Consider the following 72,089-nt stretch of genomic DNA (forward strand, 5'->3'; position numbering starts at 1 on the left):
TACGAGCCTGACTTTTGAGATCATAATTTTCATTCTCAAAATTTGGGTGTAACAAGCTCTTCTACTTTCATAGTACTCAAATCTTTGGCTTCTTCCATGGCAGTCAGTTTTGTGCTAAACCTATCACGTAAGACACGAAATTTTTTTTGTACCAAAATAGATTCTTCTAATTTTTCTCCCAAGGCAAGAAATTAATTAGCAATATCAGACAGCTTTTCCTAGAATTCAGTCAAGGTTTCAGTCTCAGACATTCTGAGATTTTCAAATTTTGTCTGTAACATTATAAATCTTGATCGATTGACATCATTTATTCGTTCAAATTGCATTTGAAGGATTTTCCAGCCATCTTTGGCAGATTCACAGGAGGGTATAAGTTTGCTATACCATTCACCAACACCATTGAACAAGGCGTGTAGAGCCTAGTTATTGTAGGTAGACAACAAATCATCTGCAGTAGTCCAAATTAGTTAAAATTTTCATTTTGATTCACCTCTTTTCTCATCGACCTCAGTTGGGGTTTTCCACCCATTTAGGATGGCTCTCCATGCCTTTTCACCTTGTCATTTATTGAAGGCTCTCATTCTAACCTTCCAGTAAGGATAGTTAGAATCATTCAGCAAAGGTGGTCAAGTGGTTGAGGTACCTTCTGCAAACATGATGCACAAATACAAATATACATATACAGAACTAAAAACGCCAAGATCTCACTAGGAGTTTAGTGAACCTCTCTGATACCAATTGAAATTCTATTTTTAGATATCTTTTAATCATGCTTAATTAAGAAAAGGTTTAGAAAATGTGTTTAACAGAACAATATTCTGATTAATCTGAACATGACATTGATTAACCGGAATATACACAGAATATATAAAAAATAACTGAAAGTTAAATATGACATACAGTGATTTTTACGTGGTTTCAGTATTCTTGTGAATACTACTAGTCCACGGGGCACAAAACCAGACAAAAAGATTGATTAATAAAGTATCACAAATACAATAGACTTGACTTAAGCAAACATGGACTCCCTCTAATTGTTTGCTGCAATGTAAAAGTATTCACTTTATTGATCCAATCCGTAAAAATCCACCAAGAGTCTGAAATCCCTTCTTCCTCGTTGATGAATGCTCACTTCCTCCTGAAGTGAGTCTTGAACGCACGTTCTCCCAAAGGTAGTATGTGTCACGAGTACCTTGGCACTTGTTACCAGTGAAAGTGAAAGTTATACCAAGGCTTTCCTTTCAACGAAGAATCAAAATGACAGCTATTCTCACACAAGGTATCTATTGAAAACTAGACAATATAAGAGGTAAAATTTCCAAGGCGAATGATCTCCTTTTTATAGAAGAGAAAAAAGCTTTTCTGCCATTTTTCTAAAGAGATCAAATAATAAATGAGAATATTGGAAATCTTTAAGAATTTCATTCTGCCCAAATCCTGCAATATCAGATGAAGATTTTGTCAATGCAGACCTTATCCTAATGTTTTAGGATTAAACGTTCCAGGACATAATCCAGTCCAGGTTCATTTTTGTGGAGACCAAGATTTGAATCACCTAAATAATATCTTATCCTTGAAACTTAGGAATTAAAAGACAGAGATCAAGCTGGAATGTTTTTATCAAAAACTTTCCTTTTTTGGAGATTTTCTCATTTACAACAAATAATGAAATAAAAGGAATTAACCAAGATTTTTTCAGCTTGAATATACCAATAAATGCCAACTCATATACATTTTTATCACAGTAGAATAAGGAAACTAATTAAATAATTTTGTCTCTTAATTTTCCAATTTAAGAGGATTTTACAATTCTAATTGATAATTAAATCAATTCATTGAGACTATCTAGATAATTTTATCCAAGGTACATTGGGGACCATGGGCCTATGAAATCAAGCTCCAATAAGTTATCATAAATTTACTAACTTTTTAATTCCTCATGACTTCACTAAAGATTCAGAATTGCACTCTTGAATTCATATAACGCTCTATAACCAATATAGATAGGTTATTAGTTATCCATTGTTACAACCATAGTTATCACTCAATCCTCTTTAGACGGTCTACAATCAGATGGAACTAAAAATAATGTGCTACACCTCATTGTATTTTATCCTTAAAACACTTAGTTCCTTGGAAATGATATTTTAGTAAAGTAATATTAATTACTGAAATGAGATCTCTATCATTTAGCAACATGAACCAAACTAAAAGGAAGTTATCGTTTTATTTCTTCATTATAAGCTATAGATGTTCATATCTATGATTAACACTCCCACTCAATTATATTGTCGAGTTCCCAGGATGAAAGTATGGGCTAGTTCGTAGGGTAAGCTGGTAATTAACAAGTCAAAGAACATAAATAAAAAAATTAGTTAGAATACTAATCACTCAGAATTGAGATTGAATTGACCTATGGTCAATTATATGATATGACTAGAATAGATAATAACGGTATGTTTACTTATCTTATCTATTGTCAATATCGGTCCAGTCCGATGTAACAAATCCAATCTTATCTACTTTGCTAATGCTCTGGAAAGAACAAAACACTGCAATGTGGAAGTAGATCATATCATAGATTGGCAAATCAGTTTAAATCTTGTGCACTGACTAATCTTAGGACTAACTTATGTTTGAACATATAATCATATTTATATTTCACTGTGATTACGTCACTATAAATATGATTAGTTTATATTAAACTAATAATCATGAAAATAAAACATGTGAGTAAAGTGAATGAACAAGTCAAAAATGATTTCTATTCTTTTATTGATAATAAAATGAGATTACAAAGAAATTGGATTTTTATAGGGGCATAAAACCTCAAAAAACTCCTACTTGCTCTAATTGAAACTAATACATTAATTCTACTAATCCCATTTCTTTGATATGCTTATCAAATGTAGCTTCTAGTTGTGTCTTTCTAAATGGATCTGCAAGATTGTCTTCTTATGCAATCTTCATAACCTTCACATCTCCCCTGGTCACATATTCTCAAATTATGTGATACTTCCTTTCTATATTCTTACTCCTCTTTTGAATTTGAGGTACTTTTGAGTTGGCTATCGCTCCTGAGCTGTCACAAAACAACACGAGCGGTTTATCCATATCTGGAAAAACACCAAGATCTTAATAGAACTGCTTTTGCAAGATTATTTCCTTACTTCACCTCCATGGTGGAATATGAGATCGCAGACTGCTTTACTCTTTTCCATATCACAACTCCACCCCCAAGAGTAAACACCATTCCAGAAGTAGACTTCCTATCATCGACATCGGTCTGAAAATCTAAATCAGTGTAGCCTACAGGGTTCATAGCACCACCCTTGTAGACTAACATATATTCCCTAGTTTGCCTTAAATACTTCAAAAATATGCTTAACCGCTATCCAATGTTCTATTCCTGGGGTTGACTGATACTTGCTCACTACTCCCATTGCATAGCAGATATCTGGTCTAATACACAACATAGCATACATCAAACTTCCAACTGTCGATGCATAAGAAACTTTTCTCATTGCATCTTCCTCTTCAGAAGACTGGGGAGACTGCTTCTTTGAAAGATGAATTCCATGGCGGGACGGTAGACGTCCTTTCTTGGAATTTGTCATTGAGAAACGTTCAAGCACTTTATCAATGTAAGTTGCTTGAGATAGAGCTAAGAGTTAGTTATTTCTATCCCTAATGATCTAGATACCTAGAACATAACTCACTTCGCCCAAATCCTTTATCTAGAATTGTGTGCTCAGCCAATTCTTCACATTTGATAATTTCTTAACATTGTTTCCAATGAGTAAGATATCATCTACATAAAGAACTAGGAATACCACTATTTGATTTGCCTTCAGTTGGTAAACACTAGGCTCATCAATATTTTGTTCAAAGCCATAGGTTTTTATTATTTTATCAAACCTAAGGTTCCAGGAATGAGAAGTTTTCTTAAGTCCATAAATGGACCTATTCAACTTCCAAACTTTTCCTTCTTGTCTAGCTACTTTAAATCCTTCTGGTTGATCCATATAAATGACTTCGTCAAACTTCCCATTAAGGAAAGTTTCTTGACACCCATTTGCCAGATCTCATAGTCCAGAGCGGCTGCTATCGAGAGGAGGATGCGAATGGATTTGAGCGTGGCTACTGGACTAAAAGTTTCTGCATAGTCCACGCCTTCTCTTTGGGTATGACCCTTTGCCACTAATCGAGCTTTATAAGTTTTAATCTTTCCATCAGCACCTCATTTCTTCTTGTAGATCCACTTGCACCCAATGGCCCTAAAGACACTAGGTGCTTCCACAAGTTCCCAGACGGAATTTGAGTACATGGACTCCATTTCTTGTTTCATGGATTCGAGCCATAATTCCTTTAAATAGCTAGCCATTGCTTGTTTGAAAGACAATTGATCATTGTCACTAGTCTCACCAACAACCAGATTGGTTTCACCATCAAAACCATAGACAAATGGGTTCCTAGAAACCCTCCCACAACAATGAGGCTTCATGATTGTTTGCTCAAGAACAGTTGTACTTTCTTCATTTAAATCGACTTGCGTCAGTTGGTCATGAAGAGTGGGAATTTCATCATCAATTTGCACCAATGATGATGGAATATATGTTGGAGTCAATTCTCTAACCATCTCCTCTAAAACTACTTTGCTGCATTGTTTGAAGTTTCGGACATAGTCATTTTCCAGAAAAGTAGCATTCGTAGAAGTAAACACTTTCTTTTATGAATGACTATTGAAAATTCCACCCTGAGTGCCTTTAGGATAGCCAACAAACATGCTAACTTCCGTTCGCAGTTCTAGCTTTCCTTCCTTTTTCCTCAGGATGTGGGCGAGACACCCCCAGATTCTAAAATGACGTAAGCTAGGTTCAAGACCATTCCAGCATTCTAAAGGTGTTTTGGGGATTGATTTCGATGGTACAACATTAAGAATGTCATTCACAGTTTCAATTGCATGTCCCCAGAATGAAGTTGGTAGAGTTGAGTAACTAAGCATGCATCTAACCATTTCAAATGAAATTCTATTCCGACGTTCCGCTACACCATTTTGTTGTGGAGTACCAGCAGCAGTAAGTTGTGATCAAATCCCAAGTTCCATTAAATAATCTTGGAACTGCATATCCAAATATTCTCCACCCCTATCAGATCGCAAGATCTTTAACATTTTACCTAATTGGTTCTGAGCCATAGCTAGGAATTCTTGAAACTTTGAAAATGTTTCTGATTTCCTATGCATTAGGTAAAGACATACATCAAACCAGTTACAATGCCAGATACATCAAACAGATTACGATGTTAGATACATCAAACAGATTACGATGTCAGATACATCGAACGAGTTACTAAGGACATTGAGACGTAACTCCTAGGGCGGACGCGCCGAGGTTATTCAAGGACCAGTGATCTCCTGCTTACCTCATAGGGTGACATGGACAACTAGCGATCCATGCTCATCATGTATGATGTATGTTTGTGATAAGATGATATGTCACGATTATGTTATGATATGATGATATGTTACAATTATGTTATGATATGATGATATGTTACGATTATGTTATGATATACCATGATGTTTTAGATGAACGTTAGTGTTTGTTTTTGTTGTATTCTTACTTGCTTATTTGTTTGTACTTCCTTACTGGGCTTTTAGCTCACCCCCTTACTTTCCTTCCAGGTAGCAAATAAGATTTCTTTATGGCACGCGTGGTGACGTGAGGAGTTCTTTCATCACGGGGTGTATGGAGTGGGGTAATCCTATGGACGGAAAAACGATCAACGTAGAACGCCATTTAAATTATGTTTTGTTTTTAAGAGACTTTCCTAAATTATCAGTGGGATTCAGTTATTTAATTTTTGGTTTCTTTGAACTTTGCATTAAAATCTATGTTTTATTTTAAAACTTATGGCGCCAACTTGCATGGTTTTAAACAAGTCCCCCTGAGACTTTGATAATGAATGGTATTCTTTTATAAACTATGTTATGCGAATGTTTTGTAAGTATTAGTCTAGGGCGTTCTTTACACTACATGAACCATTAACCTTGGCTCGCTCTGATACCAAGATGTAACACCCTACTACCCAGGGACCATTACACTTTGTATTTTAAATAGTGCTAAACTCGCTAAATGAGTCATTTGGCCATAATCGTGTAGTTAAACGTGATTAATAGATTAGGGTTAAAAAATTTGGTCAGAGATACAGACGTTTCATTAAAATGTTTACTGTAAACAAGGGATCCAAAAATACATTTAAAAGGTTATTTATAATAAAATATTTACAACCAGTTGACCTACGCGACAAAATATGGTTTAACCCTAGTTCCTCTTTAAAACCTCGGTCGTGGTCGTCGAGCAGCCGCATATGTACACATCATCACCTAAGCTCTCCAACTCAAGGATGGTCCATCTTCCTTTTACCTTACCTACACCACATAGAAACTGTGAGCTGAGGCTCAAATAGAAAACTTAAACATACTCATAAGCAGTTAATAACATGTCACCAACTCATAATAAGCATGCCAGCATTCATAACCTTACTAATTCATGCAGGCAAGTACACATAACTGATGATGGAATCATTTATGGCTCAACGCCCTAGGACATGGGACTAATGAGTCACCATGGGGCCCTGTGCCTTGTCCTTTGTATAACTATCTTTCGAGTTAATCTACCATACTCGGCACTAGGTTGTCTTTGACCAGCATTCAATGTGTTAATGCTGTCCTTGAATAATAAGTCAGTGCCTTTCGACCAACACTTACTATGCTAATGTCGTCCTTGACTAATAAATCAGTGCCTTTAGACCAGCGCTCAATGCTATTACCGACCTTGATTAATAAGTCAATGCTAGGATATGTGACTATGTGACTACTAAGTCACCTTAGGTCTCTTAGCCATATCCTCTCTATAAGTGTACCTGGCGCTAACCAGGAGTCAACATGCTAAGTTTGTTCTTGACTAATATGCCAATGCTAGGATATGCGACTATTAAGTCACCTCAGGTCTCTTAGCCATATCCTCTAAATAAGCATACCTGGCGCTGACCAGCACTCAACGTGCTAAGGTCGTTCTTGACTAATAAGCCAATGCTAGGATATGTGACTATTAAGTCACCTTATGTCTCTTAGCCATATCCTCTGTATAAGCGTACCTGACGCTTCTGGTTAGCCTAACCAATACAACTAGCACTCAGCGCTATTACCGCTCTTGACTAATAATTCAATGCCATACGACCAGCGCTCAACACTACTGATGTTCCTAATTGATAAGTCAAAGCTTCACAACCAGCGCTCACCACTATTGTCATTTGTGACTGATAAGTCAGTGCTTCCTCAACGAGGTAATGCAAACATGCATATATCATATGTCAAATATACAGACATAAGGCATTCAACATGGTAATTCAATAGTCACAAGCATAATCATAATCATAATCATGCACTTTTATAGAGACTCAAGCTTTGATCAATTCCATATTGAACATTTAGGCCATGCCATAATCACATGCATCACATACTGGGTGTAGTTTTCTTACCTTTAGTCCAAGCACAGGTTACCTATAAACAACCCTCAAGCACGATCCTAATTCTGAGCCCCTAGTGATAACCTAGTCACAACCATAATATAGAATCCTGTAAAAAAAACGAGTAAATATAGGCTTACGGACCGAGTCCTAGCCTTCGAGACATCGAATCCTACTAAATCGGGTAATAGGTTCGATCCCGAGCCTTTAGGTTTGAGTTCCCGCACTCAAAACCTCCCTGAGGCCCAAAATCCCTTAAGCGTCGCAGCCCCAAACATTTGAGTCGTGGCCCATTCAAGTCAGAGGCCAGAGCCTCTTCTCTGCCTGCACTAGCGCCGCGGCGCCAATAACCCTTTAACACATGTTTCTCCTTCAACCAATTTGAGTCGTGGCACCCCAAAAACAAGCTCGCAGCTCGTCTTGCAAACTCAGTTTTTTCTACATTTTTCTCAATCCAAAACCCTCCATAAACGTATCCAATTATATCCAAATCTTAAAAACATAGTTCTCAAACATCCCAATGGCCCAAAACTATCAAACCCAAGCTTCAAACAACTCAAAAAATCATCAAAACATAAATCCAATCAAATCTTAAAAACTCGAAAACTCATAAACTTAAAACTTGGATTACCTCTGATTGAGTTGTTTGCCAGTTAAATCCTCTGGCTAATAAGCTTCTAATCTTCTCTGGAATCATTATGACTCTAACCTTGCTTAAATCTAAGACCTAAAACTCGAGTTTCCTTCAAAAATACTAACGAACGTAAAAAAGGGAACAAGAGAGAGAGAGAGAGAGAAAACGTATTGAATGTTCTTTTTATGTTTCTAACAGGTTACTCCAAGCTTAAGTAACCTCAAGCAAATCATAATGCTTGGGGTCCCAAAATCTCCCCGGGGTAAAATAGTCAAAATTCCCAGAATTTCCTCCTGATTTCACTAACTCCCAATATATCATCAAATAATCATTCTCATTACCCAATATCCCAGTAATGTGCTAAATACCCAATATACCCCTTGGCCCACACCGAGTCAAATATAGGTCCCGTTGTGACTTTTCCCACTAGCTTGCTCCCAAGGATCATCTCATGCCGAGTAACCCAAATATATATCCACATAATAATGTGGTCCCACATAAATATATTACATATATGCCATATATAGCCATAGCAGACCCAATTACAAAAATCACCCTTTTTAACAGAAATGGGCCCACATGCATATTTAATACACATAAACATGCATATCAAGTCATATTATAATATAACTCACATAATCATATAATGATACACACATATATCACATAATCACATCATTTTCATAATTTTTCATCTTGGCCCCCTAATCAAGGCCCTAAGCCTTATTAGGTATTTTGGGATGTTACAGATAGGGTATTATCATTCTCTATTAAATTACTCTCTAATTCTGTGAGTAATTCTCCAAAATTCTCAATCTCAATATTATTCAATGATGTAGAAATTTATCCCTTTGTACTCTCCAAAATTTGAAAAAGATTTCAGAATACTCTGAAGAATTACTTGAGTCTGTATATTTGAAGCCACCAATATTTTAGCATATCTGAAATTGATGGTTCCTGATCTTGTTGCATTCCTATAACAATTTATCCCCGGCAACGGTGCCAAAATTTTGATGCTTGTCGTATGCCCTATCAAATTTAAATATATTTATTCCATATTACTCACTAAATTAGTAGTAAAATGGTAGTAAGGGTCGAACCCATAAGGACTATTATTCAATTTATCATTCAAAATAAAAACAAGAATTAAATAGGGGATTTTGTTTCAAGATTTAATAACATAAAATAAAGTAATAAACAAAGAACAATGGATAATACGATTTTAAAGAAACAGATAAGAATTATTCTCCACCTTTGACAATCAATATATCAATGAATATTCATCAAGCACTTTCATCTCTACAAATGATTTACATACGACTTTTTTATCTTCTCTGGAAAATGTGAACAAGAAGGAGATAAATATGTGCATTTACCTTTCTCTTGAAGTGCCAAATCAGTTCTTATGTCCATTTCAACAAGATCTAAATGACTAGTCTGACCATCCTTAGTTTTATTGGGAATACCAAGTAATGTACCTATAATACTTTCACACACATTTTTTTTTTCTATATGCATGACATCCAAACAATGTCAAACAAGTAAATCTTTCCAGTAAGGAAGACGAAAAAAATTGATTTCCTTTCCATTTACTTTCTTATTTTTCTTCATTTTCCATACTTGAAATCAACTTTCTCTACCTCTTCAAGAATTTGTTGCCCCGATAGTATCAAAGGAGCAACACCTTATTTTTCAGTACCATCAAATGCTTTTGTTTTTCCTATAATGACGATCTAGGGGCAAGTATCATCTATGACCCATATAACACATTTTGTGCCCATTCGGCAGACAAAGAACCCATGTGTTAGTGAAACATATTGGACATCTATGGTGACATTTCGTGTTTAACCCTAATAGATAACATATGCCGAGAGAACATTAACAGTCAACAACAACAAAAATTTTAAGTTAAAGGCTTATTTGTTAAAACTGCCAGATGCCTCAACACCATTTTCATACAAATCTTTTAAATCGTCAATTAATGGTGCCAAATAAAAATTTATATCTTGTCCCAAATATTTTGGGCATGAAATCATTAGCGTAAGCATAAAAAAATTTCTTCTCATCATTAACCGCAGAGGAAGATTGTACAAAACAAGAGAGAAGGCGACGAACTATGCCTACTACTTAGAGATTTATGTGGGTTTACTCCTTCGACAGCTCGAACTAGACGAAGATGTCTTGCTTCAGTTTTAAATTATGGATTTAATTAATTTACTTTTTCTAGGCATGCAAATCTTCAGGATGTTGGAGTTTACCATCTTTCACTCGCCTAGTCTCATGCCATATAAATTTTTCAAAGTGTTCTGCACTTCGATATAATCGCTTAAGGCGCAGAATCAAAGACAAGTACCACATCACTTTTTGAGTAATAAGTTTCCTAATCTCCTTACTCTTGTTAGGTTTACAGCACTATAAATCACGTTATGGGCTTGTGTCCATGTCTTCATACTCTTTACGATATAAAAGCAATCATTTGGACATGAATGGATCTTCTCATACTTCAACCCTATGCAATTTAAAGTTTTCTTCACTTCATGCATTTATCACTCACTAAAGGAAGCAATTATTTTACAACAAAATCTCATTAAAAGAAGCTAAAATTGACTAAAACATTTATCACTCACTCCATTTTCTGCTTTTATGTTGACTATTGTTTGCAATCTTTGTTTCAGACAAACATTGAATAATGGTTTATTTGCATCTCTAATCAATTTATCGAATTTTAAGGACCATCAACAAACTCTTGTTGTGCTTCATCAATTCCAAATCACTATAATCCAAATCATCAACCCATCGCCTCCCAAATGGATAGGGATTATTATTTTTCAATGATTCCCCATGCCAATGCCATGTAGTATAACTTGTATCAAATCCTTGACAATATACATGATTCTTTATCATGGTAATATTTCCTTTTGATCTATTACCACAATCTATACATGGACACAAAATTCTTTCTGGATCACTACAACTTGTTTGGCAAAATTCTGAAAATTGGTGGATTTCATCTTGAAATTGTTGTATTTCTCTACTTTCAAGCATCTATGATTTATTCATAATGATAATATATACGTAATATGATTCCTAAGTAATTATTGAAAAGAAAATTAATATTGTAATTGAACAAAAATATGTTCAATTAATAAATTCAAAAAAAGAATGGGAGAGTTTCCTTTGTTTCTATAACATATCTCAAATTCATATGTATTTACAATTTCAACAGAAACAAACATAACTATTACATATTAACCTATAAAACATGTTCAATCAATATATTAATCTTATATGATTTTATACAAAATTGTCTTAATTAGATTTTTTTCTAGCATGAGAATCTTTTGTATGATTTATATGAATATGTATTTGTCAGTTAGTTTTCTAAAATGATATATATGTATTTTGTAAAAAAACGTGTACAGAGGAAAAATTGCTTTGCAACCGTAACAAGATTTCTTAGTAACCGCCAACTTCATCATTTCTTTGTCCATCTTCACCACCAGAATACTAACAATGCACTAAGGTGTGAAGATTAATGCCTCATTAGTATGTCTTAAGGGGATTCATATGGCCTTTATCAATATGGCTTAAGGAAGAGAAAGTACTATTTATACTTCCATTTGCGCTGATCAGGATTCTACTTCATCAAATCGTGGCTTCTATTAGAAGAAAGTGGTTATGGTTATGGAGAAGGGTAAGGTAAGAGATTTTGGTTATCTGTATCTGATGATTTCTCTCTTCTTCTTTGAAAACATGGCTATATGTTTCCAGCCCTTACATATGTGACCATGCCAGCTCTTTGCCCTAGTCAAGATGAGTGCTCTTTTGCTATATACCTTAGTCTTCTTCTTCTTCTTCTTCTTCTTCTTCTTCTTCTTCAGTTTCTTTAATTTTCTTACTTGTTTTTCTTACTAAGTTTATTTCCTTTTTACAATGATTCAGTAACTCACTTTGCTAGAGAAAGATATTTTTTTACCTATTTACATACATTTATAAATGAAACTTGTCCATATATGTAACTCCCTATTACCCTAGAGTCGTTACCATGTGATTTTAAAATGTGCCATTAGCTCGCTAATCGAGGTATTAGACAAAAAAGTGTGGTTAATTTAAAAATGAAGGCTTGGTTAATGAAAATTAAGCATAAATGGGGTGGTCATTCATTAAAATTATAAAAGTGTTACATTGGGATCCCAAAATAGTGTTTAGAAACATATTTACAAATCAAAAGGTTACTTTATAGATGGCCTAGGCGACAAAATCAAACATCTATACCCGCTCCTCAAAACACCCTAGTCGTGGCGACCAGGTAGGCCAAACATGTACACACCACTCTATGCCCTCCAACTCATGTTGTTCGACCATTTTCCTTGCCCTTACCTACACCATAGAGCACCTGTGACCCGAGGCCCAGCAAGAGAACTTCACAGTAGAGCATAGAATAATTTACTTCAATAAATACATACTTAAACAAAGACAGCAAGTAACTACAAGTTTCTATTGGAATGCACAACATTACAGCAGTATAACAACACAGTAGCATACTAGCATAACAGCCTAAAAGTATAGTAGCACAACAATATAGTAACATAGCAGTAAAATAACATAGTAGTACAATAACACAATAGTATAATAGCACAATAGTCTAATAGAATGACAATACAATAACACAACAACACAATACCACAGCAATGGCCTCCGCCGATCGGAGTGTGCTATCAGGTACCAAGTTCGCGGTCCTATCTGAACAGATGTGTACAGCACCCTTGAGGGTCTCACCCTGGCAACCTGCATTCAGCATGCTTAACGCTGATCTCGGCCCCTTGTCACTTCCAGCTCTTGCCGATTTCTCACAATTACATATATGACATAATAACCATAAACAATACACACAACAACACACCACATAGCTCTACGGGCACAAACAGTTCTCTTACACTTTCACTATACCCAGAGCAGTACATAAACCTCAAAAATTGAACCAAAACTCCATTATAATTCAACTTAATCTCTTGAGTTCAAAACCTTCTAGAACACTAAAAAGACAGAGAAATTCAACAAAAATCTTGCTCTAAACCTTACCCCTGTGTTGCTTCCAACCTTGAGCTAAATCCAATCACTTCAAACTCCAATCCCTTCGAATTCTGAGCCTTCCCCCTTGAATCCAGCAAAATCCCTCCTTAGTATTGAGAGAGAGAGACGTGAGGAAGAGGGAGAGAGCTGAGAACAGTTAAGTGATTCTTCTCTTTCCTTCTAATTGACTCTAGTGTTTTTTATTAGCTTAAACCTATCCCCAACTACCTAATGACCAAAATACCCCCAAGTCTATCCTCAAATCCTTTAGTGCCACCACGGGCAATCCCATCATTTGCCACCTCTCGCTAATTCATCACGTGTTCCTATAAATCCCCATTTAATCCCTGACATCTTAAACAAACACTAAATCTCTACCAATTACCCGGTAATTCCCAAACACGAACTATGTTCACAAAATACCCCTAGGCTGCTCCGAGCCGGATACTCAACCTCATTGTGACTATTTCGCTAATCTGCTCGATAGGATCATCTCAAACCACATATCTCAAATATATCCTCATAACACTAGGTCTCACTCACAATACAAGCATAATTACATTTATGCCCTTAGTGGGCCAAAATTACAAACATTCCATTATTCACAGAAATGGGCCCACATGCACATTTAATACACTTAAACATACACATGTCTAATCACTTTACAACACAATTCATTTATGTCACACAAACACCTGTATAACCGATAATTACACATATAATTTTAATTAGGCCCTCCAGGCACAGTAATCAAGGCACTCAACCTTAATGACAAATCTGGGACATTACAATATATGTAAGAAAACACTATACATTTTATCTTCTTGTTTGTATATGGAATTTTGTTCACACCTTACTTTCTTGTTCATCTGTTTTATATATATATATATATATATTAAACAATTGATTATGTAATGGTTATTTTCTTTTTCTTATCATCTAAGTATACATATGACTTAAGTTTAATTAATAACAAATTAAACTGCCATATATATACACATATAGGTGCATATGAATTTTTCTTTAATTGAAGTTAATAATAAAGTAATCTTGTTATACTTTTTATATTGAGTCAAAGCTTAGTTTTGATCATTTAGAGTTAGAAATCCTTCATGAATGAGTACTTTATTAAAAAAAAAATGTGTAGATAACGGAAATTCTTAATTTTAACAAATTTTTTTTATTTTTTTCCGTTAACTTTAACGGAATATTCTTATATTTAACAGAATATTCTTATATTTAATGGTAGATTATAACCATGAATTAAACTTAAATAAAATTAAATAAATGAATAATTAAACAAATTAAAATAGGATATTTTTGAGATATTTTACAATGATAATTATTTAAAAATAATAAAACCATATATTTTATAACTTAAATAAAATTTAATTAAACTTAAACTTAATATTATATTAAACATATAATATATAATCTTTGTTGCCACTATCAAATTCAAAAACTAGAACAAACATAAATTTAAAGAATTTTTTTTAATTAAAATACAATATTTTAAAGATATTTCATGATAATTTAAATAATTAAATCATATTTAATTAAAAATAATAAAGACATACATATAATTTTTTATCTTATAAATTTGTACGATAGTTTATTTTTTATCAAGTGATTGGAGCTCTTTTTCTTCATTGAATTCACCAAAAGACATTGTGAGATATATTAGAAACTAAAAATAGTTGATTCATGTATACTACTGTCTATACTATTACTTTTTCTATTCTTATTTTATTTCTATTATTAATTTCTTTTTAAATATTATTGTATTTCATATATATGCCATGTAGCCATGTAATTATGTAAATATATATATGTCAATGTTGTGTTTAGATGTGTAGAGATTATTGATATAAATATTTATATATACTATAACACTATAATTCATTCTATTATATATATATATATATATTTAAACAGTGAACAAATTTTTATTAAAATTATAGACAATATTTACAACTTTAAAACTAAGCAAACGTGCATATATATATATATATATATATATATATAGCTATAAGATAAATTTTCGAACGTTTTACAGTTACTGATTCATTAAAAATCTGATTTATCCAAAGGTATATTTATTCAAACAATGTCTTGGAAGTTCTACAATTTTCATTTTATATTTCCATAGGTTATGCATTATATTGATTACTGTATTTATTCAAAAAATTTCAAATATATTTTATTCATCTAATTTGTGTATTTATTTTTTCATCTGTTTTTGTTATTTTCTGTTCTCATTCTATTTTGTCTAGTTTTTGTTTTATAAATAAATAATATTCTTAAGATTTATTTTATTTGCTTGAAAATAATTTTCTAGGAACTTTCAATGGTTAAATCGTTGTTGTCGTTTTGTAGTGATATTTTGATTTTGGAAGTTATTTTCGTAAGTTATATATATATATATAGAATAAATATTATTATTTTCAGTAACTATTAATTAATATAAATTTGTTTGACTAATTCATTGTCCTGTTAAAATTTAATTTATTTAATTTTAATTATAATTTTAGTTTAGTTTAATTTAATGTTTTCGACCTAATTATATTAAAATTAAAAAATAATATACATTAATATTTACAAATTTCTTATTTAACTTCAATTTGCAATAGACTGATAATTAGTTATTTTATATTTAATATTTAATTTTTCTAATTTCACATTTAATATTTAATTTTTCTATTTTCACAATTAAAAGTTAGTTCATATTTCTTTCTCAACTTTATATTATTCATATCAAACATAATATGCTAGATCTCAGTTATTATATTATTAATGTTATTGTGTTATTTAATATTATTATGTTATCATTAAAGTTTTTCTTTATATTGGTTATTTGGCTTTGTATTTTGTTATGTTAACTCTTGTTTTATTGAGTTCTCAAAGTTGTTGAGGACAATTAAGGATGTTGAAGTATGAAAAACTAATAAAAGAATATCTTTATTAATACATATATAAAAAAAAAAAAAATTCATGTATTTAAAGAATTCTTTCATTAATATATAACTAAACCTTTTTTTACCAATAATACGGTTCGGTAGTGATTGTAGTCTAGCATGCTTTTTTTTTTGGAATCATCCCTTATGTGTAAATTATTATTATTTAACAAGGGATAGTTGATATTCTTTTCATAACTAAATTAGTTTAGTGACATGTGTCAAACACTTCATTAATTAGTAGTTTAACAAAAAAATATATTGAAAACAATATGCCTACAAAGTTGATCCAAATAAAGATTTATCTGTAAGCAAATATTCTAGTTTTTAGTTTATATATATATCAATAATTTAGTAATGATCAACACTTGAAATAAACAACTATTTTAAGTAATACTAAAATTGTTCACATAAACATACTTCATTATTATTTCATTTTTTTTACACTTTTTTTTCTATTGAAAACTAGTTATTATATATATTCTCGAAAAACGTGTTGCTTGTAAATAAATCAAATTTGAGACTTATTATGTCAAAATCCTAGCTATTTGGTTTATATATATATTATTTCTTTTTTTATATATAAAAAATATTCAAAAATATATTTTAAATAATTACAAATGTTAATTAAGTTTATTTGACCTTCTTCATATATACTATAAGGGTTAATGAGTTTTAAGGGTTACTTTATAGCTGTTATATATGGTTGTTTAGAAGTTTCAATAGTTACTTAATATGTTACTTTATAGGTTGCTTTATATATATTGTTATATATGTTTGTTTTAGAGTTTTAAGGGATGCTTAACATAAGTTGTTTTATGTGTTGCTTATCATATGTAGTTTTAGGAGTTGCTTAACATGCTATTTTATAAGTTCCTTAGGAGTTTCAAATGTTGCTTAACAAGTTGTTTTATGAGTTTCTTAGGAGTTTCAAATGTTGTTTTATATGTTGTTTTATGTAGTTGCTTTAGAATTTCAAGGGTTGTTTAAAATACATTGCTTTATGAGTTGCTTAACATGCTTAATGGGTTTCTTATGAGGATTATAAGTTGCTTAAGAATTTCAAGGGATGCTAAACATATGTTGCTTTATGGGTTGTTTAACATGTTGTTTTATGAGTTTCTTAAGAGTTTCAGGAATTGCTTAACAATGTTACTTTATGGGTGTTTATCACGTTGCTTTATGGATTGCTTAAAGATTTTCAAAAGTTGCTTAAGTAGTTTTAAGAATTGCTTTAGATATTGCTTATAAAGATTATGAGTTACTTAGCCAATTACCCACTACCATAAAAATAAACATTTAACATATATAACTTATTATTTTTTTAAATATAATTAACCTCTCACATATATATCACACAAATTAAAAACTATTCATCTCCAATTCTCACGTGAGAAGTTAATGCCTTTGTACTGTAAGCTAATGAATCAAATGTTAACATTTTTTAGTAAGTGTCAGTGGAGATATCAATCTGAAGACAATATGTAACATTTACTACAACTATTGATCAACAGTAATATCCCGAAAAAGATACAATTTTTTTAATGCTCCAATAAAAGCTATTTATATGTAAACTGTAAAAAGGATTAAATAAATTATGCAAACCGTATATTTGAAAAAAAATTAATATAAAAATGAAATGGGAAAAAAATAAACGTAAAAATGAAAAAAAATATTAAAAGTAACCGTAAATGAGATAATTTCCCCTAATAAAATCTATTTTAATTTAATTTTTTACTGTAGTAATAGGATGAAATATTCAATTTTAAATTATTTTTATTATTATTATTTAACATGTTAATATTATTTTTTTCTCTTTATTTCATTCTTAAAAATTTAATACTCATATCAATTTTATTTTTTACTATGTTTTGTAGATTGTTTTGTTATTCAATGAGAAGATGTGACTTTAACGATGTTATTGACAATAGTTGTACTTTGCAAATAAGTTTTTTACTTTCGTTTATCTATTATAATTGATAATTTTATAATTTTCGTGATATTTAGTATTATTACTTTTAAAATTCTATCATGCATTCAATTTCATTAATTAATATTGTTTTTATTTGTATGATATTTCATTTTATAGGTTTCTTCTTAGTTATACAAGCAAAATGTGTGGAGTAGATGGTGGACCTGATATTTGACTCCTTGGCTAGATCTTCCGGTGGATTTTGTGGGCACATATTCTTTAGTATTTCTGTTTAATTTTGCTAAGACAGCCACATTTTACATTGACATTGGGTCTTTGGTAGAGGTTATAACAAGTTTGTTATCCAGATTTTCAAAAGTGTTCGTAATCAATTATTCGTCATTTCATGGTTAGCTGCGCATGCCCTTAGGATGGAAAGACAACTTGTTAAGTTAGAAAATATCCCTCATTTTCTTTGGGATATTTATGCTTTCTAGGTTGTACGACATTATGATATTTATCAATGAAGTTATCATTGCTCAAAAGAAATTTATATTAATCTTAAAAAAAAATTGAGCAAAGTTTCCTCTGTTTCTATAGCATATCCCAAAATACATGTACATATAAGTTCATTCAAACCAATACAACAATCAACATGCATAATTTCATCCATAAATCACTGCAACACATAGAATGAGCAGAAGCTACTTCACTAAGACACAAATGTTATCAATTTTCTTGTTTTCTCCACAACACGCAATTTTATTTTAGAACCTACTTCATTACGGATGAATATCTATTAATACATTCAAACTCCTGTAATAATAATTTGTATAATATAAAAAGGAGAAATAAAAATTAAGTAGATATGGTAAACCATATATGTATGATTTCACAATATTGTAATTGATATGGTTTAGAGTATTCAAAGTTATCTATTAAATTAAAAGAAGTAAAATCAAATTTTAACTAGTACTTAAATTAGTAACTTTCTAATCAATTAGTTAAACTACTAAAATTTCATTTACTAAACCATAATTACAAAATTAGTGATAAATTAATATTAAATTCGGATTCCTAAAATGATTTACAAAAATTAACTTAAAAAATCTTTTAAAAATTAATATATGTTTCAATAATGAAAAAATACTCATAATCAATATTTACAATATCAAAAATAGGTACATTGTGTAAATAATATAAAAAATACCAAAAATTTGAAATATTAAAAAAAATTAAAGTTAAGTTTAAGTCTATACCTGTTTTGAAGCTTGAATATGTCTTTTATTCCTCCAAAAATGTTCAAAAGATGTAAAAAAAATCAACCTATTAAACATATATTAAAATCCATTAAACCCCACTAACAATCTCTTCATTTTTTTCCTAAAACATCAAAATGATTCAATTATATGAACATATACATGAATTAAAGCAATAATAGTGGAAGAAAAAAAAAGACTCAAAAATGGTGGAAATGGCACTTACCGTCGCTGGGGAAGTAGGCTTCGTCCAAGAGTAAAAGTGGGAAATGAGGGGTCTGAGTGGGTCGAGGACGAAGGGGAAGGGTATATAGACTTTTCCTAAGTGCTGCACAGAAAAGAGGTCTTTTGATACATCACACACCCACATACCAATTTCCACAGCATTTTTTCTTCTTAAAAAAACCGCAATAATAGAGGATTTTTTTATGCAGGTATTAAATGTGATATTTAAGGGTAATTCAAACCTTTTCTTTGGACTTTTTATTTAAAGTTGAAAAAAAAGTGCAAAGAAAGCCTATACTTGTAGTGGTACCAACTCCAACTCCAAGTATTCTTGTCTTTTCTATGGATCTGTCATAAGACCCATATTATTGGAATCTCCATTTTCATTTGCACCTTTATCTCACTTGAAAAATTATGAGAAGTTTCGTAGACCGCATAATTCTAACAATGGACAACCTCGTATCTAATAATGTGTGATGGTCTAGATTATACTTCCGCAACATTGACACAAGGAACTCATTTTGATTACGCCCTAATTGTGCTAGTAAATTCAACTAGTACACTACAACAAAAAAGTGATTTTATGAGCATATGGGAGTCATTGTAGGTCTACAATGTCTCCCACATAAGGAGACGTTGTAAGGGGAGTCATTGTATGTGTACATTTAATGTCTCCCATATGAAGACATAAGAGACTTTTAAGGTCTCCCCATGGGACACGTTAAAGGGTATGTCCAAAAAGCAGACCCTACAACGTCTCCCATGTCGACACTTTAAAAGTCTCTAATGTCTCAATTTGGGAGACGTTATAGGTCCCTAATTATTTGTTATTAATATATCCAAATAATAATATAATGTAATATATTCAATTAATCACGTGATGTATATATTATATACTATTATATTTATGAATTTTTATTTATCAGGTTGTTTAATTTTTAAAAATTTGATTAAATAATAAAATTAAAATAAATTTATAATAATACTGAATCAAACACAAAAATCATATTCAAGATATCATTTCTTTTATAAAAAAAAGAAAGCCGAAAATCAAAATCTCTTTGTAATTATATAAAAAACTCAAAAAAATTTATAAAATTATAAGATTACAACACATTTAATAGAAATATATAATCAGAGAGATCTTCAAATGCAAATTACCATTTATCATACTTTTTAACAATTAGAGGATTTAAGACAATTACAAAGAACATTTTTCTAGATCTTAGAGGTGACAGTGGAACTAACAACGATGAGAACTGGATGCACCTTGCCATCACACTTAGCCCGCTCCCCCTCGCCATCGCACTCAGTCCGCTCCACCTCGCCATTGCACCTTCGCTTCGCCTCGTCTCACCTCGTTACCACTGCACTCATCCTTAATATGCACCACTTGTAAGAGTGATAGGAAGAAGACAATACAATATTAATTAGAAGAAAATAGATCTGGAAAAGAGAATCACAAAGAGAACAAATAGAGTTGGATTAAAGACACGAAGAAATCTCAGAAGTCACACCCCTTCACCACTGCGAGCCCGTCACTGCTAACTTGCAAGAATAAGGAGGACAAAGGAGAGAGTGAGAGATTGGAGGGGGATATGGGGGATCTGAATGAAAGATAAATAGAAGGAAGGAGATAGGTGCGGCTAGGGTTAGAGAAGAAAGTTGAGAGAGAAAGAATGAAAGAGAAACAGGTGGGGGATTTGAATATCAAAAGTATAATAATAATAATAATAATAATTCTTTAGTCCCACACGGGACTTAGTCCAACAAGTGGGACCCAAATAATTTGCCAGGTGTCAAGCTATGAACAATTTTGGTGTTTTTTTTTTTTAAACTTTATGCTTGATTGACCGGTTGTGTAAACCGGATCTAAGAAATTGTGTTGATATGGCTGTGAAAAGTAAGGACAATGAAGTAATTTGCTGTCCAAAAAGTGTACAGTCAAGGGAAATAAGGTAAAAAATGTATTGTGTTTGAACTTATTTACGATATTGGGTAAGTAATTTTTTGATGCGGCTAAGTAATTTTTAATGAAATGGTCAGTAATAACGTTGTATCGAAAAGTAAAAAACCTTGAAGTAATTTTATTTGTTTTTTTGGGTATAAGTAATATTTTTATACTAGTAAGTAATATTTAATTGAGTGGTGAGTAATAATGTTATAACTGAAAGTAAAAAAACCTAAAGTAAATATGGTTTTTATTATTATAATAATAATAAACCAACAATGACTAGAATCCAATGCACACCTCATGAGCCTTAGTTGTTTCATGATAATCATAGAGAATTTTATTAGCTGCATTACTCATGTTGACAAAATTGCACTAGTAATACATTTTCGATCAAATAATAATTAGATAAATGGTACTCATGTAACAATATAAGAAATTTACTTGGTTCAAACAAGTATGACCTAAATCGAGTGGATGAGACTAACACTCTTTAGTAAGCACAAATCGAGCTCAGTACAAAGTTATATAATCTGAATAAGAACTTTGTTTTCATTTTTCAAACTCTCATCAACATAATACAAGAACTCAGTACAAAATTTGTCAATGCTAAATACAAGATGATATCTAAGTTACATATTCTTTCTATAAAGCTATTAATATAATCTATTGACCAACTTGAGTCTAAAGATCATTTTCACTCACTAAAACTGCAAAATACTCAAACTACAGTTATTATTGCTTTCTGTTGTGACAGTTGAACTGTGATTAAGTCAAATTTTAGAAAGTTTGGGAGAAAATAGTAAGTTAAGAGATTTTAACTTTACATGATATTATGATGAAAATTTTAGTCCAATAAGTTGATGTAGAGGAATGCATCTAATTTGCATAATTTGTACATCAAAATTGTTCATTAGTGCACACTCTGGGAAGAGCCAAAAGACAATTTTACAATGTACATAATTTCAAGTCAAGTTAGTTAAAAAATATAAAACTCGATGAGAGTAATGACATCTATACATTGTATAGACACAATAAAAAAGATGAGATTATGAGTTATAGAAGTACAAACCTCATCAACATTTGATCTCTTGGGATGCGCTCATGATGAAATCTTAATCCTACCGTCTATATTGTTGTACACAAATAACAATATAAAAAGAACTTATCATTTTCCTATTTGAAATTGATTAATCAACTAAGAAGCATAGCTGCAGATAACTGATATGACATAAAACAAACAAATAATGCACTATGAGTTTCACTAATATATATATATATTTTCTATTAAAGCAGCGAACCGAAATTAATCTGCAAACTTTTATCATCAATCTAAGATATATCCAATCAACTCTATTGGATTTTTGTTTATTTCCTAACAACAAAATATGATTACTTGCACATGCTCTCAAAGTCACAACCACAAAAAGTTGGAAACATTGAAATAAATGGCCTGAAATTAGTTACAGCAAAACTCCCCATGATCTATAATTACAATGCAAAAGAAATAAATAAAAGAAGGCCTAAAAGAGTGATTGAAGCACCTTAAGCCTACAACATCACTTATAAAGATTACAAAGCACATAAATAATAGGAATATTAAATAAATGAACATTTCATTTAGCTAATATTTTAAAGAGAGAGGCTTAACCTTTTCTGGCACCATTGCTTCATCACCTCTATTCTTGGCATTCATGTGATTCCTCTAATGTTTCATCTTTATTGTATCAAATCTTTAAATTGGATTAATGCCAAGAACCTGAAAAAAAAAAGAAAAAATAATAATAGAAAGAGAACCTAATTATGTGTGTGTTAATACATATATATATACATAAAACTATTTGTCACTCAATATAAACAATTCATATATTATCACATGAAGATGATATGCAACAAAATAATATTAGCATGAAGCAATACCCGAAACTTAAAAACCAACCTCATGAAAATAGCAACATAATAGCAGTAAGTTGGTGTTACTTTTATTAAGCTTAAATTTCCAATAGATTTGCTTCCATAAAAATTATACATAACTTCCAATAGATATTTTTTTTTACAGAAATATAACCAAAACAAAATATGCAAAAGGTAGCCGGTTGCTAAAGGATATGAAGGGATATATGTGTATTTTAACATATCCTCAAGCAAACACCACAATCTCACCATCCACCATGAATCCAATGGCTGAAAAATTAATGAAGGACTAAGTCCATCAAATACAAGTGAGGGACTAAAGAATTGCCCTAATCATAATAATAATAATAATAAAAGATATATATATATATATTTAGGAATATATTTATAGAAACATGTTGAAAGAATTGTACATTAATTTTTTTAATAGATGTGAAGTGGAATGTGGGAGAGAGAGTGTTAGAAATAGATGTAACGTCTCTCATTAGGAGACGTGGGACCCATCTAACGTTTCCCATTGGGAGACGTTACAATGAAAGCCAAAATTGACCAACTTGGACCCATTCCAATTTATAATGTCTCCTAATATTTTTAATGACTTACAATTGCAATCATAAACAAAAACTTTCAATGTCTACCCCCATAAGACATTAAAAAAACCCCTTTAATTTTTAATGTCTTACATTTAATGAGCAAGACATTATAGGGAGTCATTAAAAGTCAATTTTGTAGTAGTGGTAAGTGACATTTTGTAGTATTGGTAAGTGATCTTCCCAACCTTCTCGGTAACCTTGAAAGATCCACATACATCAGGGCTAGCTTACCCTTCACCCTAAATATCATTATACCATACATCAGAGTAACTTTCAAAGTAAAACATAGTTACAGACCTTAAACTCAACTTTTCATTGATGCAAATCAAAAGAACTATTATGATGTCTTTGAACAACCTTGAGTCCTTGTATGGTCTCGATGTTGCTTACTATGTTAGCAAAAATCTTATGTCCAATGGTGACATGCTTGTCCATTCCTGTCCAATAGAAGAGCGATTTGCATGGTCTCCCATATAGATTCTCGCAGGAAGTCATATTGGATATAGATGATCAAGATTTTTTTTTCAAGAGAACTCCACTCACAACGAGTGATTCCAAATATTCAAAGTAACTTCCAAAATCTAAGATACAAGAATGAAGCATGTCTTTCAACATCCTTCTTGTCACCTCAAACTATCAAACAATCTAAGGATGTGATCAATACTTAAGTCCAATCCAGTCTTTAAATCTTTCTGGAAGACTCACCAAAATCTTGATGTGAAAGGAGGATCTCAATTTGACACCATGCTTAAAGATGCTTATTGTAGTCGACTATACAATCCACATATAGTCCAGCAATTTTGTAAAACATTTTTTTTAAATAGTTTAGCAAACTAAGTCAACTAGTCATCAATTACCTAACAACATCAGGCCTTAAAAAGCATCAAGGCATTCCATTCACAAAATCCATGGTGATCTTGTTCCATTTCTATTATAATATAACTAATGGCTGAAGCGAATTTGAGTGTCTCTAGTGCTCACACTTAATATATTGACACCCATATACTTAGTGACAAAGCTGGCTATACTTTATGCCTTTCCATCAGTGTTGTCTCTTCAAGTCTTGGTACATCTTTATACTTTCAGCATGTAAGATAAACTTAGACCTATGACCTCGATAATAGAAGTCTTTCAGAATAGAAATATTTGCAACAACCAATCTTCTCTTATGGAATAACAACATTTTGACATTTATTGTGTATCCCTCATAATTGTAACGTCCTACGTTTTCGGGTACCTTTAAACGACTCGGGTCGGGATTTTTTTCCCCGGGTTAAGAATATTATTTTAAATAATATTATATTTTGTTTGTAAGTATTCCATGAGTTATTGCTAGCCAAAATATGAATTTTGTGATTTTAAAAGTCAAGATAAGACTTTCGGTCCTGGACCGACACAAAAACTTTGATCGGGTAAAAATCTCGGAAAATAAAATGAAAAATCATGGAAATTATATTTTGGGCATAAAATACATTCATAAAAGTTAAATTTTGGTAAAAAAATAATAAACCTAAAAGAAAATGGAAATTTTAAGGCATTTTGTGTTAAATGCCTAATTTTTCCGAAATGGGGAATTTTATTCCATGAATGGACCTTAGGTTAAATTTTATTATGTGATTAATTAAATTAAATGTGAGAGACATTTAATTTAATTAATTAATGTTAAGTTTGGTGATTAAAACTTAATAAGAGTGAAAAATGTGTCAAAAGCCAATTTGGACTTTTCTTCTTATGAAACATTTATTAACCTTTATAAAAAAAAAAAATGAAATGATCATATATATATAGCAAGGGGTAGCCGGCCAAGTGATGTTTTGAAATCCCATTTATTAACTAATTGAGTTTAAATCCCATTTATGTAAATATTTGGGATATTGTCAAGTGGGCAAGTGGGAGTAAAACACTTGAGTGTTTTTAGGGTAAATTAGATAGTATAAACTCTTCCAACTCTCCTCAACCGACCACACCACTCTCTCTCATTCACTCATTTGATTTTTGAAGACCTCTCAAAGTGTTATCTCAATATTCAACCTCAAGAACACCAAGGAAACTTGGAGGCTAAGTCTTGGTCTAGGAAGTATTTTTCCCTAAGGTAAAGTTTCACTAATCTAGGCTTTTTGTAAAGTTTTAAGCATAGAGTTTCAAATAGCTAATTAACTATGTTGTTGGGGGAACTTGGTTAGGGTTTTTGAAAGGCTTTGAAGGAGTCAAAGCTTATAGGAAGGTCCAAACCTTAAGCAAGAACACCAAAGAGGTAAAAAGTTTACTTTTGATGATTTTGTTGTAGGGTTTTTAGTTTTAAGCATGATTTTGTATATTTAATGCTTAAAGTTTCTTGTTGGTGATGTAATAAGGTTATGGTAGTTGTTTAATAATATTTATGAAGCATGTGTATTGATTTTTGAAAATGGGAACCAAAACCCCCAAGGGTTTTGTAGGATACCCTAAAACAAACATGTTTTGAGCTGTGACTTCCAAGGGGTCAAGCAGCCACTGTATATTGTTTTTGTAAAATTAAATTATACTGTGATGTTTTTGAGATTGAGTACATAAAATTGAGCTTTTTAAACACTAAAAAATGTTTAGAAATGAGTAAGTTATGCTATTTTAAAGTTTAGGTAAAAAACTGTTTTTTCGTATTCTTATTTTTGGAACCAAGTTTGGACAGCCTCTGTATAGGGAAAATGAACCCAGTTTTTTCTAAAATTTTGTGGACATATTTCTGGCATAACCTATTATTCCACTGTAAAATTTGGTAAGAAAATATTGAACGTTTTGAAAGTTATTAACTGTCAAAGTTTGGAAAAAAAAATAAGGACTTGAAAATAAGGTTATTTTTACCTCATTGTTGGAAAATGATTTTACCAATCAAAAATGCTCATTTTGACCTAAGATTTTACAAAGACCTAAATAGCATAACAAAAATGGAATTGGGAAATTTTGGTAACAATTGGGTAAGTAAATTTCAAGTTATGAACTAACGAAGTATATAGTTAAAAATATGAAAAATAAGCTTTTCACACTTAGTGTAAAAATGAGATTTTGGAACATAAGGCAAAAAGTAAAATTTTGCTTATTTGAAGATATAAATTGGTAAGTCTTGAAATCATATTTTCACTAAAATTACCTCTTTGAGTTTAAATGAATTATTTTTATTAAAGAGTTTTTATTCTTTCTAAAAATAAGAGATTTACTTTATTAATAGTTAATAAATTAAAAGAGGGTTTAAAACCCTATATTTTGATAAAATAATTAAATGAATTATTTTTCTAGTAAGTAAAATTGATTAATTGATTTTGGAAAATTAATTAGTCAAGATGGGAAAATTTTAACGGTTTTCCTAATTAAGACACATTAGACAATTTTCTTAGAACGGTTTTTAGAGATTAAAACCTTAAGAAAAATAAAAGGGAAAAATTAAGAGTTTATTTTCTTTAAAAATAATTAAGGAATTTATTTGTATTTTCTGGATATAATACCGGCTAAAATCTTACATATTTTAACCGACTAGTCGAAAGTGCGGGTTAATAGTGATACCTTGAAAGAATAAGATTTTTAGCGGATTGTGGGGAAATACCATTGTGGTACCCGAGCCTAGGTATCGAGACCTTAGGATATGTCTCCTCGAGACTTAGGGTTTAGTCTCGAATATTTTGTATGACTTTCCTTAATAGGTTTAAAACCAAATAAGGATTATAAATCCTTACAAATGACTTTTATTAAAATGACCAAACTGCCCAAAATAATAATAATGAATTATGAGTGCCATAATTAATCCGAGTATACTGTATGGATAACTACAGTATTGGCTAAGCGTAACGGGACTGAACGTTGGAGGGTGAAAATCTGCTGAGCGCTAAGGACTCCAAGTAAGTCAACTTATATTGTATGGCTGCAACATGAAATGATTATTGTCTTGTATGTTAGTATAGGGATACATGCACATATATAGACTGTCATAGAAAGTTGCTTAGAGACGTTAGTCTAGTGAGTGCTGATTTAGAAAATATGAACGGTAGATGTCCGTCATTTCCTAGACGGTTGATCCCCGTCACACTGCTTGATTTTATTTATGTCCGGTTCATTACCGCGACGAGTGGCCATGAGATGAGGATAAGCTAGTTAAACCTAGGGGCGCCAAAATAAATGGGACCTAGGGGCCCTCATGCTTACTTAATCATTGGACGGTTAGAATCTGAGCAAGTGCTTTGATAAGTTATTCCCGGATAGCAGCCGTGAATATTGGCCATTCAGTGAGAGTGCCTATAGATACTAGGAGTTGCCAAGATTGAGTGAGGCTGAACACCCTAGGGGCAACTGCTCACCAGCACCACTGATTAACATAGAAGTCTCCGTAAAACCGTGTAAATTAGATTACACTCTTGGATAAGTAGCGATGCCCTAGGTAACACGATAGTTACCATTGATGAGGATATTTATTGGCTAGATCTTAGTGTGGAGACTCGATTCTCTTTTACAGATTAGCAATTATGTTGGAGGGCGCGTTACACCTGAATTGATGGAAATTGTAGAGTGTTGGTCTCGAATTATAGTTGTGATATAATATATCTGATTGCTCTGGGATTTTCTGAGTGCAGGGATATAATTGTTGATAAGATATAGTTGTGATATAATATATCTGCTTGTTCTGGGATTTTTCTGAGTGCAGGATTTTATCTAGTTATGAATTAATTTATCAATGGTTATCAGGCATGACCATAAGTTTGCCAGGACGCTTTAGCGTTCTTGAAATTGATTGTGTAGGGTCTGGATGGGTCCGAAACCCTAATTCTCTACATGCTTTGTTTGAAAGTTGATCTTACTAAGCGTTTTCGCTTACCTAGTTGTTTCATGTTGTAGGTAAGAGCAAGGGCAAGGCAGAGCAGTGAGCGCTGGAGTCTTCCTTGCAAACGTACATGTGGACCGACCTTTTGGGAAGCCGTTTTATTTTTGGAAATGTTGTGTAATTTTCCTAAACTAGGCTCACTCTACTCTTTATAAAACATGTTTGTAACTAAATGTTAAGTATGGCCATACGACTTTTTTAAAAGTTTTTTTTTCTATGGGTTTTTGAGACATTTTGTTAAATGAAAACATTTATATTTCCGCATTATCGAGTCTTGAAAATCCGGGTTGTTACAAGAATGTTCACCAATTTGGAATCAATTCCGAAAAGTCTCAGTTCATTATTTGGCCACTTGCACTTCTTAACTTGCTGAAGTAGAACTGGTGTAGTCGCCATGTAAGAGACACAAGCTATCTCTCCTCACTCATAGTAAAATAAGTAATAGTCACCCAAGGTGATTGTTCTCTTCTCGCTCTCAAGAGCGAAAAATGTAAAAGCCCTATGATATTTCTATCTTAATACATCTACCACCATATTGTTTGTCACCTAGATAATACTATGGAGATTAAGTCATAACTTTTCAATTGCCCAACCTATCATTTTATCTCATCTTTAATAAGTCCCTTTTAGTGAAAATGTACTTCATATTTCTATGGTTGAGAATATGTCTCAAACTTCATCCCAAGTAAGTAACGTCTCAAACCCTTTAAGGAAAAAGTGATACCTACAAGCTCTCAATAAATTTTGTGTAATTCTTTTCATGAGACTTAAATTGGTGTGAAGCATAAACGACAATCTTACCACATTGTGCAAGTATCTCCCAACCTTAAACTTGTGGAATCTAAAAGAACCACAATAATTCCTTACTATTAGGAATAGTGGCAACATGTATGATGATAAACCTTTTATTGAGTTCCTAGATTCACTTTCCACAACCTTCACTCCACACTGTGTAATACTTTTCCTTGACAATTTTTATTAATGGCATAACATACCTTAAGAAAACTTTCAACCAACTAATGATAGTAACCTATGATCCAAAACAGGCTATGAATATTGAGTACACTCTTTAATTGGATTTTTTTTTCTCCCATTGCAAGATAGATCTATTCTTCCATGATCCACAATAATATTTTCGTAAAAGATTACATGCACGAAGAATTTAACTATGATAATCTAGAGTCACGCTTTCTTGCTTGGCTTATAGCGTATGATCCATTAAGGTATGCTACACTGTTTCAAAATACCCAATGTGTTCTTCACACGTATCATAATACAAAATATATCATTAATGAACACCAAAGAAAACATATCCCAAAAGGTCTAAAACCTCTACTTATAAGAACCATAGAAGTTGGAGAGTGTTATTCAATTCAAACACCATCACCAGAACTCAAAACAATCGATCCTAACAATTTCAAATGCAATTTTTTTTCTTCCAAATTAAATCTTTATCCAATAATCCATATAGTTTGTTCATTAGCTTAGCCAACTTTTGTAGTGCTATATAGTTAGGTGCACTCGAAGTTTATTGAGCTTAGGGAATAAAATCAACGCAAGATTCAACATCCCAAATCAGGTGGTATTTCTAGATAATCATCAGAATCGCATATGTATTGCCATCCATCACCAATATCTAGGGGAACTAATATGGAGTCCTAGACTCTCTCACATTCTCATACCACTCCCATAACATGCATTTTGAAAAATAAGGTTTTGCTTTATAGCACCCACATTATTTTACTACGAAACTGTATTTAGGAAACACATGAGAATCGTCTCAATAGATTATACACGACTCGATAGATTCTCTCGAATTTTCGTGCCATGCAAATTAAAACTTACATTAGACGATAATTATATTGCAATTATTGTCACATGTCTACTTTTAACACGAGACAAAATTTCTATTCAAACTATTGTATGATCCAATAATTTTTTTTTTAAAAAAAGTACTAATTAAATTTGTATTTATTTTAATATATTCATAAAAAATACTAATAATTTACAACACTAAATAGCTATTAGTTAAAAATGAGTTTTTTTTTTTTTTGTGAAAAAGAGTTATTCAAATAATTCTCTAACTTTTTAATAATTTTAATATTAAAGAAAACGATAGAGATGGGTTGCGACTTTTACTAAGCTAGGTTAAAAAAATTGGTACAATTTCTCTTCTTTGTAGATCGTCTCCCTTATTCCTCTCCTATGCGAACATCTTAGGCAAACAAAAAACTTGGGCCTCTGTTCTCTGAGCAACCCAGTTCAAGAAAATGAACTCCGGTGTCTCAACCTCTCCTGACCTCTCTTCTCCGTGCAGCCCAGCCAGCAAATGACACTTTGCGACCGTCGTGCAACCGTTGAGCTCCAGCCTAGCTCTTTGGTCCCATTTGGAAAGGGTCTTCTACATTTCTCTCTCAAAGCTTCTTCTTCATGGGTCATGAAGGTATCACCTTTTGCTTTCTCAATTATTGTTACATAAGAATCGGTATAAGCCCTATGCTTAATAAACTGTATATATAAGATTTGATTGTTAGTTTTTGTTTTATCATTAGTATCTTTTTGTAAATCAGTATTTTGAATATCTGTTTAAAGCTAAAGTTGTTTGTAACTTGTAATTCAAGTGAGATTGCTTAATTGGTAACAGCTATTATAGGGCTAGCATCCAAATTGGGAGCTCAAATTACATATCAGAAGAGGCACCTTTCGTTGATTGCTTAGTCCACTTTCAGATGTGAGGCTTATGCCTTTTTTTCAAGAGCTCAAGAACCGTGGTTGGGATCTTAGAATATATATATATGTGTACATACGTATAAATATTTCTAGCCAGTTATGAAAATAAATTGGATTAGCTAGCTAGCTCTTTTCCTTGTTTTGTGACTATACATGCTCCCATGATTGTAATCTACTCATGCTTCAGTTTTTCATTGGGTTTAGATATTGGGGAGTTATTTGAGAGTTCCATCACTGACAAAAATTGTAAGACTTATTATTCTTTTATCTTTTAGCGAAAATTTGAAAAAGTCTCACTCAATGAGGTAAAAGATTGTTAGACTGCTATTTTTTTTTATGTTTATTTTTGTACTTGCTCTTGTTTTGCTAATCTCTGCTCTAAGTCTTTTATATATGGCGAAGAGACAAGCATTAAAAATAGATTGTTGATTGTGTCATATTGGACTCTTCATCAAAAACAAAGATGAGATGTGAGGTGATCTTCTGCTACTCTGTATATATTTGGTTTTGGTAAAGTGATAAACTTTTTTTTAGATAAACTGTTATACTAATTATATGGCTGCCAATCAATATGTAGTTTCTATTGTGTTGAGATTGGTTAAATATAATGGTGAAGTTGTTTCCACGTTGAGGTGCAAAACAGTTAACGATTTTTCACTTAAAGAGAAGTGAAAACATGAGATTGTGTAGAAGACATCTAAAAGTGACTTTTCTAGGTCTAAAGTGATACAATGAGGTATCCAAAAATTCCCAAAAAAAAATTGGTAGCATTTGGAGCAATTTTAGGACCATTGGAGTGGTCCAAAGTCAGAGAGGGTGGCGATACGTCGCCCCCTAAGTGGCATAGCATCGCCTAAATGCGAAGGGCTTCAAAAGCCCTAGCAAGCGATGCATTGCCTGCTAGTAGGCGACATATCGCCTGTGAGGTGATACATCACCTACATGCACGCAATGCATTGCCTGTGCGGTCTTTTAGGGTCGTACAGTTTATGTAAAATGCTCCAAATGTTTTGTTTTAAATGCTCTAATCCTATTAGTTAGACTAATGACGATGCCTACACTATATATATGGGTTATTAGAGTTGAAAATTCTTTGATCACACTTTCCAACTCTCTCTCAAAAACACATTCTCTCTCTAGCTCTCTAAGACCAAGGTTTTCTCCAAGAAACTCATCAAGCTTTGCTTGACTTGCATGAGTTTGTAAGGCTTGTTCAATCTCAAATCTTTTTCTACTTAGTTAAAGCTTCAAGCAATTGGGATGGCTTCGAATAGAGATTTTGGACAACAATATTCATATTGTGTATACGCCTTAGAAGTTCCCCAAGTTGAAGATTCAAGTTGCTTAATACAAATATTTTATCTCTTTAACCCTAATCTTGTATTTTTTTTAATTCTATTATGTTATTCATTGTTTGTATTGATGATTAAATGTATCTAAGTTCATCTTATCATCTTTTAATCATTTAGTTCATTATATTCAAGATTAACATTCATATCATGAACATATTTTTTTTACTATCAAGAATTGTCTTCATACTTTGAATTTGAATCTTGCTCAACATCTAGGGTTTGGAATATTGTATTATTATTATTATCATAATTCATTGTTGGAATATTGTATTTTGTGTCTTGCATAATCAACGATGAGGGAAATTGGTTCATCTTCTACAACCTTCAAATCCTTGTTTCAAGATTTGGTTTGTGTTGGACACATAACCATGAAAGATCAAAGAAAGTTATATTTTGAAATGCTCTACATGAATGTGGATATGGATTCAAAGTCTTCATAAACAAAGGATGAGACAACTCAATGGGATTACATGCTTAAAGAGATTGGTATCATCAAGTTCCTTATTTATAAATGTGTAGATTTCAAGAATTTGAATGAAATGTGTTTGCTGCCATATTTTTGTGAGTTTGAGATTATTGTTTGTATTGAGAGAACAATGGTGAATGTTAATAAACAATTCAAGGGTTTTTTTTGTACTTGTTTTTTTTGTAAAGTTATTGATCATCATGTCAGATTTGGAAATTATAAAATTAACCATAATGAGATTGAGATCAATACAATTGATGATGAGATCTTTGTGACCTTAATTGAATTTAATGCATTCGATGAGGAATGTATGATAACCGTAAAGAGAATTGACATGGTTCATGCATGTAGTGATCAGACTATTGAAACCTTAAGAGAAGATGAACATGTCAATGCAATTGATGTTGAGATCATTGCAACCTTGAGCGAAGTTAATGCAACCCAAGGAAAGGTACAAAGATGGTGGTACGATACTTGTGCCACCATTCTTATAACCGATGACAAAACTCTTTTCAAAACCTTTGAAAGTGCAAAGGTGGGACTTGAAGTCCAAATGGGAAATGAAAAGAGATCCAAGGTACTTGGAAGAGGATGCATTGATGTGTTCTTTGCAAATGGAAAGAAAGTGACCCTAATTAATATTTTCTATGTTCCCGATATGACTAGAAACATTACAAGTGGAAGTCTATTGAGTAAATCTGGTATCAAAATTGAATTTGAACTCGGTAAACTCACTTTGACTAAATCAGACACTTTTGTAGGAAAGGGTTATACATGTGATGGAATGATCAAACTTTGTGCTCTTGATCGTGACAATAATGATATGGCATCTAAATCTTGCAATGTGATTAATTCTAATTCTATTACTTTGTGGCATAATAGACTTGCTCATATAGGTTATAGCATAAGTAAAAGAGTTGTTAAATGTGGATTAATTAATTGTGATGTGAATGAGCGTGATAAATGTGAATTATGCATTAAATCTAAAATGGTAAAGAAAATTTTTCCAAGTGTTGATAAATGTTCAAACTTGCTAGATTTAATACATAGTGATTTATGTGAATTGAATGGCATATTGACTAGAGGAGGAAATAGATACTTCATGACTTTTATATATGATTACTCTAGGTATACTTATGTTTATTTACTTAAGAGTAAGGGTGAGACATTTAATGAATTTAAAGTCTATAAAGTTAAAGTAGAAAATCAATTGGAAAGGAAAATAAAGACTCTTAGAAGTGATAGAGGTGGTGAATACTTTTCAAATGATTTCAATGTGTTTTGTGAACAACATAGCATTATACATGAATGCACTGCACCATACACTCCACAACAAAAATGGAATAGCTAAAAGAAAGAATAGGACTTATCTTGAGATGATTAACTCTATGCTTTTACATGCTAAATTGTGTTATAATTTGTGGGGTGAAGCCTTGCTTGCTGCGTGTCATATATTGAATCAAATTCCTATGAAAAAGAACAATGTGTCTCTATATGAGTTATGGAGAGGAAAGAAGCCTAACCTCGGCTATCTTAAAGTGTGGGGGTGCCTTGCTTATTGCAAGAGCACGAAGCCTAAAAGGACCAAGTTGGGTCTAAGGGCTGTAAAGTGTGCATTTGTTTGCTATGCCTCAAATAGCAAGTCCTATAGGCTATTAGAATTGGAGTCTAATGTGATAATTGAATCAAAATAAGTTGAGTTCTTTGAAAATAAGTTATATTAGGATAGCAGTTCCCAAGAACCCACAAGTGTTGAAGAATCTCTTAAAGAGAAAGATCTAAAGGCTGATGAGCAACCTATATTGCCTTGGAGAAGCCAAAGGCTTAAAGAATTGGGGTCAAATGAGATATGTTCTCAAGTGGAGACACTCTACCTAGTAGAGGGAAAGATTGAAGAAGTCACATGGAAATTTCCTATGGCTCTTCAAGTTGAGGATGATCCCAAAACATTCCAAGAAGCAATGTCTTCGAGAGACTCTACTTTTGGAAGGAGGCAATAAATGATGAGATGGATTCAATTATTTCAAACCACACATGGTAATTGGTAGACCTTCCATAAGGTTCAAAACCAATTGGGTGCAAATGGGTATTTCAAATAAAATATGCAACCGATGGCACATTACAAACCTTCAAGGAAGACTAGTAGCCAAAGGGTTTAAACAAAAGAAAAGAGTCGATTATTTTGACACGTATGCACCAGTTGCTAGGACAACCACTATAATAGTACTATTTTCCTTATCATCAATGTATAACCTTTATGTTCATCAAATAGATGTCAAAACAACATTCCTAAAAGGAGATCTCGATGAGGAGATTTATATGGAACAACCGGAGGTTTTGTTCTAAGGAGAAATGAATATAAAGTGTGTAGGCTTGTTAAATGATTATATGGTTTAGAGAAAGCACTGAAAAAATGGCATGACAAATTTGATAAATCCATAATTTCGGATGGGTTTAGACACAATAATCTAGACAAGTGCTTATACTCTAAGACTTGTGATGACTACGTCATCTTGGTGTGTCTATATGTTGATGATATGTCGATTTTGAGTAATGATATGAAAGGCATAATGGAAACGAAGAGATTTCTATCTTCCACTTCGAAGATGATAGACCTTGGAGAGGCTGATACCATCTTGGGTATAAAAGTGAGAAGAAATAGTAGGGGTTATGCCTTAAGCCAAGAATAGTATGTTGAGAAAGTGCTTGACAAGTCATCTCAAAATCAAAGAGGCAAATACACCATTTGATTCAAGCATAAAGCTTGAAAAGAATAATGGTAGAGCAGTGACTCAACTTGAGTATGCAATTGCCTTAGGGAGTCTAATGTACATCGTTCATTGTACAAGGGCGGATATTGCATATGCGGTTAGTAAACTATGTAGGTTTACTAGTAATCCAAGTATGGAACATTGGAAAGTGACTGAGAGAGTTCTAGGGTGCCTTAAAAGGACCAAGCAGCTAGGCCTCCAATATTCAAAGTTCCCAAAGATACTTGAAGGATATTACGATGCGAGTTGGATATCAAGGGTAGGATATAATCTCTCCACAAGTGGTTTGATGCTTATGCTTGGAGGAGGAGCGATTTCTTGGGGTTCTAAGAAACAAACATGTATTTCACACTCAACCATGGAGGTCGAATTTATAGCTCTAGCAGTACCAGCAAAGAGGCTAAGTGGCTTAGGGGTCTCATGTTGGAGATCTCTATTTCTGTGAATGAGGTATCAATGATCTCGATACTTTGTGATAGTCAAGCCACATTAGTTAGAGCATATAATGTCGTATATAATGGGAAGTCTAGACATATTAGTCTAAGACATGAGTATGTGAGATAATTGATTTGTGGATGAATCATATCAATCTGATATGTTAAGACAAGTGAGAACTTAGTAGATCCATTTACAAAAGCTCTTGCAAAGAGGTTAGTAAGTTCTACTACAAAAGGGATGTGACTAAAACTCCTTGAATAATATATTCACCAATAATGGTAACCCAACTCCAAACTTATGAACATCAAGGGCAAGAGTTCAATGGGTAAGAACAAGTTATTTGGTGAATTGTATCAACACTAACAAAATCATGAGTTCCATCCAAGGATGGTTAGTGTTAGTTGCTACTGAGTAAGGGTTAAGTCTAGGGATTTTAATGAAGTTCAGTTGTGTGCAACAAGCATCTCTAAAGATAGAAAAGATGCTGTAAGAACTTCACCTATGTGAACTTAGAGGTGGCGCCGCCTCTCATGGGAGTTAGAGTTTCTCCCCAGAAAGTTCATGAAATGATGAGCACGTGGTCATATGAGTGCTAATCGAGAAAAGTAGGAAAATGAATAGTCAAGTAGAGGTGTGTGTGGTGTTACCAGTTTTATCATTAAGGAGTACTTGGTTCAATCTTTAAGACACCAATGACTTCGATAAGGCTTTGTAATACCTTTGATGGGCCAAAAACGGGTATGTTTTAAAAATTTATACTCGCAAGCGCACGAATCGTATATAAAATATAGTGTTCATGTAAGCACAAGATCGAACCCAAAGGAGTTGTCTAAAATCGAAAAGAAAACTATTTTAAATCAAAATTAATAAATTCTAACCTAGTTCCAAAGATTGATGAGAATTTGTGACAAGAAAATCAAATAAGAGACAATAAGAAAGAAATTTAAGACAATAAATAAAAATAAATTAAAAGTAGAAATCAAGATAGTAAAAGAAGATTATTAAGGTATTAGAATCCACAAAAATATAAGTTCAATTATATTTATAAGTACATTGATTCCCAAGTTTTAGTGATAGTTAAAAGAAATCAAACTATCATTTTCCAAATAGATTTATAATTATAAACACAAATTACTTCTAAAAATATAAGATTTTTCTTCACTTTTCAAAAAGTATAACTTCAAAGTATTCAATGTGAATCAACCTAATGAAACAACAAAAAATCAAATAACTTTATTTATAAGGCAAAACATAATATTTTTGTTCTAAGCATTGGATGTGTACAATTGAATGACACATCTTATACAAAGAATATTATATTTTTTCACTAATGAAGAACAAAGTGTAAATATGTGCTAACAATAAAAAATACATGATATTTAAGATAAAAGAAGATATTTGAACAAGAAAAATCTATAATCTTTGTTGCACAAAATAGGAAATCAACATACAAAATAAATATTATCTAGTTACATATTGTTTCATCATCACCTTAATAATCTTATAAAGATTGGAAACTCATAACTAGAATAGAAATTACAAACCAAAAAATTACAAACATAAATAGGAAAATTTGGAGGAGGAACCCCCAAATTTTTCTGCTAAAAACACATAGAAAATTAACCAAAAAGAAGAAGAAGACGAAGACGAAGACGAAGAAGAAGAAGAAGAAGAAGATAAAGAAAAATGAGTGGTCTTGAAAATGAGGTAAGTGTTTAGTGTAACCTCCCCTAAAATTTAACACCCAAATTCCTTATTTATAGCCAAAAAAAGAGTATTAAAATAATCAATTTAAATTAATTAAATTGATTAAATTAATTATAATATGGAAAATAGAGGTAAATTGTAGGGTGTAATGATGATTTTGGAGTAAAATTTGTAAGAAAGTGGGGTAAAAAAAGTGGTATTTTTGGACAAAGGGGACAAGGGGACAATGTGCAATTTATGGGCTCAAGAAGGGGCTGTGGTGGCTGGTGGCAGCTGTGTTGGAGGCTTGGGTCGTTGGGCCTTGGAGCTGGGCAGTTGGGCCTGGGCGTGTTGGCTGAAGGCAAGTGAGGTGCAGGGGCCGTGGATTGGGGCAGCTAAGGTGCTTTGGTTGGCTGGGGGGTACTGGTCCGAAGGCTACTGGAGGAAGCTTCGGGGCATTGGCTGGCTGCACGTTGGGCAGGGGTGGATTAGAGTAGGCTGAAGAGGTTGGGCCTTGGACAGCTGGCGGGCCCAAGGGAGGCAGCTGGGCAGGGGCCTGTTGGGCCGCGTAGTGAGCCTGGGAGGCTTGGGCCTGGTTGCTTCTTTCCAATCTCAAAAATGCCATTATTTTTTTCCTTTCTTTCCATACTTTTCAAAGGCCAAAAATTCCATAAATTCCCTACAAAATAAATATAAAATAAATCATAATAAAATATTTTCAACTATAAAATAAATCAATTTAATTCTTTGAAAATATTAATTATAACTTAATTTATATTTAACATTTAAGTTCAATAATACAACATTTTTTTTACCTCAAACTAAACAACAATAATTCAAATAATTAACTACAACATTTTACAACAAAATAACTATAAAAACACACACAAATATAGAAAATCAAAATAAACCTAATAAATTCAAAATTACTTAAAAACTTAATAAGTAAATTAAAAACTCAAGAACTAAGCAACAATTAGCACATAAAAAGTGGTAAAATAACTCTATTTTGTAGAGTTATAAACTTTCACTAAGAAAAAGTTTAAATCGAAAGATACTTTATTTTATGCACCAAAATTGTTAAGCTAAGAAGAGATGATTTAATTTAACCAAGTGGGAGATTGTTGAGATTGGTTAAATATAATGGTTAAGTTTTTTACACATTGAGGTGTAAAACACTTAATGATTTTTCACTTAAAGAGAAGTGAAAACATGAGATTGTGTAGAAGGCATCTAAAAGTGACTTTTATGGGTCTAAAGTGATACAATGAGCAACATTCCCAAAACGTTTGGTAGCATTTGAAGCAATTTTAGGACCATTGGAGTGTCCAAAGTCAGCGAGGGTGGTGATACGTCGCCCCCTAAGTGGCATAGCATCGCCTAAATGCGAAGGGCTTCAAAAGCCCTAGAAAGCGATGCATCGCCTATTAGTAGGCGATGTATAGCCTGTGAGGCAATACATCGCCTGGGCGATCTTTTAGGGTTGTACAGTTTACGTAAAATGCTTCAAATGATGTGTTTTAAATACTCTAATCCTATTGGTTAGACTAATGATGATACCTACACTATATATATAGGTTATTGGAGTTGAAAAGTCTCTGATCACACTTTCCAACTCTCTCTCTAAGACAAAGGTTTTCTCTAAGAAACTCATCAAGCTTTGCTTGACTTGCATAAGTTTGTAAGGGTTGTTCAATCCCATATCTCATTCTACTTAGTTGAAGCTTCAAGCAATTGGGAAGACTTGGAGTAGAGATTTTGGACAATAATATTCATATTGTGTATAAGCCTTAGAAGCTCCCCAAGTTAAAGATTCATGTTACTTAATACAAATGATTTATCTCTCTAACCTTAATCTTGTATATTGTAATTCTATTATGTTATTCATTGTTTATATTGATGATTAAATGTATCTAAGTTCAGCTTATCAACTTTTAATCATTTAATTTATTATATTCAAGATTAACATTCATATCATGAACATGTTTATTTGATTATCAAGAATTTCCTTCATACTTTGAATTTGAATCTTGATCAACATTTAGGGTTTGGAATATTGTATTATTGTCATAATTCATTGTTGATTTGCAAAAGGTAAAGCCATATATTCCCAACATATTGTAGTATCAATTCTCTAAAATTTTCTAATGGTTTTAGTACATTTCTGCTTCAATCTTCTCAAAATCTCCAAGTTATCACATTTTATTACCCAGCTTCATGCTCCAAACTTCAAATTATCATTGCATAGAGGTATGTTTAGTTGAATGTAACCTTGTGAGGGAGAATGGGGTTGTTGGTTTTAGTTGCATGTTTATTTAACACAAGAAATACCTTGATGAGATTCTTATGCGGAAAATGATTGCTGATATATATATATATATATATATATTTATATGCTACGAGATGATATATATTGAAGAAGTTTGACATATAATATAATAACTATCCAGGAATGAGATGTAATAAAGTCTCAAATGATCATATAAAAAATTTACGTTTTTAATTATTTAACACCACTTTGTAATTATTAAAGTATTATTTCTCTTACTTTATACGTGTGCATTGCATATATACACTCCAGTGTTTCTATTAAAAAGGAAGATGAAGAAGCCACAAACAGTACAACAAAATTAGTAAACACATGCTTTGTAATTATAGTTAAGGCATGCACTTACATAGTTAGGGCAATGATTCTTACATAGCTTTTTTTTTTTTTTGCAAGAATGCATTAACATTTTAATCTTTTTAAGGATACTTACATAGTTAAGATTATGATGTATTTACATAGTTAAGGTAAGAATTATACATTTTAATCTTGTAAGTTTAGCTGTATAATATACTGAATTATGTTGATTTTGTATGCTTGGTGATTTTGTTTGGATTATACGGTAATTATACATTAAATTTTGAATGGATGTAGAGATTTAAAACGGGGAATTTTTTTTCCATTTTCTGTGTGTGGTACATCAGTTCAAATATTATGTGGTCTCATGTACCACATGACACAACATTTGCTTAAAACTTGTTGTCTCATGTTACAACAGTTGCCCATAAATTGTCGTATCATGTACTGCAGGGGACGATATTTTCACAGCAACTATTGTCCCCTATGGTACATGAGATGATAGTTTTATTTGAACTGTCATCTCCTGTTAGTACATGGACTACACTGCATGGTACAACAATATAAGAACTGTTGTATGAAAATTCTTACAACAATTTAAAATTGTGGTACGACGTCAATTTTTTAGTAGTGTTGGCTCAATGGATAATGAATTCACTGCTTGATAATGAAAGAGTCACTCACTTACTTGAGTGATCAATTATGGTTTGGTACGTCTACTACCAACCCATACAAAATATTATATCCATTTGTCCAATGGGCAACACTAATAGATTTTTGTCATAGCTTGTGCCACTTCAACACAAATAAACCTCCACTAACAACTGGTGAGAACCTCACTATGTGCTTCCAGAAGTACACTTATTATAATGTAGAACAAAGGGATTCTCATCTTGATCCAACATGCTAATAACAATCAAGGTATATCAATGAATGAGATGCACCAGTATCACTCAATACACTGATTCATGAGTATGAGATAAATACCATATTTGCCAAAAATCCCTGGCATCCACCTCCATACACATCCTCATTAGTAATATCATAGGATTGAACAAAGTCCATTTCTTTTGTTTGTCAGGTTAACTAGAGTTCACACACCAGAACCTCTTTTATAAGTGTACCTCTAGACTTTCTGTAGCCACATGAGTTTAGAACTTGGGTATTAACTTGAATGAAACACAAACTCTGTATAACTTTCAGTAGGACACCCAGTTAACAATTGAATCTTCTGCTGACAATGTGGACTATTTCTATTCTTATGGCTTTGCTAACCACAACTAAAACAACCATGTTGGAAAACAGGATTCGTCCTAGAAGGCCAAATATTTATACCATTTTCCCATTTTTTTTACTTTAATCATATTATCGTCCTTGAATCTCCTTGGTCATCTTGTAATTTATCCTCCATCAGGTCAATTTCATATTCCTGAAACTCATATTCACAAGTTTCAATATGAAGCATTGACAACACGTAGTCCTTTGAGTTAAGATAAGACAACAATTTGGTCAAGAGTCCTCACGACTTATAAACTTGCTAATTATTAAATATTGGTCCATGTCAACATCACGAAATTAATTGGAAAATTACTCCATCCATTGTGTACACTCATTCAGCACCTTGGTATCCCATCATTTCACAACATTCTTTGGTCACTACGAATATACGAGGATAAATTGTTACCCAACTTGTGTCCAATGATAACAATTTTGTTAATTTTCATAGGCATTTGCAAGCCACTAGGATCTTATCCCTCATTAATGTATGACATCCAAAGTTGTCGAAAGACTTTGAGGCAATGGCACTTGTGATAGACATCACCTTAGTTTATCCTTCTATAGCGAATAATATAGTGAAGAATAGATGCTTTCTATATACATAGCCCTTTTCATATGAAAATACTTTATTTCAAAAACTAAATTTAATCTATTTGGTGACACACTTCGAGGTATTTAAACCCAGTGCTTTGATACCATTTTTCTATCACGCCCTGAGCCTTAGGGCATGCCAGAAGTATAATATCCATAACTTGGGTGGTCAACAGTCAAACTTTAACCATTGTTAGAAAAAAATGCTTTTAAGCGACCCTTTAGTTTATACCATAAACTACAATAATCATAAGTCCAAAGATAATGAAACAACTCGTATAATTATATAGAAAATGTTAAATTAAATAAGTTACAAATCATAAAAATATATTTAGCATCCTTAACTCCTCAAAACTAAATAACATAGCTAAATTCCAATTCATATACCTTAATAGAATATAAATAATTCTTAATCCATAAACTTTTCTTTGAAACCAAGAAATCTAGATTGGACTAAACTAGGAAAAATCCAAACTTCGGATCTTTATCCATCATGGTATCCACTAGTCTCAACTAAGCGTTTCCTAGAATGGAGAAAATAGGGGGTGAACTTATTACAAAGCCCCAAAGGGAATAAAATAAACCCAAGATCATCTTTTTTTACCATTAAAATCCCTTCATGGTTAATCCTTATAACAAAAATATACAATCATCGTATAAAACAAAATAGAGAACTAATAAATGACCATGTATGCAACTAACGACATCCAACTACATATAACTCATCTTGCTATTCCCTAGCTAATATATCATCATAGGCTCCGACTGCCTGGTCCGGTATGTCGCTCTAACCACACCCTAGTGTGTGTATTGAAAATAAATTTGCGTACACATTCTAGGTCTTTACACCTACAGGGGCAGCAACTTGCCACCTAAACTACCCCATATGATACCACATAAACTAGGTGCGTATAAGTAATATACAGGCATGTTTAACAAGGTTCTCATTCATTCAACCAAAGCAGGAAAAATAATTACAATAGCATATTCCATTTTATTTTTTTAAAATTTGAGCAGCCTAATGATTCCCATTTTGTAAACCCATTATCAAAACCTGCATAATATATATAATACTAGGCACGTCACAGAAGTAATGTACCTCTAAGAACAATCCAATACAAACCACATGTTTAGTTTATAATTTTGCAAAAATTTTATAAATCAAAATATTGGAATATAACTAAAGTTATCTACTTATTAAAAGATAGGTTCAAAAGAATAGTTAGGATCCCCTATTTCTAGATACTATCCTTCGATAATTCTTCGAGATGCTCTCGAGCTTAACGATGATCCTAGTGTGATTAGTCTCATTAAAATACCACATTTTCCTAAGTAAATCAAATGAGCAAATGATTATCATCATTGCATTCCTTACTAAAAATAGCGTCCAATGACATATAATATGACTATATTTAAAATTTCAAGTTTTGAAGTTCATCCAGGCTGTGAATAGTGGCAGTTTGTGGTTGAAGACGGTGGCCAAAAGTTTTTTTTCAAACTGGTTTCCGTGGCTGCGTTTAGGAGAGAGAAATGAAGAAAAAGAGAAGAGAAGAAGAAGAGGAGAGAGAAAAGACTATCAGATGGGAGAAAATAAAGGATCAAAAAATTTTAATATAACATGAGTGGGTCCCACCACTTGAATGAAATAATATATTTTATTATTAAAGAAAAACATGAGTTTTACATCGCTACTAATGATAGGAAATGTTTAGTCCAATTTTATGGATAGATTCTAGTAAGGAATTGGGGATAGAGTTATAAATATAAGTCGGACTTTCTAGCACGGCACGAAATCGGCACAAGCCTGGGACGCACGAGCACGACACGACACGAAAAAATATAGGCTTGGGCCAGATACGCATGAATTGAAAATTAGCACGACACGACACGACATGGGCCTGAGCACGGCACGACATGACAAGCCCAAAGGCACGACATGAAAGCACGAACAAACTAGCCCGAAAGCACGACACGATAAAAAGCCTGATATTTTGACATTAATAATGATAATAAAATTTTATTTGTCAATTATCTATAAATTAAAATGATAATAGAAGTCTATTATTTTTCTCAATGTTTATAATTTTATAATTATATTGATTTATTTTAAGATTTGTGAGTTAAAATTTTTAGCATTTATTAGTAGGTATTCAAATTCTAATAATTATCTTTGATATAATTTTGTGTAAAATATTGTTGAAAAATATATAAAAATATCTCAAACTATAATTTAGAAGAAGAAATGTATTTGAATTGGTGGTGAGTCCATTGATTGTTAAAGATGAGGTGGAGAGTTCAATTCCTCATCCTCACATTTTTTTGCAATAATAAAATGATCCTAAAAGTGGGCCGGCCTGATTTGGGTCGACACGACACGACATGGGTCGTGCCTATGGGCTTTGTTGGGCTTACTCTTTCAAATATTGGCCGACCCAGCCCGACATAAATTTTAATACGAGCCAGGCCTGGCCTGACCCAAATTATCTAGATTCACGAAAATGTGGGTTGCGCTGAGCCGGACCGGCCCACATTTACAGCTCTATTGGGGACTACTATATTAAACATATATTTGTCATTATAATATATATATATATATTGTTGTACCCTGAAATTAGCATGAGTACAATTACTCAGATCGGGTACAACTGGCAGATAAATATGTGGAAAAATAGCCAAGTGGAATATCTGATTATTAATGACGTGAACAGCTCGAGATCCAATCCAGTTCGTACACGGTATAGATGTTATGATCTAACCTACACTTAAGGTAACAATCGAGTTCGAGACTCATAATGGTTAGATCCAACTTTGGGCGCTCTGAAGTTACTACGAGCTCGAAGTCAGGTAATTGATTAAACACGAGCTCGGGTGAAATATTCAGTTCGTGGGACCTAGACAACACATACTAAAGGATCCCAGGAGATTCATGGATTATTTATACGCTCATTAATGACCAAGTTGTATCATATATCTGTCATTTATTATCCAAGATAGCAGGAGTATATTTATTATGTTATCAAATCATATCCCAATGAAAATAGGAATAATCTGTATTAATTATATACCTTATTTAATTACGTGGTTTATTTACACAACTCGAACATGTCCATGTAATTCCCCTATAAATACTAGGAATATTGGACAAGAGGGGGTTTCTTTTGTATTATTGAAACTCTGCAGAAATAGAGAGAGAAACAGTAATAATAGTGGCTCATGGATTAGGTGGATTTTAACCACTGAACCACGTAAAAGTTTTATGCTTTCAAGTGAATACTTGCTCTATCATTGTGGTTTATAATCTAGCACTAATCATTGAGAGGAAATTAGTGTGTCACAAGTTCCAGTTGACTTTCATCATGGTGTTCACTCGCTCAATGCATGATAATGAGACAGAACAGCCTGGTGGGCAGGAGTCCCATCATACCGCTGTTCCTAATGAAACAGACCCAGATGTTTAGCAACGTCCGGGAAAAACGATGGCGGGTCAAGACAATACTGGGAGTTCAACGTCACTACCGACAAATCCTAATCTAGGATATCTAAATACCGTCGAGATGGAAAATACCCAGTTAATGAGCCATCTTGCTAGGGCAAACAGGAAGATTGAGGAGGTCTTGGCTCGGTTACCCCCTCTTGCAACCGACATTAATGTCGGAAAGAGGAAAAGTGGGTCTCATAAGTCCCATAGGAATAACTGATCTAAATCGATTCGATTTGTCAGAATTTTCACTCTGAGTTTTGTGCCTTCAGGGAAAAACCATCAGAATGCTCGAACCACTGATCATCATAGGGGTCATCAGCACGTCAGTCAGTGGGTCAGGACCGTAACCTCAAGCTCCGTGTCTTCTTCACAAAGAAATGCCCATAATAATCTGCAAGGAGGGGCTGGACAAGCTCACGAAGACACAATGCTCTAACAAATCCCTCTGTGCCCCGGTCAAAGCCTCAGGCACAGAGAACTAGGGACATTGGAGAAGAACCAAGGAAGGCTAATTTAGTCTGTCCTGAGGGAACGAGGATAGCCTCGCCCATAAGGCATCCTCCACCACCTCTAAGACATCCATAACAACCCAATCCTCATTAAGATGTTCCAACTCATGGGAACATTAGGAGAAATCCTCCCCTCATCCGCGAATACTTCTGCCCCATGAACGCATGTTGAGAACCCAGGTCCTCGATCTCAACCGCGAGCTGTAAGTTTCACAAACGGAAGTTATTGGACGGAGAGCCAACGTGGAGGCAGATCCGAGAGCGACCTGAGAAATCATTTGAGTTTAGCACAAAGTCCTCAATATGATCCGCAACCCGACCTACAAAATCATTTGATCTCAAAGAGAAGGTATCCAGTTCGAGATGAGGATATTAACTATACTCGACACGAGGGAGGTCCGTCCATTGTATGCGACAACGGGAATGTCCCACATAACCAAGCTCGAGCTTGGAGGGACAATAAACCGTCAAACGCGTATAATAGAATGGGAGTTGTTGAACAACCCCCAGGTAACCTAGGGACTAGGTACCAAACCCTTGAGAGACTGGCTCTAATGGAAGAACAAATGAAAAGACTCTTATCTGGGAAGGAAAAGGACGATTGCGACTTAGATGAGGAGCTCGAATCTTTTGCTCCATACATTTCAGCAGTAACATATCCTGTAGGTTTTAAGATGACGCACATGTCGAAGTTTGATGGAGATGGAGATCTGTCTGATCACCTCAGAATGTTTAACACCATGATGATGGCCCACAATGTCGGGCTCGATCTAAGGTGTATCTTGTTCTTTGCAACTCTGGTCGGGCTAGCCAGGAAGTGGTTTAAACAATACAAGAGGCATTCCATAAGCACATGGAAGAAATTTTCCTCAAATTTCAAAAAATCATTTCGAGCTTCACAAGCAGCTTAAGTTAAGGCTGATTCATTGGCCAACGTAAAGCAGCAACCTGGTGAGACATTGAAGGCATACTTGAGCATATTTTCCAATGTTGTTGCACGAGCTAGGGATGTTGATGATAGCTCCAAGCTCATGGAAATGAGAACGAGAGTCCTCGTCGGGGGCGACCTGTGGCAAGAACTCCAAAGAATAGGGGTTAAAAGCGTAGACGAATTCTTGGCCCAAGCTCAGGAATGGATAAATTAGGAGGAGGCCTGAGCTTATGTCATAAGAACCATCTACACCCGTGTCCAACCCGTTGGAGAGGTAATACATGTTGCAGCTACGGCTGAATCCGTTACCCAAAATAACCAAGGGGGGAGTAACAAAAGGAAGGGGAATGGTGAAGGCGACCAGAGCAGGATAAGAAGAACAAGTCAGCGGAGAATTTCAAGCCTATCTACACTACTTATACCGACCTAACGAAAACCCAAGAGCATATCTTTCTGGCTAATTCTAATTGCCTCCCATGGAAGAAGCTTGAACCTTTAAGAAGCCAGAGAGCGAAGAGAGATCCTTCAAAAAAATTCTGATTCCACAATGACATCGGTCATAACACTAATGATTACCAGTAGCTGAAGGATGAAATTAAGACTCTCATCCGAGCTGGACCATTGGCCCAGTACGCCCAAAATTGGGTAGTTCCCAATCAGCCCGCTAGGCAGAATTCTCAGTTAGTCCTAAAAGCTCCGATAGGCCAATCTGGAGCTCAGGCGAATTAGGTCGATCCTCCTCCAATACTAGGGGAGATATAACCACTATTGCTGGAGGAGCTCATTTGGTGGGCACGAGCAGCAAGGCCCAAAAGAGGTACATCAATGAGCTAAAAGCTCATAATGGAGTTGAGTTTGTCATGGAACAATGGATATCTAACAAACAATGATTGTAAAAACAACCAACCATTTTCACGAAGGAGGATGCTAGCCAAATCCAATTCCCACATAATGATCTGCTCGTGGTAATCGTACAGCTCTCCAACCAAAGGGTGCGTAAAATACTGGTGGATAACGGAAGCTCTGTAAATTTACTTTTTAGGTCCACCCGGGAAAAAATGGGACTGTCCATATCTGATTTGAAGGCGACCACAATGACTTTGTACGGGTTTTCGTGTGAGGGAATAGCGGCCATAAGGACAATCATACTAGTGGTGATATTGGGATAAGAGTCACGAACTATCTCCAAAATACTCGAGTTTGTAGTAATCGATTGTCCAGCCGCATACAATGCGATTTTGGGCCGACCCGCGGTGATGGCATTTGAAGCTATAACATCGATCTGACACCTAGCAATGAAATTCCCCTCTGCTTTGGGGATATGTACAGTCTGAGGTGATCAGCTCGCTGCCAGAGAATGCTATAGCATTTCTATGAAGGGAAAGTCACAATCCGAGCAGCAGACAATGTTCATAAGTGAGGGAGGTGAGGAATCCCATGAAGCAGAAGTCACCCGTGGGATGGAAGAACCTCAAGAAGAAGCTGGTGAGGTCTCCCAGCATGACAACGTTGGTCCGCGAATGGGCGAAGACATGCCAGAGCTCAAAGCCATAGAAGAGCTCGAGGAAGTAAACATCAACCCCAAAGAAGCTTCAAGGGTTGTAAAAATAGGGAAAAATCTTGAAGACAAAAGAAAGAATGAGCTGGTCAATTTTTTACGGTAGAACCTGGATGTTTTCACCTAGTCGCACAAGGATATGGTGGGAATCAGCCCGAGTATAATATTGCACACATTACGAGCTGAAGCTCTTGAAGAAGAAGTAGCTCGGTTATTGTTCACAGTGAGAACTAGTCAAGGATATAAGGTTAGAAAACTCAAACTTTATTACAAAAGATATCTTAGAAGAAGATGGAATGAACTTGAATGAGAAAATATGCAGAACTACAATGGAGCAAAAATCGTATATTCCTTAATTGTCTGTTCGTACAAAGAATTTTCCAACCCCTTAACCTAAGGGGTCGAAGCCTTTTATAGATGGGCTCTGTTGGCCCCTGATACAAGGTGGTCCCTAGGGATAAGAACGTACTCATGTACATTGTCAGGGTAGTGGCACAGGACGTCATGGTGTCGACTCTGGCATATGGTCGAGGGTGCTCAGTTAGTGCCTCCACTCTTCGTATGAGTTCGTACCACCACTACTTGTCAGACGCGGATGTCAGGGCCATGCCCCTGTCCTCCTCAGGGTTGTACACCCCGTACTCATATACGCACCTTGTACCTAATGCTCCTTTTTATATATCCGAGGCACATCATTTCTCCAAGATTATTCCCATTTTGCTAAGTGTTTTTTATCTTGGAAATTCATCTCTACGGTATAGTGGGTTTCCCCTGGATGTTTAGCCATATAGCAGATGTCGTGTCCTCATAGGTGTGCTCTATACATATATAAATTGTTGACAGTAAGAACTCGTCAACGATATAAGGTCAGAAAACTCAAATTATATTGTGAAAGATGGCTAAGAAAAAGATGGAAATAACTTGAAAGAGAAGAAAATACAGGACTACAATGGAGCAAAGATCATATATTCCTTAATTTTTCTGTTCATGCAATGGATTTTCCTACCCCTTAACCTGAGGGGTCGAAGCCTATTTATAAGTGGGCTCTATTGGCCCCTGATACAAGCAAGTCCCAGGGCACAAGGATGTATGCGGCTACATTGCCAGAGTAGTGGCGCAAGACATAGTAGTGTCTACCCTGACAATGCCAGAGTAGTGGCGCAGGACATCATACTGTCGACTCGGATGTGTGGTCGAGGGTGCTCAGATAGTGCCTCCAATCTCCGTACAGGTTCGTACTGCCACTACTTGTCAGACACGGATGTCAGGGCCACACCTCTGTCCTCCTCATGGTCGTACATCCTATATCAGTACACGTATCTTGTACTCGATGGTTGCTCTCACATTTCCAAAATACGCCTTTGCCCCAAGTTTCTTTATATATTTGTAAGTGTAGAGGTGCTTGTGAGTTATGATGAGTGACATACCCAGTCATCTTCATCAATTCTAGTTTGGCACCAAATGACTATTTGGTATATCCAAGTGTTCCTTGTACGCATATTGAGGAGGTTTCAAACTTTACATATCATGAAAAGCCAAGGCATGGGGGTGCCTCGCTTGTGGCACCTACTTCTAGAAGGGAACTAGGGCCTTTTCAGCGAGGCACGGGGTGCTTGTGGCGAAAAAGGTGCATGCGGGAGGCCTAGCGAAGGCCTCGCATAACGAGATGATTGGGATCCTTTGAGGGTCTTACATAGCGAGATGACCCTTGGAGACCCTTGTTTTGATGCAATGGTTTATGTATGCGGGACACAAGAGGCCTAGCGAAGGGCCTCACATGGCGAGAGGGCTCGGTGTCCTTAGAGGGTCTCGCATAGCGAGACTGCCCTTAGAGGGGAGGCAAGGCACTTAGTGTGGTCACTTAGAGGTAAGGCACGATGTCTCGCGTAGACATGGTGTGCGCGGGAGGCCAGCCGTGGACCTTCGCATAGCGAGGGTGGTGTGCGCGTGGGTGGTTTGCCGAGAGCACCGCATAGCATGTCTCGCGTAGACACAGTGCGCACAGGAGGCCAGCCGAGGACCCTTGCATAGCAAGGGTGGCGTGTGCATGGGTGGCTTGCCGATTTCCCTCGCATAGCGAGGGTGGTTCTCTTAGCCCAACAACTCCGATGCCAAGTGACGCCCTCGCTCCTTCGTGCATGCGGAAGGTAGTCAAGTGAGGCCTTCGCCCCTTCATCCCACTAGCATGTGTCTCATAATCTTTAAGGTGCCTCGCAATTTAGAGGTTCTTCACAAGGGAAGAATTCCCACATTCACATTAGCCTTCGAGTCTATAAGTACACTTTTAAGTGTGTTTGTAGACTTTTTCTTTTTCTCTGGTTTGATATGGATGGCAAGTTTTGGGATACTCAACCTTGGTGCGCTATCCAATGTTGCTTGAAGAAACACAAAATGGGTTTCGAAGTTGTGTTTCTTTATATTGTCCAAAAGAACACAAAAACCATCTAACTTTTGTGATGATCCAAGTGTGTCCCTAAGATTGAATAAGGGCCAACCATTTCCAAGCGCGGATCCCAAGGTTGCCAATGCTTCTGATCTCCACCATTCATATAGATTTGAATCCAATGGCTAGGGGGGGCCTTGACTTTCCTTATAAATACCCCAAGACTTGAAGTCACTTCTCCACACCAAGACTTGCCTAGCCTAGTGGTATTCCCTCTTAAGCCACTTCCAAGAACTCCAAGGTTCTACCCTCCATAGAAGCATTCTTGAGGTAAATTTCTCTTCTTTTTATTTATTCTTCCTCTTTTGTTTTGTTTTTTTTTTATTTCTCTTTATATCAGGTTTGCATTGTAGTGGCGCTAGGCATTCTCTTGTTGCCAAGGACCCACCCTTGCTTGTTGCTCGACCGACCTTACGTCCCCACAAGTCTGTCCTTGCGCACTTGTGGATCCGTACATACACCTTCAGGTATACCTCTTTCCTCCAATGATACACATGTTTCCCTCATCTATTACACGGGGGTAGGGTCATTGGCTGTAATGCACTTTTTCTTTAGAGGTTGTCATTATCTTTTCTTATGTCCCTTCAAATACATACGCATAGGCCCTTTTCTTATACCCCTCATACTCATGTTGTAGATATAGGGTTATCCTTACGCACATACGTACTCGAGTCTTAGCTGGCCTATGGTGTCTAGACGATGTCCCGAAGGTTCTTCTAATGTTGAATTCACTGAGTTGTCATCCTCCGACTCTGAGGCTAACGTTCGCAGGCCCCCTAATCGTGGGGGTGTGCGAATGCTCTACCTATAGAGATTGTCCTACCTCAGGCAAAAGGCACATGGCCTAGAGAAGGAACTAGAATCCATTACTAGTGATGTGGGTTTAGGTTTTTCCCCGTGGCATGCCACATACGTTTCCCACCTACGTTCAACCCTTCAGGATTCTCTTTCTGAAATTTCTTGCCTAGAGGAAAACTTGCCCCCCGAGCCATTTTCTTCTGTGGTGACAAGACTTCCAGTCGTAGGGGTCCCCTCCCTGAGAGCGACGACTGTGAATCAGCTGAACCTAAATTTCTTTCTATGATCCCACCTACACTTCCTCCCCTGCCCCCGGTCTTACGCCCTAGGGTCAAGTAGAGTGCTGGTAGATATAAGACGCGTGGGGGGTCTTCCAAGACCTTGAGAAAGGCTATAGCTCACAAATTGTCTGTCTCTGTCCAAGTACCTAAGATGTCGAAGAGAACTTCCGACACTTCCGAAGACGTGGGTAGGTCTACCCTTACCAGTGTTAAACTTGCCAACATGCTAAAGGCTCATAAGCTATCATCAGATCTCAAGTTCATCATCCCAAAGCACGACGAACGCGCATCAGATCCGCCTGAAGGGTTCGTGGTCTTCAGCGACTCCATCATCAAATTTGGGGGGGCCCTGCCGCTTCATCCCTTCTTCATCAAAGTACTTAACTATTTTGAACTGGCGCCTCTACAACTATCCCCCAACTATTGGGTGATGCTTAGCTACTTATATGTGTTTTACCAACAGGTGCACTCTAGAGGGCCTATCGTGAGCGAGGTTCATTACCTCTTCACTCTTAGGGCAAATTCATCTGCTTCCGGGTTCAATCAGCTTCAGAAATCCATGGCCCATAAAGGACATTCCCTCGTGGAGGGCTCCATTTCAAACAGGGGCTCGTGGAAAACAGACTACTTCTTCACTTATAGCGGGTTCACCCGACACACTCACTTCAACGCTCCAAGTAAGACAATTCTCACCTTGAGTTCATACATGAGAGGTTTCTCTTTTTACTCTTCTTTTTTTTTATGGTTTATCTAACTACGGTTATTTCTTTTCTCTTGATGGCAGGTCTCTTAGGGGTTGTTTGCTCTACCTTGAAATCGTCTGCTCGCGATCGAGTGATGAAGATCCTGGACTTTCTGGTTTAATGCAAACAAGCTTGTGCCCTTTTTACAGAGAGCAACCTTCACTTGTACAAGCTGCTTACCCTGGGCCAAGCGATCTCTCTATGCTCCGTCTCATCTGACTCCGCAGTTTTGTGGCTATACGGCCATGATGAAGGTAATTATGATGAGGTAGCTGATACGGACTATGTCTACCCATCGGGTGATCACATTGACATTGAGGAGGTGGTGGAGTCTGAGAACTACTCGTGTCTGCACTCTTTGGCCGGCAGGGCTAGGGACATGGCCGACGACGGGCATACCGACGGTGTCACCTCTCGAGTGCCACCATCGATGCCTGGTGACGAGTTTTCCTTCAACGCTTCTGTCCCTCGCCCTTCTGTGCCTTCTTTTATTGGGGTTCCTCTACCCTCGAGGGGGGTGTTCTAGGCGGGTGTCTTTGGGTGCCTCTTTACCTCTATGGATGGATTAGGACCTTCTTGGTCCCCTTCCCTGTCAAAGCGTGCCTCAGCTGGTGCACACATTTCCCCCCGTCAAGCTTAGGCTTCTACTTCCGAAGACCATCCTATGGCAGGCCGAAATGGGAAGCCACGAGCCATCATTTGGGAAAATTTCCCAAAGGCGAGTGGGGATCCTTGCATACCGTTCCTGACATTGAGCTGGAAGATGCTTATATGCGAGCTTCCTTGTAGGTATTTGTCGAGACACTCGATTTATTCATTTTATATATATATATATTTTATTTTGTTTTGATATCGCATGACCCTCGAGGCTTTATTCTATGTTTTTGCCCTTACTTAGGCTTCTATCCTAAGTCACCAGCTGATCGCCTCGAACTCTTCATCGACCCAACGACTGCAATGCGAGCTCGAGGAGGCACTGAGGAATCTCTCAATGGCTGAAGTGGCCAAGGATGTCTTGTCAAATCAAATGACTGAGGCAGTTCACTAGAGAGACGTCGCTTTAGCCCAGGCTGCATCAACTTCTCACACCAACACCCAGTTGGAAACTACCATCCATACTTTAAACGATATGATTATTGCGCTCAAGGTTGATCTTGTGAATGCCGAGAATGGCATAGTTGAGCGCACACTGCATGCCATATGGAGGACCAACCCTGACGTTGACCTGTCTCCCTTCAGAGATTATGCAGTTGAGAAGATTTCTGAGTGGAAGGGTCGGGATGGAAACTTGTAGATTCCTTTGCATTCGGCCTATGTATGTTGTTTCCATGTAATCCCTCATATTATTTCCCCTTTCTCTTTTTTTTTTTGTGTTTATCAAACTTAAGGGACTTTGGTAAGTCCCTTTTATTATTATTATTATTTGTGGATTACATATCACTTCCTTTATCTGAAGATGATAATCTTTCTGGTGCACCTTGATTATACTTGTAAGGACACATTAACCCATTGGGTTCTTGGGGTCCTTTTATATTCTTTGCGCGCGCTTGTTACTTTTTGCGAGAAGTGTCCTTCTCGTCATTATGTATAGTACTATTTCTTCAAGGGTCCTTTTTAGAACCCCTTTTGCTAGCCGACTTAGTGGCTGTTCTAGACTTATTGGGGGATTCCTTCCTTACGGCCTCACCCCCTGCGGGGGTGTCAGCCTTTGGTTGGAGGTCATCCTTTTAAACTATTCCCTTGATATTCATAAGGGTAGCTAATCCTTTTGAATATAAGAGATAGGAGTTTTTTTTTTTGCTTATACACGTTCCTCCTGTCCTACCCCCCAAGTGCTTGGTGAAATTTATTACAGCAGGCACTTTGGTGGATGCTTGCATGGAGAAGAAAAATAACATGCGAAGTTATGAACAATTTCATTTATAGTAGGCGGGTTACAACGACATATATGAAATGTTTACATCTACTTGGAAGGTTATCTAGGTAACCTCTTCGAGTCTTATCTACTAAGTTAACATAACATGCAACAAACTAAACATAGATATTCTTTGCATCGGATGTCGAAGTCTTACTGGTAGTATTTCTTGAGGTGTTCTGCATTCCATGCTTGAGGTATGACGGTGTTATCCATGCGCGCCAGCTTATAGGTGTTTGGTGGTATATATTGAGCGACTTGGTAGAGTCCTTCCCAATTTTCCCCAAGTACCCCCGCCCCCAGGTCTTGCGTGTTGGGGAGTACTTTTCTCAATACCAAGTCTCCTACTCTGAACATTCTCTCTCACACCCTTGAGTTGTAGTACCTTGCTGGCCGCTACTGGTATATTGCAACTCTCATTTGCACCCTTTCCCTTCTTTCTTCTAGCATGTCTAAGCTTTTGGCCATTGCTGCATGGTTGACCTGGTCCTCGTATGCCTGTATCCTGAAGGAGTTAACCTTCATCTCAATCGGGAGGACAGCCTCACATCTGTATGCTAAGGAGAAAGGGGTCTCTCCAGTGGTTGTGCGCGGGGTGGTCCTGTAAGCCCAAAGCACATCAGGTAGCTCCTCAACCCAGGCCCCTTTCATCTTCTCTAGCTTTGTTTTTAAGTTCTTCTTAAGGACTTTGTTAATGGCCTCCACCTGCCCATTGGCCTGTGGATGTACAACAGCTGAGAAGCTTCTCCTTATTCCTCTTTCCCTACAGTACTCCTCGAATGTTTCCCCCTCAAACTGGGTGCCATTGTCAGAAATAATTATGTAGGGCACTCCATATCTGCACAAAATGAATTTGTTGACAAAGGTGGTGATATGCTTGGCCGTTATTTTTACTAGAGATTCTTCTTCAACCCACTTGGTGAAGTAATCTACGGCTATGACTGCGTACTTTGCTCCACCTCTACCTGCGTGAAGGGCGCCAATCAGGTCTATCCCCTAGGTGGCAAAGGGCCAAGGGCTAGTCATGCTAGTTAACTCATTCGGGGGTTTTCAGGAATAGTTTGCTTGCCTCTAGCATTCGGCACATTTCCTTGCGAAGTCATTTGCATCTCTCTCCATGGAGGGCCAGTAGTACCCTTGCCTCATGGCTTTCCGAGCCGTGGATGGTCCACTCACATGGTTGCCACACTTGCCCTCATGTATTTCATACAGTACTTTCATCACCTCCTCATCAACACATCGTAAGAGCAGCATAGAAAACCCTCTCTTGTATAAGACCCCATCCACCAAGGTGTACCAGGAAGCTTTATACACCAGCCTCCGAGCCTCCCTCTTGTCTATTGGCAAAGCTCCATCCTTCAGGTAGCTTATAATTAAGTCGGCCCACAGCTCCTTTGGGATACTGACCATGAGAAAGTCTGAATTAACGATGCTTGGCCTCGGTAAGTATTCCACAGCAACTGATTCAAGGATATCCCCATCTTTAGTGGAAGCCAGTTTTGCGAGGGCATCAGCATGGGTATTCCTCTCTCTTGGGATTTGCTCTATGCTATACTCCACCAACTGCCCCAAATAGCCTCTTACCCTTTCCAAGTATGCAACCATCTTAGGACCCCTCGCTTGATACTCACCCTTCACCTGGAACACCACCAACTGTGAGTCACTAAAAATGTGTAGATGCGTTACCTTTAGCCCCTGGGCCAACCACAACCCTACTAAAAGCGCTTTGTATTCCGCCTCATTGTTCGAGGCTTCAAACCCAAACTGTATCGCGCAGTACATCCTGTGTCCTCCGGGTCCTGTCATCACGAAACCTGCTCCAGATCCTCCTTCGTTGGATGCTCCATCCACATGCAGGCTCCATTCCTTAGAACTCCTTTGCTCTCCTTCTACAACTGACCGTCCCTCTCATTCATCTCCTCCTTCATTTGGTCGATAGGTGAACTCCACTTTGATGTCTGCAAGCACTTGTCCATTGATGGAGATCCTTGGGGTATAAGTGATGTCGAATTGACTCAACTCGATCGACCATTTCATCAGTCTCCTTGAGGTTTTAGGTTTATGCAAGACTTGTCTTAAAGGGCTATCAATGAGTACCTTAATCGCATGGGCATGGGAGTAGGGCCTTAACTTCCTTGAGGCCACAACTAATGTGTATGCTAACTTCTCTATCTCTGAGTATCGGTTCTCTACATCTACCAACTATTTGCTGACGTAGTACACGGGTTGCTGATGTTTCTTCTCTCATCTAACCAGGGAAGTGCCTATGGCATGCTCGAATACTCCCAAGTATAAGTATAGCCTTTCGTCCTTTTCAGGTTTTGCCAACAAGGGTTGCTTCCCTAAGTGTTACTTCAACTTGATAAAAGCATCCCTACATTCTTCATCCTAAGCGAACTTTTTACTCTATATTAGGATGTTGAAGAAGGGGAGGCACTTGTCCATAGACCTCGAAATGAATCTGTTAAGGGCTGCCACTCGTCCCGTTAGACATTGCACCTCCTTCTTGCTCTTGGGTGGGCTCATTTCTATTAGGGCCTTTATCTTATCAGGATTAGCTTTGATGCCTCTGGAGTTGACCATGAAACCTAAGAACTTTCTCGAGGATACACCGAAAGTGCACTTGAGTGGATTCAGCTTCATTCGGTACCTCCTGAGTGTGTCAAACATCTCACCTAGGTCACTGTTGAGTTCTGCGACATTTTTGGTCTTCACCAACATATTGTCAACGTATACCTCCATGTTCCTTCCTATCTGGTTAGCGAACATTTTGTTCACCAATCTTTGGTAGGTGGCACCTGCATTCTTTAATCCGAAGGGCATCACTTTATAGCAGTAGAGTCCTTTATCCATTATAAATGACGTATGCTCTTCATCAGCTGGGTTCATAGGTATCTAGTTGTATCAAGAGTAGGCATCCATAAAGCTAAGTAACTCGTGCTCGTCCGTCGCATCCACCAGCTGATCTATCCTTGGAAGTGGAAAACTGTCCTTAGGACAAGCATTATTGAGGTTTGAGAAGTCCACGGAAGTCCTCCATTTTCCATTCAGTTTTGGGACTAGCACCGAGTTCGATACCCATACAGGATAGAATGATTCATGGATGAACCCATTGGCCTTCAACTTGTCAACCTCCTCCTTTAAGGCTGCATACCTCTCTGGGTCAAGCGCTCATCTTTTCTGCCTAATGGCCCTCGCCTTGGGGGCGATATTCAAACGGTGACACATGATAGCAGGATATATCCCCACCATGTCTTCGTGACTCCAAGCGAATACATCCAGATTGTCCTTAAAAAACCTCACCAACTTTTCCTTCACGTCGTTTTGAAGGTTTTTTCCCACCTTCAACTTTCGCAATGGCTCTTCCATCACCATGATTTCGTCTACCTCCTCCACGGGTTCTACCCCTGGGTCCTCCATGATTCTGGGGTCTAGTTCCTGTGGGTTTATGCCCCCATGTACCACCATCGCCATCGGTTCTCGCAATTTCACAGACGTGCGAAGGGAGGTGTTATAACACTCCCTTGCCTCTCTATGTTCTCCTTTCATACTCGATACACCATCGGGAGTTGGGAACTTGAGAACTAGGTGATATATTGAAGTTATCGCTTTCAATTCTCTTAGGGATGGTTTCCCCAATACCGCATTGAAAGATGAAGCACAATCTACCACGACAAAGTTTCCCATGACTATGGTCTGTCTGGGTTGTTCTCCCATGGTGAATGCCAATTCGATCACCCCTAAGGGTTGTATCGAGTCCCCCATGAATCCGTATAAGGAGGATTGGCAGGGTTTCAAGTGTCTGACGCTGAAACCCATCTTCTCCAAGGCGGGGCGATACAAGATATCCATGGAACTTCTGTTGTCTACGAGGACCCGATGAACCCACATGTTGGCCAATTGAACTATCAACACCAAAGGATCATTATGGGGAAAGTGTGCCCCTCGAGCATCCTCCTCCGTGAAAGTGACTAACTCATTTTCTCCCTTAAAGCTTTTTGAGGGTCGTTGTTCCAAACTCATGACACATGGTGGTGGACTCCGTCTGGCTTCTCTAGCATACATGTCTCAACCTTTCCTGGACTCTCCCCCAAACCCGAGACCTCTGAAGATCATTCACACTTCTCCCTGTATCTCTGGGACTCTTCCTTGTGCCTGAGGTATCACTGGCTCGTCCTCCGATTTCTTCTTTTCCCTTCTGACATATCGCCCTAGGTGCCCCCTGCGGATGAGCTCTTCAATTTCTTCCTTCAAATGGGTACATTCTACCGTGGTATGTCCAATGTCCTTGTAGTACTGACAGTATTTGCTGAGGTCCTTCTTGGACTGGTCTTTTCTCATGAGTCTGGGCCTCTTGAAGGGAACCCGATCTTCATTTGTGAGGTAGATATGTTCTCTAGTGTCCGTCAGGCTCGTATAGACGGTGTAAGCCGTTTTCTTATGGTCGCTTCTGTAATTGGGCCTTCTCTGTTGATCATCTCTCGGCCCTTCATACGCCTTCTTCTTCTTTGCCCCATTCGATCCTTCATTGGCTGGGGGCTTGACATGGGATTTGTTTTTTCTTTCCTTTAAGTTCTCATGGGCATCCTTAACATGAATGTACTTTTGTTCCCTTTAGTAGAAGTCATCTAGGTCGGTGACTTCCCTTTGGAGCATATTATCCCATAACTTGCTTCCCGGACGCACTCCGGCTGTGATGGCCATTTTTAACTCCCCGCGGGTCAAGCTCCCTACTTTGGCTACCTCCATGATAAACATGTGGATGTAGCTCTTTAGACTCATTTTCTCCCTGCTTCACGTTAGCGAGGCTGGTGCCCGACATTGTGTAATCACGCACGGTGTGATGCTGTTGGAGAAATTCATCAGAAAACTGCTGCCAAGACTTGATGGACCCTGGTCGAAGTCTTTTGAACCATTTGTACGCAGGTCCTTTCAATGTGACAGCAAAGCAATGGCACTTGGCTCCGATACTAATCCCCCTTAACTTCACCAGGTCGTTAAACGCGTCCAGATGGTACTTAGGATTCCTGTTTCCTTCATATGGGGCCATATGAGGCTCCTTGAAGTTGGTTAGGAGCCGGATGGCTTGGATCTCTTTAATGAAGGGCGATTCATGATCGAACTCGTCCTCAATGGCTTGTCCTCTAGATGCGGTGATGATCTTGCTCCGTAGGCTCCTCATTTCTGTGTCTAGGTTTTGTCTCCTCTTGTTCAAGGAGTCTCTCAATTTGGACGGGTTAGCATCTCCCTTTCCTTTACCTTCCTGGGGTGCCATAGGAGGTGTAGTCCTTTTATTCGCCATTTTCTTGTTGAGTTCTTCTCGTAGGTTTGAGGGTGTTTTCCTTGAGGTGACTTCGACTTCGTTATGAGGGCCAGCGTTGTTCTTTTGCTCTGGCCTCTGGGGCTGCTTCGGTGGTCCGGGACGTTCATGCTGCTTAGTCCAGGGGGTGTTACTGGTGGAGAGTCGAGTCCTCCCATCGTCCACTGGGACTGTGGTTTCTGCCCCCTCTTGACCTCTCTCTTTTCTCCTAGGGAGAGATATGTTTGACTTCCCTTGAAGCAGGCCATTCAACACCTCTTGCATGTTCTCTAAGGTGGTTTCTAGCCTTTGGTTCTTACGGTGCAGTTCATGTATCTCCTCTTTGTAAAATCAAGATCTAGAACTCGAGCTCACGGAATGGACCCGGGGATGCTTGTCTGGTGTGCGCGTCGATGGGCCTGGATCTTGCCGGTCGGAGTTCGGCACCTGCGGCGGCCTTAGGGGCAGGAACTCACCGGCATCTCTTGCAGGGGCAGCTCTTGACCTTGGACGATTCTCCTCAGGTGGGACGGCTGGGGATGAGGCGTCCCTTTCATCTTCGTGAACCTCAGGCTCCTTTGGGGCCTCCACATTTTTGGGTGGAGGAGGATTCTTCATGGAGGCTTTCAGCTAATCTCCATCAAGGGGGACCTCCACCTCTCATGGCTCTCTCAATCATTTAGAACGTCTTGGCATTTCTTTCTTGCCGGAATCGATGGAAGAATAGTGGCTTGACACTTATCCTTCCCACAGATGGCGCCAAACTGTTGACGGTAAGAACTCGTCAACGATATAAGGTCAGAAAACTCAAATTATATAGTGAAAGATGGCTAAGAACAAGATGGAAAGAACTTGAAAGAGAAGAAAATACAAGACTATAATGGAGCAAAGATCATATATTCCTTAATTGTTTGTTCATACAATGAATTTTCCAACCCCTTAACCTGAGGGGTCGAAGCCTATTTATAAGTGGGCTCTATTGGCCCCTGATACAAGCAAGTCCCAGGGGACAAGGACGTACGCGGGTACATTGTCAGAGTAGTGGTGCAGGACATAGTAGTGTCTACCCTGACAATGCCAAAGTAGTGGCATAAGACATCATACTGTCGACTCTGTGTGTGGTCGGGGGTGCTCAGGTGGTGCCTCCACTCTCCGTACGGGTTCGTACTACCACTACTTGTCAGACGCGGATGTCAAGGCCACACCTCTATCCTCCTCATGGTCGTACATCCTATATCAGTACACGTATCTTGTACTCGATGGTTGCTCTCACATTTCCAAAATACGCCTTTGCCCCAAGTTTCTTTATATATTTGTAAGTGTAGAGGTGCTTGTGAGTTATGATGAGTGACATACCCAGTCATCTTCATCAATTCTAGTTTGGCACCAAATGACTGTTTGGTATTTCCAAGTGTCCTCGTACGCATATTGAGGAGGTTTTAAACTTTACATATCGTGAGAATCCAAGGCATGGGGGTGCCTCGCTAATGGCACCTTCTTCTAGAAGGGAACTAGGGCCTCTTCAGCGAGGCACAGGGTGCTTGTGGCGAAACAAGGTGCATGCGGGAGGCCTAGTGAAGGCCTTGCATAACGAGATGCTAGGGATCCTTTGAGGGTCTCGCATAGCAAGACGACCATTGGAGACCCTTGTTTGGATGCAATTGTATGCAGGACACGAGAGACCTAGCGAGGGGCCTCGCATGGCAAGAGGGCTCGGGGTCCTTAGAGGGTCTCGCATAGTGAGACAGGCCTTGGAGACGAGGCAAGGCGAGGCGCTTAGTGTGGTCACTTGGAGGTGAGGCGCGATATCTCACGTAGACATGGTGCGCGTGGGAAGCCAGCCGTGGACCCTCGCATAGCAAGGGTGGCGTGCGCATGGGTGGCTTGCCGAGAACCCCGGATAGCGAGGATGCCTTGCATAGCAAGTTTGTCTCGTGTGATCACATGGAGGCGAGGCGCGATGTCTGGCACAGACACGGTGAACGTGGGAGGCCAGCCGAGGACCCTCTCTTAGCGAGGGTGGCATGCGCGTGGGTGGCTTACCGATGGCCCTCGCATAGCGAGAGTGGTTCTCTTAGCCCAACAACTCTGATGCCAAGTGACACCCTCGCCCCTTCGTACATGCGGAAGGTAGCCAAGTTGGGCCCTCGCCCCTTCGTCCCACTAGCATGTGTCTCATAATCTTTAAGGTGCCTCGCAATGTAGAGGTCCTTCACAAGGGAAGAATTCCCACATTCACATAAACGAACCACCATATCCACTTCATGAGTAATAAACATGCCATCTGAGGGGTTCATAACACTGGAGATGCACATGTGTACAAGCCAATCCATTGGCAGGTGACATTGGTGCCCAGAGGGCCTAGCCCAGATCTTGCATAGCTAGACTTGCCCTTAAGGGTGCCTTCATCTGAAGACCTCAATGCGTGATGCACGGGGAGCTTTGCAAGGGTCTCGCATAGCAAGACCTTGCTTCAGGTCTTCTCAGCAAGGCACCCTTAGCAAGAAACTCCATGTGCAGGTGTCCGAGCCTCGCACCTCGACCTTTCGTGCGACAACCCTCGTGCCTCGGCCCCTCGCATCGCGGCTATGGCTCGCTCCTCGGCCCCTCGCGCAGCGAGCCTTCCCTCGCGCCTCGGCCACTCGCGCAGCGAGCCTTCACGCCTCGACCCCTCACGCAACGGCCCTCGCGCCTCGACATTGTAGGCAGGTCAGGCCTTGCATAGCTAGGCCCTCTATAGCATTGGCCTCACTTGAACGCATCTAGGAAGGTAACTCTCCACATAGCGAGACACCTCCACATACAAGGCTTTCCTCCTAGTGGACCAACTAATGGAAGGCTTCTCTTAGGCGAGGGGTTACGCCCATGACCCCGAATATAGTGACCCCTGTGGCTTCGATCTCGCTATGCGAGACAAGGGCATCATGGCACCTACGTATCCTTAGTTCTCATATAGTGAGGCTATTTCATCCTTCGTCTTGATGGCTTGTGAGACAGTTTACAAATGGATAAGCATATAACCCTTCGATGATGATCTCTACAGTAAATTATTCTTGGGAAATTATCCCACATTTACATTTACTAAAATCCGCATTTATTAGGGAAGGAAAATACCCAAGCTGGGCTGCCAATCCCGTGCTGGTCCCAAAACAAAATTGGAAATGCAAATCTGTATCGACTTCTCCAACCTAAACAAGGCTTGTCCCAAGGATTGTTTCCCTCTGCCAAGGATTAACTAGTTGGTAGACACCACGGCAGGTCACGAGCTTATGTCTTTCATGGACGCATACTCTGGATATAACCAGATCGCAATGAACCCTGTAGACCAAGAGCATACCAGTTTCATGATCGAACATAGTGTATATTGCAACAAAGTTATGCCATTCGAATTAAAAAATGTCGGGGCTACATACCAACGCTTGGTCAACAAATTTTTTTCTAACTAGATTGGGAGAAACATGGAAGTTTATGTCGATAACATGCTCGTCAAGTCAAAAACTACCAATAACCATGTGTCTGACTTGGAAGAATGTTTTGAAATCTTGAGGAAATATGACATGAAGTTGAATCCCCAGAAATGCATGTTCGGGGTGGCATCTGGGAAATTTCTGGGGTTCATAGTAAACACAAGGGGGATATAGGAGAATCCTAAAAAAATCAGATTGTTGTTAGACATGCCTTCACCCAGGTTGCATAAGGAAGTTGAAAGCCTAATTGGGAGAGTGGCAACTTTGAATCACTTCATTTTCAAAATCCACTGACAAGTGTCTGCCATTCTACAACTTGCTCAGAGGAGACAAGAAATTTGAGTGGACTGAAGAATGCAAAAAGGAATTCCACGATCTGAAGACGCATCTAGCTGAACCCTTGTACTATCTAAATCAACGTCTGGAGAGTCTCTGTTTCTTTACTTGGCCGTGACACAAAGTGCAGTCATTGCCGTGATAGTTAAAATAGAAGAACGTAGGCAAGAACCAGTATATTATGTAAGCAAAAGGCTTCTTAGAGTAGAATCACAGTACTCACTGATAGAGAAGTCGGCATTCTGTTTAATTTTGGCTTCCAGAAAGCTCTGACCATATTTCCAGTCCCATTCTATCAACGTCTCAACCAACCAACCTTTAAGGCAGGTATTGCAAAAACCTGAAATGTCAAGACATCTCTTAAAACGGGCCACCGAACTTAGCCAGTTCGAGATATTATACAGGCCACGTACTGCGATCAAAAGTCAGGCCCTTGCTAATTTTATGGCTGAGTGCACTGGTTTTCAGGACGAGCTCATGAGGGAGCCAGTGTAGGAATTATGGAAAATCTTCGTTGATGGATCATCAAACGAGAATGGATCGGGAGCTGGGATAATCTTAATCTTGCATGAAGGACATCGGTTACATACAACTCTGAGATTCAGATTTGAAGCATCCAACAATGAATCGGAGTATGAGGCCTTATTGGCAGGGCTGAGGGTGGCAAAGGAGCTGAAGGCGAAAGCCATCCAATGCTATAGTGATTCCCAACTCGTGGTAAATAAGATATTGGAAGAGTATTAAGCTCGAGGCATCAAGATGGCGGCCTACCTGGCTAAAGGAAAGGGGGAATCGTCTGAATTTGAATTTAGCTCTGTTAAGCAGATACCCCACAAGCAGAACTCTAACGATGATGCTTTAGCATGACTTGCTACCACCAAAGAGGCTGAAACATTGAATGTAGTACCAGTGGAGTTCTTGGAATGCTCGAATGTAACGGGAGAAATGGTGGAGGTCAGAATGATTGACATAAGACCAACCTGGATGACTTTTATAATGGAATATCTCGCAGCTGGAAAGTTACCTGATGGTAGAAAAGACGCGAGAAAACTACTTTATCAGACTTCACGGTATGTAATAGTTGATGGAATCCTATATTAGTGTGGTCATTCGTTACCCCTCCTACGATGTGTTCTGCTCGAGGAAGCAAGAACCATTTTGTAAGAAATACACGAAGGTTTTTGTGGAGATCACACTGGGGGCAAAACTTAGCACTTAAGGTATTGAGACATGGCTATTTCTGGTCCACTTTAACGAAAGATTCGATCTCGTATGTTTAGAAGTGTGACAAATGCCAGCGTTCCACTATATTCGACCGAGCTAACAATGATTTTGTCCCCTTGGCAATTTGCAGCATGGGGAATTGACCTGATAGGCTCCCTACCTATGAGAAAAGGAGGAGTTCGATATGCGATAATCGCGATCGATTACTTCACAAAGTGGGTAGAGGCCAAACCTCTAACAACCATCACCTCAAAGAGAGTCTTGGATTTTGTGGTGAAGAATATCGTATGTCGATTTGGATTCCCTAAAAAGATTGTATCAGACAACGAGACACAATTCGATAGTGATCTCTTCACAGAGTTTTGTGAAAGATACGACATAACGAAGAGTTTCTCATTGGTAGCATTTCCACAAGCCAATTTTCAGATTGAGGTTGTAAATAAGACCCTCAAGGCGAGCCTGAAGAAAATGTTGGATGAAGGAAAAGGATTATGGCCCGAACAGCTCGCATAGGTACTTTGGGCCTACCGAACTTCGCATAGAACCTCAACGGGCCATGCTTCCAATTGAAGTAATGGTGGCTACTCACAGGCAGAGGATGTTTGAACAAGATCAGAATAACGAGCTACTTAGTGTATCCCTCCATCTGATCGAAGAAAAATGAGAGGAATCGCAATTGCAGCTCGCCCATTATCAAAAAAAGATCACCCATTATTTCAATTCAAAAGTCAGGGGACGTAGACTTGGATTGGGCGATCTGGTTCTCTGAAGGGTCTTTCTGGCGATTAAAGATCCCAAGGATGGTGTGTTGGGCCCGAACTGGGAAGGACCGTACCAGATCGTAGAAGTCTTGCGGGAAGGAAGTTTTAAGTTGGCCCAACTAAACGGGGAAATAGTCCCACGGACCTGGAATGCTCACCATTTAAAAAAGTATTATCAATAGTATTACCATCAATGTAAGGCTTATTTATAAAATCCATTTCAAATAAATGATAGATTGATTATTGAATAACCATTTCTTAGTTTTATTATTACGAGCTCGTGTTCTCACATTGTAAAAGCAACCAGGAATATCTATACATTCTGGTTACTTGGGGTGAGTTTTTGAGAAAATTAAGCTTATTCGGATAAGATTAAAAACTTAGAAGCTTGGATAAATTGATTATCTGACGACTTTTTAAAGCGTGAGTTTTCAATAAAACTAGCGTGAACTAAGTATAAAAATCATCAAAAACCCTGGATATAACCAGGTCTGAAGCCTGATTCCTAACAGGTATAACATTAGTTATAACGTTATTAAGTTTATTAAAAACCATGGATATAACCAGGTCTGAGGCTTGATTCTCAACAGGTATGACGCAAATAAGCGAGAGAAATCTTGGATACAACTAAGATATTGATAAAATCTATCTTGAACTAAAAGTCATCCCTAAGATTTCGAATGTACAAGAGTCCAAAGATTCATAAACATGAGAAAACAATGAAGGAAAGAAAAATAGATCACAAGTTAGGTGTATATTCAAATAAAAAAAATATATATTGTCATCCCGAGGAGAAAAACCTCGAACTAAGCTCGAGGGAAATTGTTTTAATCCCAAGGGATTGTTACAAAAACTAAAAAAAATAGTGACAATAAATATCTTGGAAAACAAAGTCATTAAGCCCTGTCAGCACGCTCCACCAAGGTGACCTCCTCACTCTCTTCCTCTACAGCTCCGAAAGCCTCGCCAGTTTCCGAGGGTTCCTGTGAAAATCAAATCTTGAATCTATCAAGATACTGGTCCCACAGCTCAGGCTATATGAAAGAGAAGTTCATGTCCTGGTTGAAAGCCCAGCAACGGTAAAGCATCTCCTCCATTGTCGATGAGGACATTACAGCTTCCTCCTTAGCCTTAGGCTCGGCTTCGATCAGCTTCGCTTTGAGTTCGGTTTTCTCGGCCTGAAGCTGATCAGCACGGATACTCGCCTTCACGACCTAAGCCTGAGAGGTGGACAATGCAGCCTTTGCAGAGTGCTCACCCTCTTGAGAAGAAATGAGAGTAGCTTTGGTAGCATGCTCACTCTCTTGAGCAATACTCAGGGCAGCCCGGGTGGCCTGCTCATTCTCTTGGGTGGCAGTTAAAGCAGCTTGTAGTTCCTTGTTCTTGGCTTTAATATGAGCTATGCTTCGATATTGAGTCAAGACAGACTGTAGAATAACGAAGCAAGTCAACAAAAAAAAACAAATAATAAAGAAAAAGAAGAGGAAAGGTTAGAAGTGGGAAAATGACTCACAGTGAGGTTCATCCCCATAGCAGATTTAAGGACATCTTCTAGGTTGCATTCTTCTATGGCCCTAAAATCCCTGGCACTAGCTTTGTACGCATGGCCCACCATATGACTCGCTGTCTCGTACGTGATACCTTGAAGAGCCTTAGGGATCTTGCCCAGATTGTGTGGCTTGACCGGTATCCGGACAAGAGGAATCTCACTTTTGATGGAGGCCTTGGTTTGAATCACTTGGGGATGTGAGGAACACATATTTTGAGGAGGGGGAGGAGGACCTTGCTGGACAGTGACAGTTGTTACTGGAGCTGCGGGGATTTCTCTTGGTGGTTGCTCTCGGGTAGTGCTTACACATTTACCCTTAGGAGGGGATTTTGTGGTACCCCTGTCTTAGGGGTGGTCTTCTTTGCCACCCTATGCCTTTTTACTACGAGACCAACTCCGGACCCTTCGACCCTAAAGGCACTCCTTAAATCTGGAGCTCCTGAAAACTCCATTTCTTCACCTAGAAAAAGAGCGAACAGAAGATTCAGTTCATAGGAGTAATGCTTCAAAAATATTATAAGTACAAGAAAAAAAAAAGAACGAGAATCCTACCCTCTAGGCTAGGGGAGGAACCTATTACTATCAGCTTGGGTGTATTTGTTAGGCTAGGCACAATCTCCAACTCTGGGATTAGTGGAGGGGAGGGGGAATCTAAAGCTATGATTTCCTGGATCCTAGGGGGTTCAGGTCCTTCCTCGGGGCTAGACTCATCTACATGCTGCCTAAAACCCGGAGCAAATGCACCCTAGAGTAGGGAAGGCCAGGTCCTACAGTTGGTCCCATACTCTTCAAAGATGGTGGATCTAAAGTTTAATGTGTTATCAACTACGACGGTGCCTTTGGGATAGCTATGATCATAGCGTACCACAAAATGATCCACACATTGGAGAAGAGTTACGCTTAGGTCTGGATCGATAGGGTGATAGTTAGTGAGCTGGTTAGGGTTAAAATTGATTAGCCTATAGCTGGCAGTAGCCTGATCTAATTCTCTAAAAAGGTATGGGTTACCTTGGCCGGAGGGGCCGGTTGTTGTCCCTGACGCATCTCATTCGAGATTGGGCCCCTGATTATCTTCAGGAGCTTGTCTTTTTCGCACCAACGGTGCCACATCTTCTTCCTCCTCAATTTCATCATTGGCCGACAAGGTCTCTTGAGAAAAGGGGAGCTCGGGGATGATGGGAAGTGGAACTCAGGTCCTCAGAGCTAATGTCTTACCCTTGCTAATTAATTTGCATGCCAACATGGTGGCATCGTTCACAATTTGGCAATAGTCTTTTTCCCTAGGAGGAAGGCTAGACAAAGTCTCGTACTAACCCCTGAGGGTCTCAGATCGTCCCGTCCTCGCCAATATAGCTGCACAAGGAGCAAACTCAATCAGAACATATATAAAAGAAATTTTTGCAATGAAAGTGATAAAAATTCACGTGCTGAATTCACAGAGATAGAATACTTACGAGGACAGTTGAAATATCGATGGTCACAGTTCTTTAACCCATTTGACATAAAGAATAAATCTTTATAGTCATTTGGGTGGCTGGGAAGGTCGATGATAGAGGTGGAATTCGGAAACTGAGTGAGTTAATAAAATATGTCACCTTGCTCTTTCTGATCAGGACTGGCTTTCAGGCAGAAGAAATATAGAATGTATGCTGGAGTGGGGACCTCACATTCGTGCCTCAGAAACAGATATTTTAATCCTGCCAAAAGCCTGTAAGAATTTGGGGGGAGCTTAAAGGGAGCCAATTTAACGTAGTTCAGAAAATCTACAAAATATTGGTCCAATAAGTGGAAGGCACCGGCCTTCAGGTGCTCGTCACTCCAAGCATCGTAGTCGTTTTGGAAGGGGGCGTAGCTTCGTTCTCCCTCAAATGCAAGTCAGGCAATGAGACCATCAGCTCCCATCTCGATATTGTGACTGAGCAGGATCTTGTTCACCTTCCCCTGAGTCGTTATCCGTGAGACTATATGCTCAGCCTAGAAAAAAGCGTTGGGGTCAACGACAACCTCTCTCTCCACCACAGGAGTGAAGTGACGGATGGGAGAATCAGTGGCAATCTGCTTGCCTTTACTTTTGTCTTGGGCAGATGAGCTCGCAACATTCTTCTTGGGAGGTGCCATGATTCAGATTGCCTGGTGGAAAAGCAGCCTAATTAGTAGGCAACCTAAGATGGTATGTGGCCATGGTTATAGAGGTATGGAAGAAAAGGTTTAATTGGTTTACTTTCAAAATTTGAAATTTTATACGAGCTAAACTTTGCCCTAGCCTCAACGCGTGGTCCCATGCGGTATCCTAGGCCACGCGCCGCGATTTCTTAAATTCCCTAGATACTTCGGGATCCGCATGTCAGAGCCGTTAGACCTACTACTTTCCTTTTGAAAGAGGTTTAATGCAAAACTGCCTAAAGAATCGTAACCTCTAAGCTACCTCGAATTAAACAGGTATTTGACCCGATTTGACATTAGAGTTTTCTTAGAATAACCCAGAAAGTGACCCAGAGTTATGAGTATCTTATTTCTAAACAAGTTTGATTTCATTCATTTATCCTAAACCGAATCCTCTTTCCTATTCGCACTCAGACATAGTCTAAGCGATATCAAACAATGAGCAATATTCGAAAAAAAATCTCACTGGAAAATTAAAAAAAAATCAAACAAGGTGATGAGATACTTGTAGAAAATATATTCGATTCAGAGAAGATGTTGATTTATCCACATGAAGCTCCTTGAAAACTTCTGAATGTGTGAGAAGTGATGAAACTTTTGGGGATTCTAGAGAAGAAAAAGGAAAGCATGGGTTTTTGAAAAGGAAATATTTTGAATGCAAAGGTCGTGAAGTCTCAGAACTTATCATCCTATTTATACGTAAACTGTGGAAATTAATCCGGGCCATCCAATTGGGTTAGTTCGAGATCCGAAGGCCAAGATTAAATGAATCACGCAGCGGCAAAAAGTTGACAGGACAGTTGTTTCAGTCCTCTCCGAACGGACGCCAATTGCAAGAAGCCATGTGTCCAGCACTTGAGTAGTGGTCAGACACGATTTTATATGGTAGAAGTCTAAAAGTCCCTACTGTGCATATCAGAAGGTGACGACATCAAGCATGAGCAGAAGCTTGGGGGAGGGGGGCAAATGTTGTACACTAAAATTAGCACGAGTTCAATTACTTAGATTGGGTACAACTGGCAGATATATATGTGGAAAAATAGCCAGGTGGAATATCTGGCTATTAATGATGTGAACAGCTCGAGATCCAATCCAGTTCGTACACGGTATACAAGTTATCATCTGACCTACACTTAAGGTAACAATCGAGTTCGGGACTAATAATGGTTAGATCCAACTTTGGGCACTCTGAAGTTACTACGAGCTCGGAGTCAGGTAATTGATTAAACACAAGCTCGGGTGAAATATTCAGTTCGTGAGAACCTAGACAACACATACTAAAGGATCCCAAGTGATTCGGAGATTCTTTATACGCTCATTAATGACCAGCTGTATCATATAGCTATCATTTATTAACAGAGATAGTAGGAGCATATTTATTATGTTACCAAATCATATACCAATGAAAATAGGAATAATCTATATTAATTATATACCTTATTTAATTACGCGGTTTATTTACACAGTGACCCGAACCTATCCATAGAATTCCCCTATAAATACTAGGAATATTGGACAGGAGGGGGGTTCTCTTTTGTATTAGCGAAACTCTGCAAAAATAGAGACACAATAATAATAACGACTCGTGGATTAGGTGGATTTTAACCGCTGAACCACATAAAAATTATGTGCTTTTGAGTAAATACTTGCTATATCATTGCGGTTTATAATCTAGCACTAATCTACCTGTATAATTTCTTAATGTAGTGTTGGTTAAAAACCGCGTCAACATATATATAGAGGCAGTTTTAAGTTCGTCTATAGTCCTATATACTCATCAACGGGTTCGTCTAGATTGTAAA

This window comes from Humulus lupulus, chromosome 1, assembly GCF_963169125.1.
Source record: "Humulus lupulus chromosome 1, drHumLupu1.1, whole genome shotgun sequence".
Taxonomy (NCBI): domain Eukaryota; kingdom Viridiplantae; phylum Streptophyta; class Magnoliopsida; order Rosales; family Cannabaceae; genus Humulus; species Humulus lupulus.